This window comes from Brassica napus, chromosome C9 (assembly GCF_020379485.1).
Source record: "Brassica napus cultivar Da-Ae chromosome C9, Da-Ae, whole genome shotgun sequence".
Classification (NCBI taxonomy): Eukaryota; Viridiplantae; Streptophyta; class Magnoliopsida; order Brassicales; family Brassicaceae; genus Brassica; species Brassica napus.
In genome coordinates this window covers 37796742-37868830 of record NC_063452.1, presented here as the reverse complement: position 1 = coordinate 37868830, position 72089 = coordinate 37796742, and the positions used below count along the sequence as shown (strand labels likewise).

The 72089-nt window shown below is 39.5% G+C and overlaps 4 protein-coding genes and 1 long non-coding RNA gene across 6 annotated transcripts; 2 read left to right on the top strand and 3 right to left on the bottom strand.

Moving 5' to 3' along the window:
- The first annotated feature begins 23369 nt into the window (after positions 1 to 23369).
- On the top strand, positions 23370 to 27193 carry LOC106449372. The gene is made up of 2 exons (XM_048768619.1): positions 23370 to 23991; positions 24067 to 27193. Exon 2 carries the CDS (start codon positions 25562 to 25564, stop codon positions 26738 to 26740), a length of 1179 nt encoding a protein of 392 aa, XP_048624576.1. The 5' UTR covers positions 23370 to 23991; positions 24067 to 25561; the 3' UTR covers positions 26741 to 27193.
- A 5636-nt stretch (positions 27194 to 32829) lies between these two features.
- LOC106448077 (probable DNA-directed RNA polymerase subunit delta) lies at positions 32830 to 35499 on the bottom strand. The gene is made up of 3 exons (XM_013890007.1): positions 35312 to 35499; positions 33168 to 33324; positions 32830 to 33123 (listed from the first exon to the last, which is right to left on the bottom strand). The coding sequence occupies exons 1-3, from the start codon at positions 35497 to 35499 to the stop codon at positions 32830 to 32832; spliced, it is 639 nt and encodes a 212-aa protein (XP_013745461.1).
- Positions 35500 to 35574: 75 nt separating this feature from the next.
- Positions 35575 to 37559, top strand: LOC106448076. Its single transcript, XM_013890006.1, has 3 exons — positions 35575 to 36366; positions 36475 to 37229; positions 37436 to 37559. Exons 1-3 carry the CDS (start codon positions 35575 to 35577, stop codon positions 37557 to 37559), a joined length of 1671 nt encoding a protein of 556 aa, XP_013745460.1.
- A 633-nt stretch (positions 37560 to 38192) lies between these two features.
- Positions 38193 to 39507, bottom strand: LOC106445687. The gene is made up of 5 exons (XM_048768618.1): positions 39115 to 39507; positions 38997 to 39045; positions 38655 to 38777; positions 38531 to 38586; positions 38193 to 38421 (listed from the first exon to the last, which is right to left on the bottom strand). The coding sequence occupies exons 1-5, from the start codon at positions 39195 to 39197 to the stop codon at positions 38376 to 38378; spliced, it is 357 nt and encodes a 118-aa protein (XP_048624575.1). The 5' UTR covers positions 39198 to 39507; the 3' UTR covers positions 38193 to 38375.
- A 12347-nt stretch (positions 39508 to 51854) lies between these two features.
- LOC111209846 lies at positions 51855 to 56416 on the bottom strand. Of its 2 annotated transcripts, XR_007328695.1 has the most exons (5): positions 52563 to 56416; positions 52395 to 52475; positions 52212 to 52271; positions 52018 to 52136; positions 51855 to 51920 (listed from the first exon to the last, which is right to left on the bottom strand). It is a non-coding gene; the product is annotated as an uncharacterized LOC111209846 (long non-coding RNA). The 2 variants fall into 2 exon arrangements; XR_002661246.2 differs by having other exon boundaries at positions 52018 to 52271; positions 52431 to 52475; positions 52563 to 56404.
- Positions 56417 to 72089: the final 15673 nt, after the last annotated feature.

Below are 72089 nucleotides of genomic sequence, written 5' to 3'. Positions count from 1 at the left end.
ATCACGATCGTTACGCAGCTTCCAAGCATGTACACTGCTCGGTCGCTACGTAGCGACCAAGCGCTGCCCCTGAGATCGATAGGCTTCTCGAGGGGGCTCGGAAGACACCCTTCACCGCTCGGATCTCTGATACTAGGGTATCTGACCCGGGAAAAATCAAAGTGCCAAAGTACTATGGTACGACTGATCCAAAAGCGCACCTTCAGGCTTTCCACATCACGATGGGAAGGGCTAGACTGAAGGATAGCGAAAAGGACGCCGGCTATTGCCGCCTGTTCCCCGAGAATCTGGAAGGAGCAGCGCTTCAATGGTTCGCACGCCTTAAGCGAAACTCCATCGGAAGTTTCCGACAGCTCGCATCGGAATTTCTCAAACAATACTCTATGTTCATAGATAGAGAAACGTCTGATGTCGACCTCTGGAGTCTGTCCCAGAGGGAAGACGAACTCCTCCGCGAGTTCATTAGCCGGTTCAAGCTGGTGATGTCAAGGGTTAGCGGGATAAGCGACAAAGTGGCCATTGACGGGCTCAAAAAGACGCTCTGGTACAAGTCAAAATTCAGAAAATGGATAACCCTCGACAAACCGCGGACGATCCAAGACACCCTCCACAAGGCAATGGACTACATCATAATCGAAGAGAAAACGAAAGTCTTGTCGCAAAAGAATAAGTTGACAAAACCATCCTCGAAAGATGCCGAACCAAAGACGAAAAAGAAAAACTCTCGTAATGACAAGTACGTCCATCAAGAAGGAGAAGAACTCCGAGGGGTGCATAACTACGCGATCAACTCAGATCAAGGACGAACCACGGGTAATACGTGGACTCGCAATCAAGGATACGACGAAAACACCTTCTGTGAGTTCCACCAATCCCGAGGACACTCCACGACTAATTGCAAAGTTTTGGGAGCAAGATTAACAGCTAAGCTGTTAAAGATCTCATCCTCGATACCGATCGCCCTCCAAGGACAGAAAGGGATCCACCCGCGGAAAATGCTCCTCAAAGAAACCAATCCAGGGATAAACGCGGAAGAAGGCCGGACGACAAAGGAAACGATAACAATCGTCGCAGAGTCAACATGATCATCGGAGGATCACAGTATTGCAACGACACGGTTTCGGCCATCAAAGCTTACCACCGGAAGGCCGAATCAAGTGCAAACTGGCCTACGTGGTCGCCTCCCCGAGACGGTCAAAGCAACTAGATAACTATCACAAGAGACGAAGCTGGCGGAATCGATCAACCTCACTGCGACCCACTCGTGATAGATCTTGTCATACGAGATCTAGAAGTCGCGAGAGTCCTCATCGACACAGGAAGCACAGTTAATGTCATCTTCCGCGACACTCTCAAACGGATGAAAATCAAACTCGGGGAAGTCACCCCCACGCAAAAACCACTGACTGGTTTTTTGGGCGAAGTATCGATGACTCTCGGTTCGATCCAACTCCCGGTCGTGGTCAAGGAGATCACAAAAATCGTCGATTTCGCGGTGGTCGATCATCTTGCCATCTACAATGTAATCAGGGGAACCCCATGGCTCAACGCCATGAAAGCCGTTCCGTCTACATATCACCTGGGCATCAAATTCCCAACCCAAAGCGGGATCGCAGCCATTTGGGGTTGTCAGAAACAGTCACAACTTTGCTTCCTCGCGGAGCATAAGTTAAGACAAATCACGACTACCGCGACAGCAACTTGCAAGCCCACGAAGTTAGCTCGGCCTTCGGCCGAAAAAACTTCGAAGAAGGATGCTTTGGTATCGTCTGCTGAAGTAAACGCTTCGGAGATCGAAACTCAGCACGATTCTGAAGTCGACACTATAACTCCTCCAGAAAACCCAGACAAAAACATTGACCCTTCCACGGTCACCACGATCAAGGCGGTCAGCAAGGCGACAACCGCCGAGTAAGAAAACTCGCGGCATAAAACAGAACTACGAGATGGTTTGATCCTCGAAAGAGGTACGTAGGCAGCTCGCCGAAAGACGAGTTTAGCTATCCCCCTCTCTAAAAAGGGGGGAGTGGGTACGTATACTCATATACTCCCACGTTTTTAAAGAAGCATCATTGTAATCGAGCTTCTTAAAAAAAAAAATTTACTACAATACGCATTTTTTGAACTCTTACGCTCCGATTAACGCAAAAAGTCTCAGGACACGCTTAAAATGTCTATGAACATTAGACTCTTCTCAACGGCCTTATCTGGTCCTAAACACAAAACCTTCAACACCTAAAACATACGTATAATCTTCAAAATAACAGCGAGACGTCGCCGAGTTAAAATTGAAACTATACAAACAACTGTCCAAACGCGACCATAAAAACTCGACAAATATTTACACCCTGTTCGTCGATTGGCCCCGACGAACATGCCAACCGTCTTAAACAAACGCAACCCGGTCACTCTTTTGATCCTCGAACATCCAACACAAGGATAAAAGCGCACTACAAAAAAAATCCGAAATTTTGGTCTGGCACTTCCAGTTGGCTTAAAAATTGTCTCTGGAAAGATGATCGATTCGTGCCACACAAGTCGTATAAGCCGAGAACCTATCGTGGACTTTAAATCGGTACGAATCAGGTAGAAATCGCAACAGGAAAATTGATTGCCGTCTAGTCGCCGTACAAACCTTAAAACCGAGAGTAAACCTAGGTCTTGCCCTAAACCCATCGCATTGGTCTCTAACATCTCAAGACATGATATCTAAAAACGATACGAGATCCTAAAACATGTCTCTCCGTTCATATCTAAGCGTTCCCGAAACTTCGTAAAAATTAAATAATTTTTACGAAAATTCACGTCTTGAACAAACCAACGGATTGAACGTCTCGAAAGAATTAAATATGATACACAAAAAAACAATTCAAAAACAAACGCCCATTACATACACAAAAACCGCATAGCGGTAGGGATTCGAAGCCACCAACGGCCATTCCCGATAAAAGATAAAACGGCCAAAAACAGGCCCATGCAAAGTCTCGAAATAAAGGCCACACTCGGCCATATACAGATAAACAAAGGCCACACTCGGCCACAAACACAAGATAGGCGAACTTGAGGAATAAGCATCCCTGAGGTTCCCATACTCAGCCTGGTACTGGGAGGCACGACCTCTCATCACCTCGAACATCTCCCTCTTACCTTTCCGTTCCGCACGACGAATGGCACTCTCGTGATCTCGAGCGAGTTTCGAATCCCGCTCCAACATCTCGCTTTGCATACGAGCAAGATCCTTCTCCGCCTTCTCCGCTTTGAAGCGATAGACCATGGCCTCTCTATGGCTCACCTCAAGGGCCGAGCCGAGCAAGTTCAGACCCTGCAAAATCAACTAACATGTTTAGACGGGAAAAGGAATATATAGATCTATCGGCAAAATTCCCAAAATGAGAAGCCAACCCCATTGATAATGTGAGATCCTTCCGCAACGACCTTCGACCTTCCCAGTTTGTCCACAGACGGGGGAGGGTCAAAACCCGAGGGCAAACCGGAAAAGAAATCATCAAAGTCCGGGAGAGGAGCCTCGCTTGTACCACTCCCATCACCATAGACGAGGTCTGGGTCCCATCCCGGAAGGATGGAATCGTCCACGGCAAATTCTATGTCGCCAAGGTCGATATCTTTACCCTTCGAGGACCTCAAGCTCGCCACATCCGCGGCAACAACACAAGGATCCGGAGTGTCAGGCTCGGAATCGCTGTCTGTTTCCGCCCCCGATGCAAGGCCGGGATGTGCAAACCTCAACGCCTTTCGGACTCTCTTCGGCGAAAAAGAGGTCCAGAAAAATGGACCGTTCCTGAGAAGATCCCTCACTGCGATTGTGTCTTCAGAAAACAGAGCGATCGGATTGATGAAGGGGCGATCGTTCGGCTGACTCCGGAACAACGGGATGCAACTCTCTTCGACGGACACAGCGCTTATACGGACAAAGAAGAAAAACTTCTTCCACGAGTTGAAGTTGGAGAAAAACCCCTTGACCACCGACATGAAATTCTGAGGGACCAATCGGTACTTGTCCATCTTCAAGATAATCTGCAACCTGAAGAGCGCTTCGAAGTGGTCGACAGTGAGGGAGAAACCGCGCTCGAAGCTCAAGATCATGATGCCAATGAGGTGCTGGATACTGATGGGGTTCAGCTGACTTATCGATACCTCAAACCAATCCAGCACGCGGACGATGACTTCGGGAATCGGAAACCACAAGCGGCAGCGCACTATGAATGCTTCGTAACAAGTAAAGTAACCCACTGGGGACTATCAGCACGCTCTCCGCGACGAGGAATCCGAATTTCCACCGTATCCGGAATTCGGTAAAACGACCACACAGTCCGGAGGAAGTCGCTAGTGCTCCTGCTCGGTGCACCATCTTCGATCGAACGATGGTTCATGACGGGGAACGATTTCTCGTTAGGAGGCGTGATCGAACCATACCTCGCAGTCCACCACACCTCGTTCTCGGCCGGGTCTACCGAGTGAGGAACAAACTCAATCTTCGGCACAAGAAGCTCTTTGTGGACATCTACGGACGAGGAACCACGAGATGTACCTTTTTTCGAAGTCTTCTTCTTACTTAACATTTTGTAGATTTCAAAGGAAAACAAGAAGAAGAAGATGGAGAGGAGGGGGAAATTTTTTTTTTTTTTTTTTCAAAGAACTCCTTATGAAAATAAGCAAGTGAAAAATTATGAAGAAGTTACCTCCCTTCTTATAAGCATAAGAAGTTGCTATTTGCTCGCGGACTTTTGAACATGATCTTCGCCCAAATACGCCTATCCCGTCTAACTCACCATACCGCACGCTAGAATCTCGTCGGAAATCCATGATTCTACTAAGCTGGGGGGCAAACCGTTGGGGTTGAAAACGGTTATGACAAAGTTAATGTCCAAATCTCCGTAAAGAATCGGCGTGAACATTTTTACCGAAGATACTCATCATAAAAAGAATCTCTACATGGAATCTCGCGGTAAAATCTTGTTCAAATCTCGATTGAATCAAATACCGGCTATCCCAAGGCAACATACACGTATCTAAACCAGCCACGGACAAGCTCAAGTATGGCAATCGGACCACGGACAAGCCAATCACGATCGCTACGCAGCGACCAAGCATGTGCACTACTCGGTCGCTACGTAGCGACCGAGCTCAAACCAAGCTTGGTCGCTACGTAGCGACTGAGCTCAAGCCAAGCTTGGTCGCTACGTAGCGACCGAGCTCAAGCCAAGCTTGGTCGCTACGTAGTGACCGAGCACGTGCACGTTTCGATCGTTACGAAGCAATTGAGCTTTCTTAAAACGTCGATACGACACGAATCCATGCATTCTCGTCTACTCTTTAATGCTATCTCCCGAAGACCGTAACAAACTCATTTCATGTTTCTCGTCATTTGAAGTCATCAATCGAACTTTACGATAAAAACCACGGAAAGTTCGTTTTTATCAAAAGAAGCTGTAATAAAAGTTTCGAGTCAAAACACGGCCCAAAGAGACCTAAGACGTGACTCGAAACCCACTTACGATTTCTTAACCAAAAGCCCAAAAACCGTAGGATGGTTTATGCTTGGTTGGCAAGGAAAGATAAATGTCAAGTTTCCGCGGATAAATACGAAGTTTTCGAAGATTATTACGAAGATCGGGAAAAATAGAATATCTCAATTTTTAACCTATGACGGCTTAAGGACAGAAGAGGAAAAGCGTAAACCGACGTAGGAGCGAGTATATAAGGAGTCCTAGGCGAGAGGCACAAGAGAGAACTTTTTTGACAAAAACTTAGCACTTAGAGCGTTTTAGGCAATTTTTCCGTTTTTGTTATTCGAGCTGCGACTCAATTAGGTTTTTGCCGTCTTAGGGTTTTAGAAATAGAAATCTCGCCGACAGCTCTCATAGCCCAGGCACTTACCTTGTTGTAAACTCTCAAACACAGATTCGGAATAAGGACTATATTGCTCTCTTTTTCGATTTCTTATTTTATTACTGTTCTCGTTTCGTGTTCTGATTGCTTGGCGTTTGGTATTAGCAGATATCCGGGTCCTCTGGGAAACTAGGGTTCTCCTACTTTCTTAATTTAAACGGAAATCGACAGTGCCAATTTCGGTTCCCACAGGCTGCACAGGGGTTCTATCCTTTTTGCTAGAATCGTACTAGGCCTCTGAGGCCGTGTTTGAATCCGAAGGTTTAGATCTTGAGATCGTTGTTTGGAACCCGGAGGTTCGTTGAAGTTGTAATTACCCCGATGCGCCCTCGGCTGCACAGATGTTCTAACTTATTTCAGAACCCGAAGGCCTCATAGGAACCCGGAGGTTCTTACTTAGACCCTGAGATCTTTGATTGGAACCCGGAGGCTATTGGGGAACCCGGAGGTTCTTCCTTAGATTTTATACGTAGGACCCGGAATCGTTTGGGGAAACTTAGGTTTCCTCTTTAGATCGGGGGCTCGCATAGAGACCCGGAGTTCCTTGGGAACCCGGAATATTTTGTTTTTCGCAGGGACCGTACTCCGCCTTCAGAGTGTACTAGAGATGCTAAAGATGCTAAAGCGGATCTAAAGCGGATCACCAACCCAGAAGATTTATTGACTGCAGAGTGTACTAGAGATGCTAAAGCGGATCACCAACCAATTATCCACACTTGTTGATACTGTTTGAAGGAACCAAAGTTGACATCTAACCTAATTGAGCTTAATCTTCTTGTTTTGGGGCTTGGTATACATTGGATCGGATTCCTCCTGCAAGTCTGAAAAGTAAAAAGTCTGTGTGTCGCTAGTTCCCTTCTCTCTCCCCTTGAGTTTTAAAAAGGATTAAAGCAGGATTTGGTAACTACAACCGTTAAAGCTTGATTCATAAAAATTCTACAAAGAGATAAAGGTCAAAAAGAAGTGAACAGGATCTGGTGGCTACAAGTATTAGTGTTTGATTCATGAAAGCATGTCCAAAATATCTCAGTCAATTAAAAAAATAAAATGATACCCATTAAAAAAGGGAGACATTGGCTGACAAGAAGTGAGAAGAGAGAGAGGAAAAGAACTAGATAAGACTACATGTGTGTTCAGATACTTGCTTGAGTAAGAGTCCATGTGTCCAGTGATTGATACTCCCAAGGTAAAGCCTTCACCTATAATTAGAAGTCAGTAGAGAGATTAGTCAGACATGATTAGTTAAGTTGTTGGTTGATATAGAATTGGTTGCTAAGCTAGAATATTGCATATAAAGTACTTCTAAATTTAAGATTGAATTGATGTGGTGTGCAATATTGCTGAGGTGATGAAAGTGAGTTCTTAAATTGTGGGAGTCCCTGCTGTTTTCTAACCGCTTCCAGAGAGACTGTTCGTTGTTTTTCTTGAGGACAAACAAAAGAGTAAGTCTGGGGTGTTGATATTCCATGTATTTTATCCACTTTTAGCCACGTTATATAGGTGTTTTAGATACATTATAGTTGTTGTGGAGACTTATTAATATGTTTTCAAGTTCATGTACCTTTTGGAGGAAAGTGGTGATTTTTGGGTTTTTTGAGGTGAAGAGCTGGACATACGCATCAGATGTCTAGATATGAATGTAGACCTTCCTACGCTGCGATTGAGACGATCCTTTGACACAAGATAGAGCGTTGGGTTAGATTTCCAATGCCACCGGTATGAGGTCAATCAGCATCTTGTAGCTGAAGCTATGGTTGTTTTACTGAAGAGTGGTCAGTTTGCCTCGCGAGAGGAAGCTGTCGAGGACATGAAGGAACATTGATCGACGGTGCACCCTTGGTGTCGATCGTCAGTGATTCCATAACATGGGCCGAGTATATTTCAAGACTGACTTAAGCCCAAAGCAACCATAAATTACCAGAATACCCATGGATGACCTAAAACTCCATTTATGTATTTTCTAAGCCACTGTTGACGGCTAAGCTTTATTCTATTGTTTCTCTTAGGCCAGGAGAGAAAGGAGGAACTCCTTCAGAGTCCTCCTGGAAATCCTTTGGCTTTTATATTTATTCTATTGCATCTATTCATCTATGGTTTTTTGTGACAACTATCATGTTTGAATAGATTCACCTTGTTAAATTTAAGATTCAGATAATCACGAAGGATTAACCCAAAATATAGAATTTCTAAGTTGTTAGGATATGAATCAATTGAATTGTTCTTTAATGCATGTGGTCTAGAGTATCTAAGTAGGACTTTGTTCTTAGATAATAGGTCGCATGGTTCTTTATCTGATCTAATTCATATTGTGTTAGGATTGCTAGAAACAAGCGGAAACTGATTTAGTTTAACCTAGTGAATAAGTCAAACCCACGCGATGAAGCTTGCTTGAAGGAACATCAACCGACAACTCAGTAGTTGCATCGATCGACGGGCTGAAATGTGTATCGATCGACAATCCTTAATCGGTATCGATCGACACTTTCTCAAGACCAACAAGCGACAACTGAGGTCTTAGATATAGACAATAGTTAATCTAAACAAATGGAAGTTGATAGATTATTACTTAGTTTGAGTTCTAGAATATCCAACCTTAGCATCTATAACATTATAATCATGATTGCTTGAATAGAAACCCTAAGTCTAGCAAATCATCCTTCCATCAAATAACTCATCAATTTACTGAACAACTACCTTGTTCACTCTGTTCTCCTATTTACTACTTTATAATATATTAGCCTAGCTTAATTAATAACTATTTAGATCTAGTGTGTGCCTTATCTCCCTGTGAATTCGATCCCTAAATACTACAACTCGACCTCTTATTTGAAAGAGTAGAAATCACTCCTTAGGATAATTTGAGTGATATCAGTTCTCACCCTTGATCTACTCGAAACTAGACATAAATTCTATCGAGCCCCTCTCTGATACCAATTGTAAGTGTGTATGAGTCAGAAATAAATAGAGCAGAAAGTAAATGACACACAAAGTTGGTTAACATGGTTCGTTTCCTACTCCCCGGGACCTCCTCCAGAATTTGAGTCAACCAGAATGAAAAAGCAAATTACAACCAATTCGCAAACGCGTAATACAGGCACAACCCTCTTGAATCACAGCTCTCTTATATAGCATGAACTCTTCCAGGTAAACTAACATTGAGCTAAACTCCACCAAAGTTCAGACTTTATCAGGATAACCTAACCCTGAGCTACACTCCCCCTGAGTACGTAGACTTCAACCTCCAAATCTCTAAAGGTACGTCACCAAGTACATCACCGAGTACTTTAATACCTAACGTACACCAATGATACCAACCAACACGTCAAAACCAACGCACAACTTGATTACCATAATACAATGGACAACTCCGTCACACGCAATGTCAGCATCAATGTCACAATACCATGTACAACGGAACACTCCGTCAGACACTACGTTAACACTCAACAAGAACACAATAAAACTTCACAATGAAAAATTTCTCTCACTTTAATATCTGGGTGCTTGTCTTCTCATAAGGCACATCCCTCTTTATATAATAACCATAAACTTGCTTTCCAAGTTCATTAAATGAACTTTAATGAGATTTCATTTCTACGTAAGAAAACTTTTTATTCCTTTGCAAGTAACACATCATCTAAGTAAAACAACTTAGCTTAATGGAAAATGTCATTTGTCTTCAACAAGATATTCTTTTTCTTTTTCTAAACCCAGCTTACACGCACAATCATAGTAGACAACCCCTTTTGTAAGCAAGTTCATAACTCAAGTTCATAATTCACGAGCTACATCAGAACATTTCAGGAAATTACATCTTCAGTGAAAATTGCCAAGGAGCTTGATACGATTCCTTATCAGCCTTCGTCGAAACGCTTGCCAGTATGACAAACTTTGACTTTTCTTTTAACTGAAAGAGACCGTAAAGTTAACTTGGAAAAGCTCCATCTTCATCACATTAGAAAACTCTGCCTACATTACAGAGAAACAAAGATTGATATCCTTAATAACAAAGATAGAGGATGACCAGCGAGAAGAATAAAACCCAAAGAAGACAACTGGAATGAAACAGATTTAGAGAGAGAGAAGCTAAAAAAAATCCAATCAAATATCAGAACTTTATTAATCTCAAGCAAAATCGAAGAAGAAGAAGACGAAGAAAGCATGACGACACAGTTCCGATTAGGTTGAAGAACACAAACGAAAACTCGCCCAACGTAGTAAAGCTCCAACAAAGAGGAAGACAAAATCAAGAAATATGATCGAAGAGTATTTACAAAACAAAAAAAACTGAATCGACATCCTCCTTCTGAAAGATTGAGAATTGATAAGGAGGCGTCAAAAGAGAGAATTCTCTCTAAAGAAATAGAGAGAAACTCTTTTAATTTTAATTTTAATTTTAATTTATTTATTTAGCGATTCTGTTTTTTATGGATTCTTCGAATTAATAAACGGAACTCACAAATTACTCCGCCTTATTAAAACCATGTTTATAGTGATGGGAATTGGGTTGTACCGCCCTGCCTAGTCTCCCCCCACGGTACACGTACAATGCAGGTCTTGTACCCGTGTAGGACGCGGTCCGCAGAAGTTCTGCCCAATCCCGACCCGCAACTTGCAAAAGTCTTGGCGGTACAGGCCTGCGGGACTCCGATCTTCACATGTCACCTGCAACAAGAAAAGACCAAAATAGATGAGACTACAACATAAGTCAGTTCTATAAGCAAATGGAACATTACTTGCGTCTTGCAACATGAGTCCTACATGATTAACATACTTTGTGAGTGACTATCAATTATTTCCATCCTTGTGTTTACTGATGATAATTCACGTGGTGAATTACTTGGTCCACTGGTATATATGAATGATCCACCCCTATGATTTCTCTTTTATTTTTTATTTTCTATCTGCAATATAGAACACCACTGATTATGTTCTCTTGATTGATATGTATATGTGTTTGCTTCCCTTTCTCAGTTCGTTGAAGACAAAGACGACGGCAACAGCTATTACTACCAAAAAGGAATTTATTACCTAATGGATTACCTCAAAACCAAATACAGCAACCCTTTAATCTATGTCACCGTCACCGACATTACTTGCGTCTTGCAACATAAGCACCACATGTTTGTAAAGGAATAACATTATAAGCAAATGTATCTCAAGAAATTGTGTAGTTTTGTATATTTATGTAAGCTTCATGTTCTAAGATTTGATTTGAAAACATAATGTTCAAAAAAAAAAAAAAAATTGAAAACACTTCTTTGATTGATTATAGTCTCGGTATTAATGGTTCAAGACGTGATCCAAGGCACGACATTATACTGATTTCTTATTAGCCAATCTTTAAGGGACAAAAGATTGAAGTTATTGAAGTTTAGAAACTTGTTTTGGTTTGATGCGTATGCATAAGAATGACATGAATAAACAATGGCAAATCTAACTTAGAAAATCCAAGTAATGTAAATGAACAATAAGCAAATCCATTTAATGTTTCGCCTAAATAATGAACAGGCTGTTTACCTAAGTAATGAACAGGCTGTTTACCTATGTAATGGTGTTCGCAAGTACTCTTTGAAGACACAATATGATATTAAGTTCTACAAGTCTTCGTCTGATCGGCTTGGTGCCAACTGTACACAACATGTAGAAGAAAAATGTCCTTGGAGGGTTTATTGTTCTTTTGAGAGAGACAGAAACAAGTCGATGGTGGTGTACAACGACAGTCATATATGTGTAAGATCCGACTACACAAAGCTTTTGAAGAGTGGAACAATTGAGCAGCTTTTTGAGGAGAGGCTTAGAATTAATCCTAAAATTAAGTCACAGGAGATTGTGGATGAGATAAAGAGAGAGTACAATATGATTTTTTCACCGGAACAATGTCAAAGAGCTAAATCAGTGCTTTCAGCGAGAAGAAAGGCTGGACATGAAGCTCACTTTGCTTGACTTTGGGATTACCAAGAGGAGGTTCTTATATCATATGTGGGATCAACAATGGAGGTTGAGACTGTTGGAGAAAAATACTCAGGTATTGAATACCTCCAGAACCCAGGTAGGACACCGGCCTGTAAGTACTCCGGGTCCGGTCCCAGGGACCACCCCTTTCCTCCGGGAAAAAGGAAAACCTCCGATAAGGAGAACCTTCCATATTTCCGAATATGGAAGAGTTTAACCTACTCCAACTGACTAAGGCCGACCTAAAGCCACTATATAAGGGGAGCCTAAACCCTAGAGCAAGGGATCGACACTTCAAGACTTAGAGATTAGAGTCAGACGGCTAGAACTAGGGTTCATACTCAAATCATTGTAGTTCCAGCTTCTTTACTCAATAAAACATCTCTTCAAGTCTATTTTTCTCAAACTCATATGAAATCAAAGTCTCATCCAACGTTCTGTGGTACTCACAAAGATCCTACACAAAAATCCCCTAACATTTTGGCGCCAGAAGGAGGGGAGTAATCTAAACTGCGTGATAATGGCGGTGGATGAGCAGAACGAGCTACCCGAAGCTACTCCAAGAGAAGCAGAGCTCCAAAGGCAACTCGACGGCATACAAAGCCAAGTAACCGAGCTGAACAGAGCTCGGGTAGAAGTTACGGAGAACCGTGAGCTCTCCTCAGAAGTCCAGAGCTTGAAGGAGAAGCTCGACAAGCACTCCAAGCAACTGGAGCACAGCGCCGAGAACCTCAGCCTGCTTGAATCGGAGAATCTAACCCTCCGAGACGAGAACCAAGCCCTCAATATGGCAAGTAACAAGAAGCGTCGATTCTGGGCTCAGATCCGACCCATGCCGACTCTGGAGACACCTAACTCCGGGACAGGCACATCATTCCCTTCCTCTTCAAAAGATTTTGTTCCATGTACTGATCCATGGTCTGGGGCACATCATTCTCTCCATCTTCAAAAAGATTTGTCCTCAAATCTGTAACATTAAAAGGAAAAGGGTTATAAGCAAAAGAATCATAATCAGAACATTGCTCACCTTGAGTTTGGTTCGGGCTTTGAATGGAAGAAGGTCCTTCTTGGTTTGCTTGATGACCGCAGTTTTGTTCTTTATCTGTCCCATCCTGAATCGACACAAAGCTTCCAAGACCAAGGTCATATGCGCCCATTTCAAAATTATTCAAAGGACCAGAAAATTCATTCTTGTTCAAAACCTTTTTAGAATCCTTTTCAAGCGCAAAAATCAATTCAGAAATACCTGCTATCGGCTCATGTGCATAGTCATCAAAAGTTGGCAATAAGTCTGAAAATCCTTCCTTGTCTGGCTCGGTTTCAACATTGTCACTCTCCAAAGTCACCAATGGTTTCTAGTTTTGACACTTGTTAGCATAATGACCGATCCTATGGCATTTGAAACACCTAGTAGAATGAGTTTTGCTTGTGGTTTTCACAGCTTTGCTTTTATCAAAAGACAACACATTAGTTTTCAAATTAGAGTTTGAAAGAGAAGAGAAATTACATTTTTGTTTTGGTGCAGAAGAAGTGTTGGTGTTTCCCTTCTATTTGAGTTGCTGAATAACAAAAATTGCCTTATGCAACATCTTCTCCAAAATGGCAAAAGTCTGAAGCTCGTTCCGATCAAGCATATCACAGTTGCTTCTCTTGGCTTTGGTGAAGGGACGATCACCATTTCTGACCCTCTTCTCATCTTCATCAAACCTGTTTTGCCTCTTCCTTTGGTTTCTTTGTTTCTTCACAAAATCAAATCCATTAGAAGCAAACTGTTTCTCATCTCTAAAAATCAATTGCTCTTTTTCAGACACGGTTTTAAAAGGATAGAAAACATCTTATTGTGGTTATGAAGCCTGATTTACTTTCTATAGAAGTCCAAACATCCTGAAAACACTTAACAAACGAGTTAGCAAATAAAATCCTCACACTCTCAAATTGTTTATCTCACGATTTTTAGGTGATCACTCAGAGTTCTTTTCACTGGTTCCAAGGATGATAGGCAGTCAAAATTCAGCAATCAAAACCCAAAACAACTTTTAAGGGTAAAGAGAGAAAGAAAGATGAAGAGATTTTTTTTTTGTATGGATCCGCCTTAACTGTCGTAAGGTTGGGTTTCTCTTCAGCCAGCAGGGTTTCTCTTCCACCACTCCCCCTCGATTTCTCTTCAGAAGTGATTCAAGTCAAAAAATTTACTCTTTTTTGTTATCGTTTTTTTTTTTTAAACTGGCGATCACAAGGGAGTGAAAGAACAGCCCGGATCCAACAAGAAATAAGAAAAGAAAATCGTGGAGAGATGAGAAGATGAAAAGATGAAATGAAAACAAACCAGCCAAAGTGGCTCTGATACCACTTGATACGTCCTGAATTGAAGGATCACTTTAGCTGGGTGTTGGATATGATCCGAGAAGGCAAATGGCACTTCTGGAACTGAGATGTATTGAAAGGATCGTCAAGAGAGGCAAAATGGCTTTTGATATACCGATGATCTAAGGCTAACCACCTAAGAAAGAATGAATGTGTTGGCTAACCACAAAACAACACACAAAGATAAACTGGCTGACCACCAAATCAACAAGCCGGTTCACACCAATGAACTAGCTAAAGAACTCTCTCTCTCACTCAGAGAAAAGAAGAAACAAAAATATAACTCAAACTTAGACTGATCTTATTCATGGAATGCGATTACATATTTATAGTACTTGTGGTCAAAGACTAATAAAAGAATTGTGGAGAAAACAAGACATAGAAAATGAAAACATTGACTACAAAATGAAAAATGAGTCAAAGGTGCGGAATCTGTTGAAGACCAGTCAAGATGACCGTTCGGCTACTGTCCAGGTTCACCCGAACTGGCTGTGTCCAATGCGGTAAGGAGAAGGACGCACGCGGGACTGTCCGGATGGTCTGCCAGGTGAGAATGCATGTCCGTCTTTGGGTTCTTCACGACCCAACTTAAGTCTGGCTCGACTATTTTCCTTAGAATGTCGAGATGGTCGGGAAAGACGAGCTCTGTTACGGTAAGTTCGGTCGTCTGGTCGTGGTTCCACCCAAAGCTCCTTTCCGGACGTACGCGGGTTGATCCGGTACACTGCACGGTCGGTCTGTCTGGTACGGTCAGATGGGTTAACCTCAGTTGAATTGTTCAGAACGTCCTGATCTCCATAGTGAGCTGGTTCCATGTACTGATCCATGGGCTGGGGCACATCACCCTGGGGCATAAGAGCAATCAGAGGAGATCAAGAGTATTCCCGCTCCTGCTACCAGACTACTTTGAAGGGAAAGACCAGGTCCTATAGCAATTACAGAGCAAACCTATGGCTCATCACACCAAGGAACCGGAGGTCAAAGAAATGGACGACATGCCATTAATCGAAGAGGACCAGACCCGACATCTCAAGGTCGGCTCTAAGCTGACCGAAGGATTAAGGAGGAGGTTAATAGACTTCCCCAGGTCTGACTCCAACTGCTTCACTTGGTCCCACGCAGATATGCCCGGGATCGATCCGGAATTCATCACGCACAAGCTGCAGGTGGATCCCCTACATCAACCCGTCAGACAAAAGAGGAGAAAATTTTCCCCTGAAAGGGACGCAATCATCAACGATGAAGTCAAAAGCCTGCTTGGCGCGGGGTTCATTCGCGAGGTACATTACCCGGAATGGCTAGCCAACGTGGTCGTAGTCGAAAAGAAGAACGGGAAGTGGAGAGTCTGCATAGACTTCACAGACCCCAACTAGTCATGCCCAAAGGATCCCTTCCCTCTGCCTCACATCGATAAGCTGGTCGATGCCACAGCCGGGCATCAGCTGATGAGTTTCATGGACGCGTTCTCCGGCTATAATCCAATACTCATCTATCCGGAAGACCAGGAGAAGACGTCCTTCATGACATCCAAAGGGATCTATTGCTACAAGGTTATTCCCTTTGGCCTAAAAAACGCGGGATCAACCTACCAATGGCTGGTGAACATGATGTTTGCAGACCAGATAGGGCGAACCATAGAGGTCTACATCAATGACATGCTGGTCAAATCCCTAGAGGCCGAAGATCAGATATGTCACCTGCAGCAAGCCTTCTCCACTCTCCGGAAGTACAACATGAAGCTCAACCCAGCTAAGTGCTCATTCGGGGTCAGTTCCGACAATTTCCTCGGGTACATTGTAACCCACTGGGGCATTGAAGCCAACCCGAAGCAAATCAGGGCTATTCATTCGATCCCTTCCCCGAAGAACGTCAAGGAGGTCCAAAAGCTAACGGGAAGGATGCCAGCCCTGAGCAGGTTTATCTCCAGGCTCTCCAACAAATCTCACGCCTTCTTTGGGACCCTTAAAAGCCCAAAGTATTTTCAATGGACGGAAGAGTGCGAGCCCGCTCTCCATGAAGTAAAGGCATATCTCACCACTCCTCCTCTCCTATCCAAGCCATTGCTCGGCGAGGTCCTGCTGCTATATCTAGCAGTTTCAGAGCATGTCGTAAGCGCCGTCCTAGTGCGCGAGGAAGGAAGCAACCAGCTACCAATCTACTACGTAATTAAGGCTCTCATGGATGCTGAAACCCACTAAAGCCATCTAGAGAAGTTGGCCTTATCCCTGATAGTCGCCGACCGCAAGCTGCGGTCCTACTTTCAAGCTCACCCAATCGTGGTCGTCACCTCCTTCCCCATAAAATTGGTCCTCCACAAGCTTGAAGTCTCGGGACGCCTAGCGAAATGGGTTGTGGAACTAGGGGAATACAATGTAATTTTTTGACCAGCCACAACTATAAAGTCACAGGTCCTGGCAGATTTTGTGGCTGAATTCTCCCCTACCTTGCTCCCAGCTCTGGAGCAAGAAGTACGCCTCTGAAGCGAAACAAAGGAAGAGGGAGAATGGGTCCTACATGTTGATGGGTCCAATAACACCAGATGAGCCGGGGTAGGAATAGTGCTTACCTCGCCGACAGGAAGCATGGCCTCAAGGGCCGTGAGGTGCAACTTCAAAGCAACCAACAAGGAAAGCGAGTACGAGGCCTTAAACGTAGGGCTAACACTCGCCCATCAAATGGGGGCAGAAAACATCCAAGTCTTCAGTGACTCCCAGCTGATAATCAACCAAGTGCAAGGAGAATACCAAGAAAAGGACGATAGCATGATCCAATATCTGGTGGTCGCCAAGTGAGTCATCAATAAATTCAAGAGTTGCAAGCTCACTCAAAATCCCCAGGGAGCAGAACTCGCAAGCCGATGCCCTGGCTAATCTGGGGTCCGCACTCAAAACTAACAGCCAGATGAGCATCCCACTGCTTGTGCTTCAATGGCCAGCCACCCTGGAGGAACCCCAATCCGAAACGGTCTTCGCTATCGAAAAGGGCGAAACCTGGATGACCCCCCTAGTCCGATACCTAGAGAATGACATTCTCCGGGAAGATCGCATGGAGGCCAGAAAAAATAAAGAAGCAAGCCGCAAGATATTCTATCTCCCAGGAGAAGCTCTACCGGAGATCCTTCTCAGGCGCGTATTTGAGATGTGTTACACCTCGAGAAGCCGCTATATCAGATTCCGAGACAGGTGCTCGACTACATTATGATAGGGGGTGATGAACAACATGTATCTGGAGAGCTGAGCAGAGTAGAAGAAGCCGACATTAGTGACACGAGCTCAGCATCGATCGCCATTACAACCATAATGTCGACCGACGGTACGACTTCAACGTCGACCGACGGGACGACCTCAACGTCTACCGACGGGACGACCTCAACGTCTACCGACGGTATGACCTCAATGTGTACCGACTGGAGGACTTCAACGTCTACCGACGGAAGGACTTCAACGTCTACCAACTATACGACCATCACGTCTGCCAACGATACGACCTCAACGTCCATCGACAGTACGAACTCAGAAACGATCGACAACACCTCAGCAGCGATCGACACAGACTTTTGTCATCGATCGATACCACTCAAAATCCCTGAAAGATCGAGTTGTCCTCAGGACATTGCAGACTCGACACTGAAGAGCATTGATATCTCAAGTTGTGATCCTACCTCAGATGGAGATAGAGAAATCACCATGGAAGATTTCTTGGAGCTAAGAGTTCTTGGAGTTGGAGGATGGAGAAAAGCTTGAAGACTTGGATTCGAGTAGAGAAATCAATATGGAAGACTTCATAGAGCTGGAGGAATGGCTTGAAGATATGGATCAGAATTCGAAGAAGAAGCCTGATGACGATCAGCATACTTCGAAAGGAGATCTGGAAACCTCACCAAAGGCTAGTATCGATCGACACCAACCTGATGAGATCGATCGACAACCACCCTACATCATCGATCAACGCCCACCCTATATCATCGATCGACATCCATGGTTGGATGAATTGCCAGGATACATAGTCGAGCTGGAACAAGTTGAGGAAAGGATGTACATGTGGCCTCACCCCCTGCTGTCCACGAACATCAGAGACCACCTATATGTGCAGAAGAAGCTGATGGGTTTCACAAAAGAGTGTAAAGGATACATGACCCTGTGAAGATTTTGGTTCCTTGCGCAGTATAAGTTGAATTTCCTATCCCACCACATAAAGGTGTGCATCAGAGTTCTTACGTTGAGGTGTTGGATGATCATCATTACGTAGAAGCTTCTTTGAGAGGGTTGCGATTTAGATATGAAGTCGATAAGGGCCCAGCAGAAGCAGCATAGATCGACACCGACCGGATACCATCGAACAACAACAACAAACCAGCATCGATCGACGCCACCACTTCTCCATCGATTGATACTGGACGCGTATCAGAGCAGAAGGAGTTCGATGTGTGTGGAAATCTTTTTTGATGAAGAAACCACCACACGATCAGACAAGTCTGGGGGAAAGAATAGGAGGAATTGGAAGAAGAAGAAAAGGACCAAGGGAGGTTCTCAGCTATCATTGATCCCTCACTTCTAAGATGGTGTCAGGAAATCCAGAGTGCGCAACATATGCTCCTCACAGCCATTCGCAAAGCTTTGAGAACTCCTTATTGCTGAGATGATAGACAAAGGAGAAGAGTCTATGGAGGAGGCTTTCACACAAGAATGATAAAGCTTCAGAGGGTAGACATTGAGACTTGTTTGGAGCGAGTTCTCATTCTCATTCGGATTAAATCAGATCTCCAAAGTCAAGCTTAATGACTATAACAAAGCACTGCGTGGGAGGCAACCCACTATTAGGTAATTTCAATTAGTTTATGTTAGATTGTTTCTGATTTTTGTTTTCATTTTTATGCAGGTCAAAAAAAAACAGTAACGACGGTGCTGTAGCAGCGCCCGAGCGACACTATAGCAACAAAATCGAGCGACATTGTAGCAAAAAAATCGAGCGACACTGTAGCAAGAACATCGACCGACACTGTAGCAGAAAATCGGGGAGCTACTGTAGCTGTGATACTAGCAGGGCTACTGTAGCTGTGAAACTAGCAGGGGCTACTGTAGCAGTCACTGTTCATCGAAAAAAAAATATATTCGATATTGATTTTATTAGTTATATAATACTGACTTTTAGTATTTTATTAGGTAAAAGGAAAAGAAACAAGGAAGACGAGTTATGCATCAGCATCGCCCGACACTTGATCACTGTCGCTCGATAGAGCATCACAAGTATCGATCGCCACTTAACTGTGTTGATCGATACTCACATCAGTGACAGGTATACTTCGCGAAACCTTGTTAATATTGTCCTTATGATTTATTTTTCCACCAATCATAGACTATATAACACTGGTCACAGTGTTGTTTACGTCTGGGGGAGGTTCTACGAATATTGTGTTTTAGTTAAATATTAAAAAAAAAAAAAGACAGATCCGAGTAGACGATTCCTCAGCACATCGATCGATGAGAACAGCTCGATATGGATCGACAGCACTTCAGATCCAACGATTGATTGTCTCTTCATTGTGTCGAAAGATTGCTCTAGCCATCGACCGATGATACCATGTCGATATCATTCGACAACACTTCAGCAACAACGATCGATTGTCACTTCATTGTGTCGATCGACACTGAGCAGGTCATCGTTCTTACTTGTTAAATTATGTGCTTATGATTATTTCTCACCATAACCCCGACTAGATATACACTAGGGACAGTGTAATTTAAGTCTGGGGAGATGTTTACTGATATTAGTGTGTTCATGAGTCTTATCAAAATGTTTTCAAAAGAGTTTTATTGAGTCAAAAAGGGGATAATAAACTTATTAGATTTTTGCTTGTTATCTAACCAGTCTTTAGCACCATTCTAGACTTACTGATTTCAGATAATACTAAAGATACTAAAGTAGATCAACATGTCAACTATTCACAGTTGCCGAGATTGTTTGAAGGAACCAAATCTGACCTCAAACACTAAACTTGACACAACTGCTTGTCTTGGAGCTTGGTATACATGAGATCGGATTCTTCAAACAAGTCTGGAAAGTAAAGCCTTATGTAGATTTATCACCATTTCTCTCTCTATTTCGAACCTAGATTTATATGTCGAGATATTTATTTTCAAAAAAAAAACGAAAAAGAAAGAAAGAAAATTAAAAAGAAAAAATATATATATAAAATATATATATAATAGGTGTTAGTTAGGTGGAATCCAAGTAGAACTTGGTGGCTACAACTATTAAGGCTTGCTTCATCAGGATTCCAACAAAAAGAATTCGAACGGGATTGGGTGGCGGCAATCATCAAGGTTCCATTCACATGAATTTTTGGATATAGGTCAAAAAGAAGTGAACATGACTTGGTGACAACCACCATTAAGGCTTGATTCATGGAAGCCTGTCCAATCTTGGTCAATGATCCTACAATGGAAGCAGACTTTGACTAAAGAGAGAAAAGATAGGAACTAACTTTTACCTGCAGATCTATATACTTGTTTGAAAATCCTTGCATCATGTAATTGATACTCCTAAGGTAAAGTCTGCACTTTTATTTATGTTAAGAAATGAGGTTGGCAGATGGGAATGTCAGACATGATTTGCTAAGTTGTTGGCGAGGTGAATTTGGTTGCTAAGCTAGGATATGGTATAATGTGGTTTTGTGATTAGGACTTCTTGGATGTGGATTGCAATATTGCAGAGGTGATGATTCTAAGTTTTAAATCGTGTGAGTCCCTGCTGTTTTCAAACCTCTTTCAGAGAGACTGTCCGTCTGTTTTGTTTGAGGACAAGCAAAATGGCAAGTCTGTGAGAGTTGATATACCCACTTTCAGCCATGGTATATAAGTGTTTTAACATATAATTATTATTTTTTGGAGTCTTTTTAGAGTATTTACAAGTTCAGATACGTTCAGGAGAAATATGGTGATTTGGAACCTTTTGACGTGCAGAACTGCACAGACGCGTCAGATGTTTATCTATAGATGGAGACCTTCTCAATTTTAGATTGAGCCCATCTTTTGACACAAGATAGAGATTTGAGAAATATTTCCAATGCCGCCAGTTTTAGGTCAATCAGCATCCTGTAGCACACGTTATGCCTGTTTTACTGAAGAGTAGTCAGTCTGCCTCACGAGAGGAAGCTGTCGAGGAGATGAAGGACTGTCGATCGATGAAACAGCATTTGTGTCGATCGACGGTGATGCCAGAATATGGGCTAAGCATATTTTATGACCACTGAAGCCCAGAAGCAACCACAAATTATCAGAATACCGTTGGATGACCTAAAACCCTATTTATGTGTTTTCTAAGCCATTGTTGACGGCTGGCTAAGCTTATTTTATTCATAAATCTAGGTTAGGAGAGAAGGGAGGAAATCCTTCAGAGTCCTTATGGAACTCCATTGGTTTTATAATACAGTAGAATCTCTATAAATTAATAATGTTGGGACTTTGAAATTTTATTAATTTATAGAGATATTAATTTACAAAAGTTTCCTTATTTAGATTTTTTATTTTAAAAAATATTTATTCAAATATAAGAAAAATATTTGATTTTAGTGTATAGACATTAATTATTATTTTTTGAAATTTCACATTTATATTAATTTTATTATAATATTTGGTGTATATAATATATATCGCATAGAACTTAAATGTAATTTTAGATATAATATTACTAAATCTCATCAAAAATTTATTAAGTGTTAAGAAAATATAAAGATAATTCTATTGTGAATATAAAACAAAAAATATAATAATAGGTTCTTACTTATATAAAATATGTATATATAGAAATTATTAATTTATAATTTTAATGGGACCATATATTTACATAGAATTTTCTGAAAAATTATTATCTTATTATTTTATCGATTTGTGTCAAATTTTTAACCAATCCAAGTTGGAACCGGCAAAATTTATTAATTTATATAGATTATTAATTTATCAAGTATTAATTTATAGAGGTTCTACTGTATCTATTGCAATTTCTTATCTATTCATCTATGATTTTCTGTGAAAACTTCATGCTTGAATAGATTCAGCTGTTAAGTTTAGGGTTTAAATAGGTTATGAGGGATTAACACTAACTATAGATTGCTAAGTTGTGATATTCATCATTAGGATTGTCATTAAAGCATGTTTCTAGATTAGCTACCTAGAACTTGATCTAGGAGTTTAAGGTAAAGACATCACTTGCATCTGACCCTGACCCTATAAGAAAAAGGAGCTATTGTTACGATTTTTTAGACTATATTTTTTAGTCACATATTTGTGACATAACAGACACTGATTTGTGACTAATGAAAAAAAAAGAGTACCTATTTGGTCACAATATTGTGACCGGTTATGTCGTAACCAAATTATGTCACATTTAGTGACATGAATATGACAAAAAAAGTGACATAATTGTAACTATGTTTATTGTTACCATAGCGACAATTGTGTGACTAAAGACTATGTCTCCATTTATGACATATATATATATAAACTAAATGTTAGTGATCAATGCAGTGAAAGGATAACAAACAAAAAATGTCGTAACTTTTAAAGCGCAAAATTATTTGGGTGATCTTGGAAGGTTTATTTATATAGCTTCAGTTTAACCATGGTTTATCCATTTTTCTTTTGTGGTTGAATACGAAACCTTGATTTTATACACTAATCCCTAAACTTAAACCCAAAACTTAAACATACATACAAAACAATTAATTTGATCTTTTTAAAATTTAGAAATTAATTCTTAAACTTTAACTTCAAACATATATTTTAAAATTTTAAACCCATTTACTCCAAACACTTAATCTCAAATCATATAAGTTAAGTCCAAATCTCAAATCTAAACCCTAAACTACATCAAACCTTATATCATAAATCTAAACTTCAAATATAATATTTTAAACTTAACTCTAAATCTTCAACATAAACTCAAAACTTATTCTCTTAAAATCTTAATCCCAAGTTTTTAACTTAAACTTTTAACCTTACATATACTTTTTTTTTAACATTACCTTACATATACTTCAAACCATATATTCATACTTAACCTTACATTTTAAGACATTAAGTTATATCACATACTTCAAACTATTTTTAAATATTTTCTAAATTTTAAACCTCAAACTCCAAATCATATATAATAAATTTCATTTCTAAATATATTTTTCATTTCTAGAACTATATAACATGTACTCTAAGCAAAGTAAACTTATAATTTTAATAAAACTTTTTTTGATCAACAATAAAACTTATAATAAACATAAAAACTGAAGAAAAGTTAGAAACCAAAATTCTATCGCTGTACGAAATGAGATTATAAACAAAAATTCCAAAACAACTAAGATTAAAGAATAAAACTTATTCTGTCAGTTGAGAAAATAAATTATAACAACCAAAAAAATTCCTATTGGCTGATTCACAAACACAAGGATCAAGCTTTTCACTATCGGATGAGACTGGATCCAATGGACCAAAGTTATTCCTTTTCTTCAGATATCCATACATATGCTTTCTTCACTGCTGGCCTCCTCATGATCATCTCTTCTCTTTCGTCAGAAGATCTCTCCTCCATGTCTCTCCACCCTCGCAAGATCTCTGCCTTGATCTCTCTCCATCTTCTCTACTGCCCTCCGTTAATGGTCGTTTATTATAAGTCTTACTTTCATCAATCATCATCTCTCTTCTGCATGGTTTGATTTTGGTGTCTCACCATTTGATGTCATGCTCGCTGTCTCACCACCACTCCACCACGGTTCGACATATCTCTCTCTGTCTCTGTCTTTGTCTCTCTTTGAATCTGATTTTTGTTTGTTTTTGGTAAGGGAAGGTGGAGGATGCAGAAGAACCTTGATGGTGGAGGATGCAGAAGAAGCTTGATGGTGGAGGAGACAAGCCAGCCGTGGTCGCAGTGGCTGTTGGATCAATTAAATGCCTTTGGGCTTTAATGATATTATGAAAAGGAATGACATGGGCTTTGTACAAACAAACCCATAAGTATGTAATAAGAGGAATGGGAAAGAGTCCCACATCGGGGAAATGGAGCCAAGGAGAGTAGTATATAATTGTATCCTCTACTACCTTGGTTTAAACGGCTCAGTAGGAGAGACGGCTCTCCATGCGTTTGCCGCCGCTGGTCGGTTCCGCGTGGGCTTGTGTTTGGTGGAGGGCCTCAGGAACTAAATTAATCTCGATGTTTTGCCATTTAATTTCCTAAACAACGGCATGCATATTATTTTAAACAACACGTTGTTCGTTTAAAAACACTTGCAGATGAAGTTTTGGAACGATTTGCCTCCGAGATCCTCGCGAGATTTCCGCCAACGTGCGCACGTGCTGCATCAGTTACGGAAAGTGGCTCGCCTTCTCCTCTTTATAAACTCGTCTCCTCCTTCATTTTTCATTACGTTTTTTCACAACCAAAACCATCAAATCCTATAGTGTAAGTCTAGATAGTGTTTCGTAGAAATATTGGTTCGTTAGAGGTTCTTCACGAGTGTCGCGTGATGACCTATCATGGTTTTATCCTGGGACTCATATTCGTACTGATCCCTCGCACTAACGGAGAGAATATTAAGAGTTAAGGAAAGAGATTCGTCTCGACTCGATGGTTTCATTTTTCGTTACGGTTTTGAATCGTCTATATATTTTCCTTAACATCGTTTATATTATATCATTTCTTTTGATCCGGTTTTTCGGCTTCTACAATCTTAACTCTTATTTCGCTTTCTATCTAAACCGTTTGATCGGGTTGAAAAACGATTAATAAAAAACGGGTTTTGGAACCGTTGTTGCAATTTGCTTTCTAGCACTTCCGCGAAACGTTTGTTCTTATTTCAGAACCGTGTTTGCGATTTGCTTTCTAGCACTTCCGCGAAACGTTTGTTCTTATTTCATAACGGGGTTTGCGATTTGCTTTCTAGCACTTCCGCGAAACGTTTGTTCTTATTTTATAACCGTGTTTACGATTTGATTTCCAGCACTTCCGCGAAACGTTTCTTGTTTATTTCATAACGATTTGTGGATTGCTTTGTAGCATTATCGCGAAACGTTTTTTGATATACGATTCTTAAAACAAGAGTATACGAATCGTTTCCATAACCGCTTCCTTAAGTGAGTTTATGAAACATTCTAAGTCTACACAAAACGGTTTCTGCGAACGCTTTTCTAAGCGAGCTTGCAAAACGTTTTTCCAGACGTATATCGATATGATTTGGTTCAAACACCAAAAATGAACATTGATTTTAGACTATTATTTTCTTTAAAATAATATGTTATTTGTTGAATGGAGTACTAATCCGTTTTAATGTTTTCTCTACAGAAAAATGACAAACGATAACAACACCCCCATTGACACCACCAATGTCACAACAACTCCACTCAACTTTGCAGCCACTGATGCAACTGTGACAACTGCTGGAAACATCACAGTGTCAACCGCTGCAGCAACAACAAGCACTATCCTCCCTGCAGGAAATGCTGCTGATGATACCACTCGCTGTAGCCTATTCGGTGCTGGTCTTTATCAGACGGGTTCAGTTTCAGCAACCGCAAGTGGTCCGGTGGCAGTTCAAACTCCTCCGTCTGTCCCTAGCGTGTTCACTCAAGGACTGATGCCAGACAAGTTTGATGGCAAAGGCTTCAAAACGTGGCAGAAGAAGATGATGTTCTTCCTGACAACGATGAAGCGGGACAAGTTCATCCAGGAGGACAAGCCTCTTATTCCTTACGGGATTGATGATGTTCAAAGTCTCGCAACTGTTGACATATGGGTGCATTCTGACTTCATCTGCAAAGGTTACATTTTAGGTCGTCTCATTGACCCATTGTACCGTGTCTACTGTGAGATCCCCACGGTATGGAGATTACTGGACAAGAAGTACAGAGCTGAGGACGCTGGCTGCCAGAAGTATGTGGTCTCAAAATTCCACGACTTCAAAATAGTGGATTCAAAACCGATCACGGATTTCATTTGCCATGAAATCGCTGCTGAAGGAATGTCCATCTGCGAGACATTCACAACTCTCAGCTTCATTGAAAAGCTTCCTCCAAGCTATGCGGATTTCAAGAACTACTTGAATCACAAGAAGAAGAAGATGGGGCTCGAGGAGCTCATCATGAGGCTTCAGATGAAATCCAGAAATCGAACTGCTGACAAGGTCACTACTAAGGAGCACAGTGTCAACATGGCTGAGCACAAAGGCAAAGGAAAGGCACACGCCCATTCTCCTGCCAAGCCTTCCAAAACTGCTGCAGCCCTGAAGGCTTCTGGAAAAAACTTCAAGAACAAAGGCATTGATATCAATGCGAATGCGAATGTGGAGAAGTTCAAGGGGAAGGGTCACTACTGCCACAAAGTGGGACACAAGACTGCTGAGTGTCGTAGCAAGATTAGAGATGAGAAGCATCAAGCGAATCTCACTGAGGAGGATCTCGTTGCAATGGTGACTGAGGTCAATGTGGTTGAAGGCAGCAACCCCAAGGAATGGTGGTATGACACATGAGCGAACACCCACATTTGATAGTGCGATGTTTAGAACTTATCAGAAAAGCAAGACTAAGGAGAAGCTGTTCATGGGAAACACTGCAGTCTCCAATATTGAAGACCGCGGAAATGTGGTTTTGAAGATGACATCAGGACGTGAAGTCACTCTGACGAATGTGAAGCATGTGCCTAACATGGGGAAGAACTTGGTCTCGGGAACCTTGCTCAGCAAGAATGGATTCGCCACAAGTCTTGAGGCGGACAAGCTCGTGATTAAGAAGAATGGGATGTATTTGGGAAAGGGGTATGTTAAGGATGGACTTGTCAAGATGAATGCAATGACAGTCCCTCCGAAAGTTGTAGCTCCAATTGTTTCAATGAATAAGAATCCGGTTGCTTATTTGGGTGAGTCTTTTAATGAAAGATTAAGCCATGTAAACTACAAATCTATACAAAGATTAATGAATTTAAATCTAATTCCAAAAAGCAAAACAAGTAAACAAAAATGTGAAGTATGCGTACAGGCTAAGCTCACAAAAACGCCATCACCTCGTGTTGAAAGAACTAACAAACCTCTAGATTTAATTCACACCGACTTATGTGATTTAAAATACATACAAACTAGAGGTGGGAAAAAGTACTTTGTGACCTTCATAGATGACTGAACAAAATATTGTTATGTATACTTGTTACATAGCAAAGATGAAACCTTAGAAAAATTCAAAGAATTTAAACTCGAGGTCGAAAATCAGCTTAAAACAACTATTAAAGTAGTTAGAAGCGACAGAAGAGGCGAGTATGATGGTCCATTCAATACATTATGTAAAGAACATGGAATAATCCATCAAACTACAGCTCCTTACTCACCAGAATCTAATGGAGTTGTTGAACGCAAAAATCGAACTCTAAAAGAGATGATGTATGCAATGTTGCAGGAATCTGGGTTACCCCAGAACATGTGGGGGGAAGCGTTGCTTACCACTAATTATATCCTCAACAATATTCCACACAAAGTACCTGGCAAAACTCCATATGAATTATGGAAAGGTAATTTACCTTCGTATAAATACCTCAAAGTGTGGGGGTGCTTGGAAAAAGTTGTGGTACCACCACCAAAGAAGGTCACTATTGGACCTAAAACAGTGGATTGTATCTTCATCGGATATGCACGTAACAGTAATGTTTATCGATTTCTGGTACACAAATCTACAATATCAGACATTCATGAAAATACAGTCATGGAATCAAAAAATAAATCTTTCTTCGAAAATATTTTCCATATAAGGAAAAACAAGGTTCAAAACGAACTCGAGAAGAAAGGAACAATGACAAGAACTCAGAAACTGAGACAAACGTCAAAATTTCTATAAATGATATTTCAGAAAATGAAGAAAAAGATGAACCTCGCAGAAGCAAAAGAGCTCGAAAGAAAAAATCTTTTGGTGAAGATTTCCTAATGGAATTTTTAGCCGAAAATGTTCCAAAAACTTTGGCAGAAGCCATGGCTTCACCAGAAGCTCCATTTTGGAACGAAGCTCTCAGGAGTGAATTTGATTCTATCATGCAAAATTATACATGGTACATAACGGATTTACCACCTGGTTGCAAAGCATTAGAGAATAAGTGAATAATGACACGAAAACCTGGTGGAAAATACAAATCTAGGCTTGTAGTTCAAGGATTCCGACAAAAGGAAGGCTTTGACTATTTTGATACATATTCTCCAGTAGTGAGAATAACATCAATAAGACTGATGATAGCAATCACAGCCTTAAGAGACCTAGAAATCCATCAAATGAATGTAAAAACCGCTTTTCTAAATGGTGATTTAGAAGAGGAAATTTACATGAAACAACCTGAAGGTTTTGTCATTCCCGGACAGGAAGACAAAGTATGCCGACTTGTAAAGTCACTTTATGGGCTTAAACAAGCTCCTAAACAATGGCACGAAAAATTTGACAATACAATGATTTCAAATGGTTTCAAAATAAATGAATGTGACAAATGCATATACTACACAACAACCAAAAATGCGTATGTTTTGCTATGTCTATATGTAGATGATATGCTCATTATTGGAAGCAATAAAGACATTATCAATCAAACAAAGAACATGCTCAAAGGGACATTTGAGATGAAAGACTTGGGATTAGCATATGTTGTGCGACGGAAACAAGGCCAGACATGGCGGCCGGAGGAGGCAAGGCGAGGCAGGCTTGGCCGCTTATTCTTCAGGGTTGAGTTTTTTTATGATTTGGTTTAGTTATCTAAACCATATTTATTTTAAACCTATTTCATTTTGTAAACCGATTTATATTTCTTTCGATTTATCGATAGTAACCAATTGAAACTGAGATGTTGCTATTACTGTCCTACTTTGTGACGTTTAATTATGAAAAAAATAATAACATAATGAATGTTAAAAAATACAAAAATATTGTTGCGCAATTATAGTTACGGATAAATATCATTTCTTTAGTCATTGATTATTATGTTTTGTGACTAATTTTTTTTATTATAATAGACTACAAAATTAAGATTTTAAATTATTTATGAATAACGACGGTTTGGGATAATATATAATGTCAGTATTGGTGACGATAAAAAGACTAATATATTGTCAATATTAGTAACATTTTGTGAAAATAGATCTGTCAGTACAAGTGACAAAGTTGTCACATTAAACAGTCACAAATTAAGAGAGTTTGAGACAATTTAATAAGTAAGAAATTACTACAGCTCTGGTACTAGTATACACGTAACTATGGGTGACGATTTGTTACAAAAAAATTAGTTGCACGAAATTGTGACATTTTTGTTACTCCATAACATTTGTGACATACGTATTGCAACCATTCATAACTGTTAACAAAAACGTAACAACGATGATATTGTTACAAATTCTTTACTATTGTGACGGAAAATTTAGTCACAATACCCTTATTTTTTCGTAGTGTAAATTCATCCTAATTGAGCTATGATTTCTAGAGTAAGCGAGAGCTGATCTAGGAAGCTTAGTGAGCACATTCAGCCTGTGCATTAACGCTTGACCAAAAGCGTCGATTGATATTCTAATCGAATAATCGGTCAACGGTTCAACAAGTGTATCGATCGATATTCCTATAGAATCATCGATCGACACTAGTCAAATTGACAAGCCTAGAAATCAAAAGCCTTATGGTTTGTTTATAAGTGTTGAGTTCTATAATATCATGCATATGACTTGTTAGGCATCTGTAAGATTATAATCCTGATTACCTGAATAGAAACCCTAAGTCTAGCAACCATCCTTCCATCAAACCCAATCAAATCAATCGAGCAATTACTTTTCTCACAAACTTGCAACTTTACATTTAAAATCATTAAATCAACCTAGCTAAATCAATCTGATTAGATTGATTTGGTTCCCTAGCTCCCTGTGAATTCGATCCCTACGTACTACAACTCGACCTCTTATTTGAGAGAGTATAAATCACTCCTTAGGGTAATTTGAGTGATATCATATCCTGATGCATTCCTTAGCTTTCTGCCTATTAAGTTCAATCTCCTTGTATGCTCTTGGTGTGAACCTCTTGTTCCACCTATTAGTTAACAAAGTCCGTTTTGCATTCCTGACTATATTCTTTCTCCTAACCTCTGTCAACATATCAAGAAGCGGCTTCCTCCTTGACTCTCTAACACTCCTATTGAAGGGCTCAGACAAGTTGTTTAGATTGTCATTGCAAAACGATCCAAGCTTAAAGAATGCCCGAGACCATGTTGTTGGAGCAGTACTTTGCAGAGACTCATAGGCTCAAACATTGTACTTCTTCAATGCCTCTTAAGTTATCTCTAAAAGCTGCTGGTGTGTAGCTTCTTGCTATTTTCCATAATAGACGCTCAAGCTCTATGTATTTGTTTGTCTTCTTCCAATTCTCAAGAACGTGTCGAGCACACATCCTATGCTCAGCTTTAGGAAGCTCTTCATGAACCGCATTTAGTATACCCTGTCAAGAAAAGAACATATACATAAGTATAAATCATTCCAACAATATGTAATATATATATTTGATACCATTCAAATTACCCTAAGGAGTGATTTATACTCTATCAAATAAGAGGTCGAGTTGTAGTACTTAGGGATCGAATTCACAGGGAGCTAGGGAACCTAGAGTTTCTAATATGATTTGTCAAGCAAGATGTTTTAAGAGTTTTAAAAGTAAATTGCAGTTTATATATTGAACAAATAATTGTTCAATAGCAAGTTTGGGGTTTTGGTGCTTAAAAAGGAAATAGCTAGACTTAGGGTTTTTATTCAGGAAAGTAGGAATTATAATCCTATAGATGTCTAATGAGTTGCATGCATGATAATGTAAAGCTCAACTATTTAATCAACAAGTCTTTCAGCCTTTGCGAGCATTGACTTGTTGACTATTAACTAGATCTATGATCTCAACTCTCGTTATATTGATCTATAGAAAGTGTCGATCGATAATCCAATGGGCGTATCGATCGATACACCTTTTGCACCGTCGATCGATTATTCAAGTATGATATCGATCGACGCGCTCTAGTTAAGCTTTATGCACATGTTGAATGAATGCTTACTAAGCTTACTAGATAAGCTCTCGCCTTGCTCATAGTAAGAAACGAAGTTCAATTAGAATGTTTTTAGGATGAGAATTAGCTATGGCTTTTATCAATCAATCCTAGGACAAGTTCTAGTTAGCTAATCTAGAGACATGCATTAATGAACACTTCTAATGATGATTATCACAACTCAGCAATCCATAGTTGGGGCTAATCCCTCCTAACCTATTTAAACCCTAAAATCTAACAAGAGAACTACTCAGACATGGCTAAGCAATTCATAACAATGGTTAGATATAAAAACTGCATAGAATAAATAAGATAAATATCAATGGAGTTCCAATCACAAATTATAACTTTGGATCTTCTCTCCTATCTATCAGTAAATAATAAAACACAAAGAAGAACACAAAACTAAAACACAAGCACACTATGCCTCTAACATGGCGGCAAAGCTTATATAATTAGGGTAAAACTCGTCATGGGCAATCTTGTAAAATGGTGAAATCTTGGGCTTCAAGTCGGCTGTGACCAAAAGGGCTTTCTGCGCGCTTCGCTATCGATCGACATAATGACTTGTGTATCGATCGATTCTAGCTCTCCAATATCGACCGATTGTCGATCTCGATGGTCATCTCGGGTGCTTGCTCAAAATATCTCCAAAATGCTTCAAAATCATCACTTATCTCCAAAACGTTCTTGATCTTATGAATATAATAAATAGGCTCTATAATAATATAAATATTAATAAAAACACTTATAAACTATGGATAAAAATGGGCCAAATCCATAGTCTATCAATATATATATAACAAGACTCACCCTATGCTTGTTAGAGATTTTTGTACAGTTTGATCAATCTTCAAGCCCCAAATCCTTTTTCAAGAGTTGCACAAACCATAGCCAATTAGGATTGTCCTCAACTTCAACCACATCCAAAGCAATAGGAAATATCCTATTATCCCCATCTCTGCCTACTGCACTCCTTTTATACCCCATTTCATAAACGCAGCATCTAATCCAATGATCGGCCTACATGACTGCCTCCAAGAAGTTTTCAAGGCTTCAAAGCAAACATAAAGACGGTAGAATCTTTGCATGCTTCCTGGCACTGGTCCTGGAATTGTCTCAACCTCCATTGTTGATCCCACATTTGAGTTAAGAACCTCCTCTTCGTAATCCCAAAGTCGAGCAAAGTGAGCTTCATGTCCAGCCTTTCTTCTCGCTGAAAGCACTGATTTAGCTCTTCGACATTGTTCCGGTGAAACAATCGTATTGTACTCTCTCTTTATCTCATCCACCATCTCCTGTGACTTAATTTTAGGATTAATTCTAAGCTTCTCCTCAAAAAGATGCCCAATTTTTCCACTCTTCAAAAGCTTTGTGTAGCCGGATCTTACCCATATATGACTGTCATTGTACACTTTCACCATCAACTTGTTTCTGCCTCTCTCAAAAGAACAATAAACCCTCCAAGGACACTTTTTTCTACATGTTTTACAGTTGACACCAAGGCGATCAGACAAAGACTTGTAGAACTTATTGTGTCTTCAAAGAGTACTTGAGAACAGCATACTTGAACTCCTTAGCAGTGTTAAAAGTCTTTCGTAGCGCAACAATGTCATCAGGCCCGTAGTTGAATTTCCTACATTCTTCTTCCACATCACGATCATCATTGAATAAAGGATCCGGAATGTGATCTTCGTCCCAAATATCATCACCACTGTCATCGTTAGCATCATACAAGTCATCTCCATCTTCTTGTGCTGCAGCTTCAAAGTGATCAGAAGACAAGTTAGCCTCTCCAACCTCTACTTCGAATAACTCATTCTCCTTATATCCAGCCCTATCTTCAACTATAACCTATAACCTATAACCTCACAGTCATCTCCCTCAACAGATGAAGAAGAATCCGACTCTGCAACTGCTTCTTCATTCACACGGTTTCCACCATCAGTTTCTTCTTCATTCTGTATATCTTCTCCATTATGTATCTCTTCTTCATTATGTATTTCTTCTTCAACAACAACAGGCCTATAAAAAAAATTAACATACTTAAATCAAACAAAAGAGATTATTGAACTCAAACATGATACACCAGAGTTTAAGTGTTTACCTTTCAATCTCTGTCGAATTAGGAATTGTGGGTTCGAAATAAACAGATGGTGTCCTCCGAATCGGAAGTTTGTTCCTTTTTCCACCAGAATTTCCGAAGAACGTTCTCACCAGAATCTGATTGGAATTGATCTTCACTCACTGGAAATTGCTTTCTCCCTGTCGAAATTTCTCTGAGAAAATCAGTTTTAGGGTTCCTGAGTTTTGAAAGCAGAAGCCGATCTCTTTCCTTTTTTCTAATCGTCGCTACCGAAGAGTTAACGTTTGACTAATTTAAGTCTAATTTTGCATTATTAATAGTATGTTTGGGAATAAATGTGCACAAGTTGTACTTGGGTATTAAAAGTGCTAATTTAAAATAGTTGAGGAATTAAAAACTTTTTTTTCCTATTTGCAACACACATTTGTTGTATTTATTGTCTCTTATGCCCTTCAGACATGTCTATCTCTCTGTTACTCAATTTTTCATAGTTAACTAGATTTTTCTTCAGCATTAAAACATGAATTAAAACTTTCCTAATTCTTCACAAAACCACAAATCCTAATCTCACTTAAATCTTTTTTTTTCTCGTCAGTAAATTTTTTTCAAATCTTTACAAACCACAAACCTTAATCATAGTGTTGGAACTATTTTGTGAACATTATGAATAATAAATTCATATGTCAAAAATGATGTTTTATTTGAATGAGAAATAGATGTCTAATGTGTGTGATTTGAGAAACTTGTACAAAGTAGCAAATACACTCATTGGATATTTGAACTTGGATTTGGGTTTTGATTTGTTATTTGGACTTCATGTTCATTAACTTAAATCAAATATATGTTGATCTTTTATATTGATAAAATATAGAAAAGAAATTCATTTTAAAGTATATTATTTTGTTTGAATTGGTCAAAACAATAATAATTTTACTCTTTAATTTTTTGGTCAAAATGTAGAATAAATTCACATACTAATTTACAAGAATTAAAGTCTCCATTAGTGTACCATCGAAGTTTCATTTTGTGTTGAAGAATGAAATTTGTACTTCTCGTTATTTTTCTATAAAAGGTCTTGTAAGCATTATAGAAAAAAATAGACTTTCAACAACAACAAATCACTTTCTCCTACTTTGAATAGTTATGTTAGTATTTTTTTTTTTTAGTCTGAGAGTACATCACAAAATGAGGTTCGATAGATTCTGTTTTTCGGTGATGGTAAACAGAAACAATGCTGCAGTTGTATCCTAGGAATCTGATCGCTATGAAACCGTCATACTACGGGGCGTTTAAAGATTTAAGGGAAAGAGATTAACCATCTTGACTCTGCAATTCTTCTTTATTCTTATATTTCGGTATTGTAATTTTAATTTATGTTCTTATTAATTTTAAAAATATCAGTTGTCCTATGGTAGTAAAATAAGTTTCATACACTCTTAAATCTTTTAAATATTTTTTATGCTTATTCACTAACAATACTGATATTTGTAAAAGGTTATCGTTAAGAACATGTTAAAGATGCCGGAATCGGATCTATTGGGTTCTTTTAAAATAATTTTTTTTTACAATTTTAATTTTGTAAATTTTCATTGGTATTTTTATACTAACGAAAACTGATTATTTTGTGAAGTGTTTTTGTCATGAAAACATGAATTATGAAATTTATTATGATGGAAAATCAATCCAATATGACTGAAACAGACATGTGTATTGTAGTTTATAAAGTTAATATTTTGGAGAATAATCATATAATGGGTATGAGTGCCAAGATTGTTGAATTAACTCCCTTTGGAAGAAATCCCATCTGAAACACGGACTGAACCGCGATGGTGAAATCATGAGTTATCACCGGCCAGGCTGTTTTGAAGAATTCGCAAGGAAACCCATCAGGCCCTGGCGATTTATTTGATGGCATAGAAAAAAAACACATTCTTAATCTCCTCAGCAGAAACAACAACCTCCAACCCTTTGCAGTCCTCCAAGGAGCATTCAAAATCCAGCAGGTTCCTTAACTCCTCCACAGACACACCCAGATAGCTCTCCGGAACTTGATTAAGGATCCCAGAAAAAAAAATCTCAGCCTCTAGTTTTATCTCAGAATGCTGTTTGGCCATATTACCATTTGGACATCTGACCTCCTTCAAAGTGTTTTGGGCTTGCCCTGTCCTGATTGAATTGTTGCAACGGAGATGAGGGACTGTAGACCCATTGCTTGTTGCAATGTGCTCTATAAAGTAGTCTCAAAAGTTCTTGCCAACCGGTTAAAAAAACTACTTCCCAGGATCATTATTGCAAACAAGTCCGCTTTTGTGAAGGGTAGGCTGCTGATGGAAAATGTGCTTCTGGCTTCAGAAGTAGTTAAGGATTATCACAAGAACTCGATCGCTCCTCGTTGTGCTATGAAACTGGATATTTCTAAAGCTTTTGATTCTGTTCAATGGTCCTTCCTTCTGAACAGTCCAGTGGCTATGGGATTCCCAGAAAGATTTATCCATTGGATCAAGTTATGTGTTACCACTCCCTCCTTCTCGGTCCAAGTCAACAGAGATTTAGCTGGCTATATCCAGAGCTCAAGGGGGCTGCGCCAGGGCTGTTCCCTTTCACCATATCTCTTCGTTCTTTGTATGAACGTTTTGTCATATAAAATTGACAAAGCGTTGAGGGAGAAGAAATTTGGAATCTATCCTCGGTGTCAATCTCTCGCCCTCACCCATCTCTGCTTTTTTGACGACTTGATGGTGTTTGTGGAAGGTACCAAGAACTCTGTAGAAGGAGTGCTCTCAGTATTTGATGAATTTGCAGGGTGGTCGGGTCTTTCTATCAGCCTAGAGAAATCAACTATCTTTATGGTTGGGATTGCTGAAGGTGAGAGAAGTAGAATTCTCACAAACTTCCCGTTTGCTGAGGGTAAGCTTACAGTCTGTTACTTGGGATTACCTCTGATGACTCAGGTTATGGGTAGACAAGATTATTTGCCACAGGTTGAAAAGATCAGAGGTCGGATGAGCACATGGACTTGTCGGTTTTTATCCTATGCAGGAAGACTGCAATTGATTAAGTTTGTCTTAATGAGCATTGTTAACTTCTAGGGCACTGTCTTTCGACTTCCAGGTCAATGTTCAAAAGAGATTGAGAAACTCTGCTCCGCTTTCTTGTGGTCTAGGCCAGAGCTTAAGTCTACTGGTGCTAAGGTTGCGTGTCAGGACATCTGTAAAACAAAAGACAAGGGTGGGCTGGCGATTTGGCCGTTGAAAGAAGTTAACCATCTAAAGCTTATCTGGAGAATGTTTCCTGGAGACTCTCTTTGGGGTAAGTGGATTAGAACTAATCTTCTCAAAAAGAAAAGCTTCTGGGAAGTTAGTGAGAAAACGCAAGCAGGCTCTTGGATATGGAGGAAAATGCTCAAGTTGAGATATGTAGCCAGGCCATTTCATATGAAGGATGTGGGAAATGGGAGACAGATCTCCTTCTGGTTCGATCGGTGGTCTGAGTTTGGGGTGATGTCTGAGTTACTTGGTGAGAGAGGTATACTTGAAATGGGTATCCGAAGGGAAGCTACTTTGGAGGAAGCTCTCTGCAATCAAAGGAGGAAGAAAAGACACAGACGGCCTATCTTAAATGACATTGAAAAGGAGATGAGTATTGTTAAAGAAAAGCTGAGTTCTGAAATGGAGGATGTGGATTTGTGGGGATGGAAGTCGGGTTACAAAAACAACTTTTCAACCACTGAGACATGGCAGCAGACACAAGAAGTAGGGTCGGCTTGTACCTGGGGGAAGAGTATCTGGTTCTCTCAGGCTTCACCAAAGTTTGCCTTCATGACTTGGATTGCAATGCATGACAGGTTAGCAACAATGGATCGCATATCTGGTTGGAGTCAAGGTGTAGACTCTATTTGTGTGCTATGTAAAATGGCTTCTGAGACAAGAAACCATCTCTTTTTTGAGTGCTCGTTCTCATCATTGATTTGGGAACAACTTGTCAAAGGGATTTTGGGCGGATCATATTCAAATAAGTGGAACATCATTGTTGAATTGATCTCTGCCCCAGCAATGGAAAAAAGGAAGAGTTTCTGTCTCAGATATGCATTACAAGTCACCTTGTATACATTGTGGTGGGAAAGAAACACGCGCCGTCATGGAGACTCTCTTATGGCGTCGCAAGCCTTGACTAAGCTTATAGATAAGTCAATCAGGAATAAACTCAGCCTGGTACAAAGGAATAAAATGAAAGGCATGGAAGGCATATTGCAGTATTGGTTTGGCACAAGACTGTAAATAAGTTTCGATAGCTAGGAGATAGCAGGGTAGAAGATCTAAAGAGTTAGAAGTTTTCCGCTTTTCTAATCAAAGACCCACTTGATGTAAAAATGTTTTTTGATGAATAAAACTTAACATTCATTAGAAAAGAAATAATAATCATATAATGGTTTTGATGGCAAAAATAATATCTTAAAATGATATGTATCACTACAGGAAATGTGGGTAGTAATAGCGGACGGAAAACGCTATGTGTCATGTATAATAGTGTTTCCTTGTCCGCTCTGACAGCGCCTGTTATAATAGGTCCGACCCTTTTAATAGCGGTTTTTCTTTGTGCCATAATTAAGCGTACAACAATAGCGCGTTTATGTTCGCAATTGTTAATATTTATAATAACGTTGTGCAAATGTTATTAAAACCTAATAATTTGATTTTCTCGATAACAAAGATAGCAAATGTTTTGTGTTATTAATTAGTTTTTAAATAATCTGAAAATTTGTTAATAATAATTATGAATTGATTTTTTGTGATAATTAATTCGAAAATTTGTAATAAAAAGAATTTAAATTATTACAATCAGTTTACAAATAAAATCAATTTTACAAAACTAAACTAGTACATATTAAAAAAAAAACTAATTAAAACACATTAAACCAAAATCTAATTAACCCTAAACCTAAACCTAAGCCGCCGTCTTCCTCAAGCTCCTTGTTTCACTTCGACCTTCCTCAAGGTTCATCTGTCTCTTCCACTTTCCTCAAGCTTCCGCAGTATCTGAAAAGCACACAAAACAAGTGTTGGTAAATACAATGATTTGAGGACATACACCCATACTTAAGACTGGAACCAATCAGTACAAGATAACTTATCTCAACACCCATACCTAAGCACGATTGTCTTAAAGTCTGCCGTATAGAGCAATGTTTTAGCTGTATAAACCTTCATGGCAATGAATCAACAGACATAAGCAAAGAAGAAGAAAGTCTCAGTCTTTACTGTCGCAATACCTTCAAAGGCTGCACTTGGCATTCCAGTAGAGACTGCAACATTCGTGTGAGTCTAGACGGAGACAAGTTCGTGACATCTCCTCTGCACAACACCAGCTCTTGCTCACGAGTCACGACCACCACCTTTACCAGGAACAAAAAAAAATATTGATAAGCCTTCGTTGGATGAAAGAAGTAGAAATATGTAACTTGGTCTTTCACTGAACCAAATGGTCTCTAACTGAAATTAAAACAAGCAGAGCACATTTCAATAATCAAGCTGAGTCTCTTACGAGCATGTAATGAACAAACACATGAAAATTACAGAATGATGAAAACAAATCAGACTAGCTAAAACAATACCTTGCAAACGTTGGGACATAGTTTTGGCAGAGTCATCCCTCTTGTATTTCTGCAACACACATAACTAAAGAAATGAACTTTAACTTCAAACCAAACCATATAAAGCATAAAACTTTACTTCGCCTTATCAATGACCACTTTCTTACGAACAAGCTTCCTGTAACAAGAACAAAAAAAAAACACAGAGAGAATGAGAGACATAGAGTGAGAGACAGAGAAGTGATCAGTCGTGGTTATGACGAGCGTGACGGTGGTGGTGGCGACTCCGGTGAAGACGGATCTGAGAAGCGATGGTGGTGGTGACGAGCGATTGGGGATGGGAGAGATGGCGATGGTGGTGATGGTAACGAGCGATGGTGGTGGTGACTTCGCGTCGCGTCGCGTCTTCTACTTTCTCTACCATCTACGAACTCCATCTTCTCTCTCTCTCGTTTCTCTGACTCGTAGATTTCAGAAAAAAATAATTAAAAAAGAATAAAAGAATAATTAATCTCAAGCGTCCATTCAATATCATCCAAGGGTGTAGAAGGTGATCTGTGTCATTAAAAACAAGTAAACCAATAGGAACAAAAGGTGAGGATTGACACGAGAATCATTTTCGACCATTGATCCAAATCAATCAATGGTTCAAAAGAAAAACAATACAGATTATCTTTTTATTTATCTATAACTATTATAAAAATCATCTAAGCTTTAAATACTTTAGTATCATAACTTAAAACTTGAAATCTAAATTTTGTATTTGAAATTTTAATTTTTTTACGGAATTATAATTTATTTAAAAGTTAAGATTCAATGTTTTATGATATATTTAAAAATGAGATATGTAGTTTAGGGGTTAGTGTTAATATTTGGGATTAAGTATATGATTTGAGTTTTCGAATATATTCGGAGTTTAAATTTAAAGTCTCTATTATAGGTTTGTAAAGATTCGATCTATGATTTTGTATGTACAGTTTAAATTTGGGGTATAGGGTATTAGATATAGGGTGTAGATTAAAGATTTAATGTTTGACTTTTAAAATGAATAAATTTTGAGTTTTGATTAAGGATCAAGTTTAAAATTTAGATTTTGAATTTAAAGTTTAGGGTTTGAAGTATGATATAAGGTTTGAGGTTAAGTTTTGGGGTTTATGGTTTGAAATACTCTTTGGCAGGCAGGGTTTATGTCATAGAATGGAAGCTCATGTAGTTTTCTTGATGTATAGTGTCATTGCATATTTGATGATCAATAATTTTTTGTCTGAGAATTATTCTAGATTTTTTTTTCACGAAACAACACTTACCATAATCATATTTGAAAACTCAAACCACATCGATTCAATTATTTAATAAGAAAATTAAATCAAATCAAAACATTAAAAGTGAAAAAAACAAATAAGCTAAGAAAGCTTCGAGTTCCAGCTCTCACATACGTAAATATAAGTTACATTCTCTCAAACCTAAAGTTCTCTTGATGATCTTTTAAGTACTTCAGGAACTCATCATCATGGAGAATGATACTCGTATTGGCAACACCTAAGAAGAGCCAAGCCACATTTTCACCCTGTTGGATATTCACAATAGAGGAAACAATACTGGCTCACCCATGAAAACCTCCGCACAACGTTGCTCACATCTCCACCGCACGACCACGCCTTGCCTCCTCTGTCGTCAAGATTCATATTTTCTGATTGTGGAAAAAGGAAAAACCCTGCATCTGATTGACCTCTCAGAATATCCTAACATTTTAAAAGCATATTCTTTTGTTCGTCTCAAAGCAAAAGACAACAGAAGCACCCTACAAGGAAACAACAAGGATTCTGAGGGAAAAAATCGTCGGAATTTCGTCGGAATATCGTTATTCCGACGACATACCGACGAAACAAGTCGTCGGAAATAATTCCTCGGAATTTCATGTTTCCTCGGAAATCCATCGAAATTTTCCGACGGAATTCCGAGGAAACAAACTTCCGAGGAAATTCCGAGGATCCCATGTTTGTCGGAAAAGTCCTCGGAATATACCGAGGGAGAGCTTCGTCGGGATATCTCCTCGGACGTTCATCGATCGATGCGTTTTTGGACATATATACCTCGATCGATAGGAATATACCGAGGGACATATTCCTCGGAATATACCGAGGGACCGGTTCCTCGGAATATTCCGAGGGAAACGTCCCTCGGTATATACCGAGGGAAAAGTTCCTCGGTATATTCCGAGGAACCTGTCCCTCGGTATATTCCGAACGTTTTTTTGTATCATCGATCGATCGATGGCTTTATGTCCAAAAACGGATCGATCGATCGCGTAAAAAATATAATTAATTTTTTTAAAAAAATAAAATTTCTGAAATTTAAATTCGAAATAGGAAATTAAAATTAAAATTGAAATCATATTAATTAATATTCAAAGTTTGACAAATAAAAATAAAACATTCCGAGTTTTTGGAAAAAAAAAAAACTACAGGTCTGGCACGTCCGGGAACACTTCGTTCGGGTACATCCTCTGCATCATCTCCATCATTTGCTGGTTCAGCCTCCTCTGTGCCTCATAGCCCGCCTGTTGAGCCGCCATCTGGGTCTACAACAAAGATATACGATCATCTTTGTCCTTCAACTGAGCCGTAAGTACTTCTGGATCAACAAAGGGCGGTGGTGCAGAAGAAGGAGGAACCGACCGGGTGCGACGACCCAAACCGACCAAACGTCCCTTCTTCTTTGGAACCGACTGAATAGAAAATAGCCAAATTTACAAATTTAAACCAAAAAATAAATGAATTGAACTTTAAAAAAAAAAGAACTTACGGATTCAACGATTTCGTTGATTCGAAACCGGGACAAGTTGGTCGAAGCCGTCGAAGCGTCATCCTCGGTTTGAAGCTGAGACACTTCGTCTACCACCTGAGTTTGGACCAGGTCGACCACGTCCCTCACAAGACCGTCATCAATCTGGCCGGTCTTCTTGTTGGTATACGCCCTCCTCATTAGGGCGAGATCATCAACTGGCTCGCCATCATTTTCTTCCGCCTTGAAAAAAAAAAATTAAAGAAACATTAGAAATTAGAAGAAATGCATAATAAATTAAAATTCTGAAACTCAAATAATTGAAGAAAACACGTTTGAACTTACCATGCGATCTCCCAGAGTGGCAATAGATTGAGCACCCAAGTTATGCTTGTAGATGCCCATCCCTTTACGGTCGCTACTGCGGTTGGTGGAGTTGGTGGAAGAAGTTTCTTTCGTCTCTTCCTTATCCCAATGCGCACACAACTCCTTCCAGACCGTGTCGTTCATCGACTTTGGGACCTTTTAATAATAAAAAAAAATAGTTTATTAAATTTAAAAATAGTTTAATAAATTTAAAAATATTTTAATAAATTAAAAAATTGTTTAATAAATTAAATCGAACCTTATTGATTTCCCACTTCTTCTTCTACTCGTGGATCTGCTTCCCATAGTTGTCCATAACTTTATGGACGAAGTGGTGATAGATAAAGAGCGTCTCATCGGAATTCCAGTTGAACTCTTGCTGAAAAAAAAACACAATTAGTAGAAAATTTATATTAAAGATTAAAAATATAAGTAAAAAATTAGAATACTTACCGCAAACTGACGAAACCACAGAACCTGCTTGGCGGTAGGGAAGTGAGTGAAAGTCGGATGTCCACTGTCGAGGGCCGAGTACATCATACGGTTGATCAATGCGCTGATCCCGTTCCCGGATCGGTTGAACCTAATAAAAAGAACAAACGGTTAATAATGAATCCAAATTTAAAGAAAAAAAATGTTTAATTACCATGTTTGACCCTGTCCATGTGGATACGGAGTGAGATACGGAAGATGGTCACGACCGGGCTGTTGAACCAACTCCGCAACACTCATCACTCCCGGAGGACCCGGAGGAGGAGGAGCGGATGCAGCAGCGGGAGCGAGAGGAGCAGGAGCGGGTGCAGCAGAGGGAGATGTCTGGTTGGAGCTGTGGGGCGAAGGGAAATCCTGAAAATGGCTGGAATCCCGAGACTGGCTCTCCGTACCACCACGACCACGACGCTGTCGAGGCCGGATCTGATCATCATGAGACCTCTAAATTAAAAAAATATATTTAATAAATACAGAAATATATAAATTATTATATTTTTTAAAGTCTCAAATAATTTAATCAAAAAAAAGATTTATAGATATTAAAAATATTTAATAAATATATAAAAATAGTTCTAATAAAAAAAATAGTTTTGATAAATAAAAAATAGTTCAATAATTACAAAAAATAGTTTTAATAATATATATATATTAAAAATATTTTTAAATCCCAAATAATAGTTTGTAATCACAAAAAAAGTTGTATAGATATTAAAAAATGTTTTGTAAAATCCCAAAAATCGAATTTATATACAAAAATGATTTTGTAAAATCCAAAAAATCGAATTTATATAGAAATATTATTTTGTAAAATACAAAAATATTTTTAAATCCCAAATAATAGTTTGTAATCACAAAAAAAGTTGTATAGATATTAAAAAATGTTTTGTAAAATCCCAAAAATCGAATTTATATACAAAAATGATTTTGTAAAATCCAAAAAATCGAATTTATATAGAAATTTTTTTTTGGAAAATACAAAAATATTTTTAAATCCCAAATAATAGTTTGTAATCACAAAAAAAGTTGTATAGATATTAAAAAATGTTTTGTAAAATCCCAAAAATCGAATTTATATACAAAAAATATTTTGTAAAATCCAAAAAATCGAATTTATATAGAAAAATCGTTTTGCAAAATACAAAAATCGATTTTAAATACTAAAATCGATTTTATAAATACAAAAAAATAAAAAAATTATAAAAAAATTATAAATCAATTCAACAAAACAAATTATTCAACCAAATCACAATTCTAAATCTATTATACAACCAAAAATCACAGTCCTAACCAATCACCTTAACAAAAATCTATCAAAACTCCACAAAAACCTAACAAATAGAACCTAAGAGAGTGGGATAGGGTCCTTACATGATTTGTCTAAGAAAAGGGGGAGATCGCCGGAGATATCGTCGGATTTCAGGGGGAAATCGCCGGAGAAAAAAGAGAGGAGTCGCGCAGAGGAGGAAGAGAGAAATGGGGAAGAAGAAGTGGCTCGTGGTTATAAAACCTAGGGTCCGACGGATATTATCCGTCGGAATTCCGTCGGAATTATAATTTCAATTTTCGCGAAATATTTGTCCGGTAAAATGAAAATATATGCCGAGGAAATTCCGACGGATAATTTACTATCCGTCGGAATTTCGTCGGAATATTCCGAGGAAATACCGAGGAACTAGTGTTTGGGGTTTCAAAACATCAATTTTTTTTGGGGTTTTTCATTTCTTATACAATTGTAATGTATACCATTGAGGATTCTTTGTATAGATTAGCATAAACTATGAAATAACAAATTTCAAAACTAATTGAAAGTATTCCCTATACCGTTCATTAAAACGTATAATTAAGTGTTTCTCTTATGTTGTGGGATTTCGTTCATACAATCGGAAAAGTGTTAATTAAGGGGTAAGGAACAAATTTTAGACTTCATAAGTAACGTAAGACACTTAATAAGGGTTATGTAGGTGTTATTCAAACCGCAAAACGTTTTTTTCAGTTTACAACCCCTATTTCCTCAGAATTTCCTCAGACTATTCCGAGGAAACCCTTGTCTTCCTCGTAATTCCGTCGGAATATTCCGAGGAAATTCCGAGGAACTAGTGTTTGGGGTTTCAATCTTGTACGTTTTTTTATAAACGAATCGATCGATGCGTTTGTTTAGACAAACGCATCGATCGATCACCAGATGGACGAAAGCCGTAAGAATGTGATCGATCGATTGGATTGAACAATCGATCGATGGAACAAAATCTCAAAGCTTCCTCGGAATTCCCTCGAAATATTCCGAGGAAATTCCGAGGAACTTGTGTTTTTGGATCGATCGATGAGTTTGTTTTGAAAAATGCATCGATCGATCACCAGATGGACGAAAGCCGTAAGAATGTGATCGATCGATTGGATTGAACAATCGATCGATGGAACAAAATCTGAAGCCTTCCTCGGAATATCCTCGGAAAATTCCGAGGAAATTCCGAGGAACTTGTGTTTTTGGATCGATCGATGGGTTTGTTTTGAAAAACGCATCGATCGATCACCAGATGGACGAAAGCCGTAAGAATGTGATCGATCGATTGGATTGAACAATCGATCGATGGAACAAAATCTGAAGCCTTCCTCGGAATATCCTCGGAAAATCTTGTATGTTTTTTTATAAACGCATCGATCGATGCGTGTGCGAACAGAATTATAAGGCAAAACCCGACTTTTTTGGATCTAAACCTCAGAACTCTCATCCCCTCCGATTTCCCCTATAATTCGCCCCCCCCCCTCTTTCTCTCTCTATAATCATCCGATTTGAACAATTTTGGGCTCTATTCCCCTTGATTTTTCGAGCTCTACCTGATTCCTACACTCGTTTTCACCCTAAGACAGGTATACTCCGCGAATCTCCACATTCTGAAATCGTGTTCTTGAGCAATTTTTTGGGTTTTGTGAATTTCTTATTTTCGTGTTGATTCCTTGATCAAATATGCATGAAACAGATGTTTAAACATGGAATAGAACACAATTGTCTGTGATCAACGAGTTTGGAACAGGATTTGAGATGATTTAGGGATTGAGAATTTTTTTGAATTTGGTTTTTTTTATCACAACTCGATTTCGCTTTTCATTTTCATGTTGCTTTGAGTTTTTAATTGATTATAACCATGTTGAGAGCAATGATTCTATTTTGTAGAGAATGAAGCGCACGAAAATGTTAGCAAAGAAGAACACACAAGAAGAGGGTTCTTCTCATCTGGAGAAGCAAAGGCCAAAGAAGTGGGATAAGTCTGATACCACCCACTACAACAACATGAAGAAGGTAGCCGTTCCGGCTACACAACTAGCATGTCCTGAGACGATGACAATATTGGGAATCCAAGCAGACATTGAAGGACTGTTCCAGAACATGGGTCTAGGCCAACTATGCAACCTCAACGAACCCACTTATCCGGAGTTGGTACGCCAGTTCATAGCATCCGCATACGTCACCCGTCCCGATGATAGGCATCAGGAAGGTTTTCTGGCATTCGTTGTGCAGAAAGTATACTATGAAGTAACTTTCACAGACCTCTGCGGACTATTTGGATTGAGTGCAGGGGAGAGGACATCTGGTCTTTATTGGACTTCAGAGCTGTTGAACTTCTGGGAAACGATTGGCACAGGGGTTTATAGATCTTCTCAGGCAAAGGAGTCACTTATCCGGAGCCCAGTACTGAGATATGCCACACGCCTCATTGGCTCATTGCTATACGGGACAACCACAGCCGCATCAGTCACGCAATGGGAGTTGTGCCTCCTGTACCAAGGTGTGAGGCATTTGCTACCGGCATTTGGAAACTCTACATTCCCACCTGCTACTACCTTCAACATGGGAGCGGTGCTGGCCGCAAACTTAGCAGGATACAAGGGGAAAGTAACCAAATCCAAGAGCAATGCATGTGGATTTGGTGCAGTGATTACTCGGATCCTTAGACATGTGGGTGTAGACTGCAAGAACCAGCAGGTAGCACTGGACAGATCGAACAACATTGCTTGGAACTACCTGGATGTCATTTCTCTAGTAAGTAAGGAGTTCATAGCTGGTCCCCACTCGAAGATCCATCGGGATGGTCCTTACGTCTACGTATTCCAGGACCGAGCGAAGAAAACACTCTACTGCCACCTACCTCAGATCGGTCTCACTTCTCTACTTTCAGAGGCTGCAGTTGAGTTCCTACCCCCTGCTACCGCACTAGTAGACAAGCCATCCTTCTTCACGCCAAAATATCAGACCAAAGGCAAGGGCGTGGTTGATGAAGAAGGAGAAGATGAGGCTGCACAAGCCATTCCAGATGATTCACAACCCCATCAGCTACTCCCATCAGACTCCAGCCAGTACAAGCTGCAAGAGCTTCCACCGAACGCCACTTCGCGCCAGCAACAACATTGGAGAGATCAGAGCATAAAGACAAACAACGACATGCTACACAAGATCTGGGCTGCCATTTCACGTATCAGGCCGTGTCGTTGCCAAAAGGATGATGTAGTTCATCGGGACAACTCTCCATCCACCTCTGGTTCGGGTTCGAGTGGTACACACAGGGTAAGAAAGAGGTCCAAGAGACCCAACGATGCAGGAACATCTGGAGCAGGAGACGAGGAGTAGGAGCTATCACCGGCTATTTTATTTTCTTTTCTATTCTAACGTTTTATGGTCTTATTTTCTGTTAATTTTGAACTGAGTTTTTTTTGGGTTTCTTAATTATGAGTTCGTATTTCTTTTACATGGTTTCTTCGTTTTATTTGGTTGTGTTCTGAGTAGTTTTTAATTCGTATTCAGCTTTGCCTTGCTAGATAAACCAAATAACTATTATCCGAGGAAAGAGGTTATATCAAGTGTTCCTCGGAATTTCCTCGGTATTTCTTAAAAAAAAAAATAAATAAGTTCAATGGTAGTCTGTTTCCGAGTCATCATCACCAGATGAATCTGAATCTGGATCTTCGTGAAACTCTCCAATCACTGGTTCATCCTCTACGTGAACGACGGCTTCCTCTCCAAAGTCGGTTAAATCGACTACAAGGCCAACTCCAGCTAAATCTTCTGCTGCACTTAAGTTGCCGGATGTGCTTGGTTGTAGTGGGTCTTCCAGCTCAGAACTTCCCTGAACTCGGCCTCTCGGGTTGAGTCTTGTAACAGTAACCCATGGATCATCTCTGTTCCTTACCCGGGGGTACTTGATATAACAAACCTGTAACATTTAGAAAAATTATAAATTAATACACATGATGATGAATCATTCTGAATAATTAACATTTAATTACCTGATCGGCCTGAGAAGCAAGAATGAAAGGATCATAATATTGCAGCTTTCGCCTCGAATTTACTGATGTAACACCAAATGCATCTGTTCTCACACCTCGATCTGGGGTGTTGTCGTGCCAATCACAATAGAAAACAGTACAGCGCAATCCAACCATGCCCAAATACTTAATTTCCAAAATCTCATGTATGTGTCCGTAGTATACATCATCTCCTGATGCAGAACAAACGCCAGCATCATAAGTCGTACTCGAACGTCTCCTCTTCTGAGTTGTGAATGCATATCCTCGAGTACAAAATCTCGGATATGACTTCACAACAAAGTTTGGTCCAACGACCATCTCACGTATCCAATCGTCAAATGTTTCACCTCTGGCCAAACCAGCAGACACCTATTAATAGCACATATATATATATTATATCAATAAATGTGAATTAGTATAAATATGTGATAAAATATATTTTAATTTGTTTAAAGCACTCACATAAGTAAACATCCATCCACTAAATTCTCTCTGCTTCATTTCTTCTAGTTCGTCCTCTGTGGCGTATCTATACTCGAACCGCTTTTCTGCCATGAAAATCCTGTATATGATGACAATAATGTAATTAATTAAGATTTAAATTTCAACTTGTTAAAATAAAAATTTGTAAGCTCATTTATTTACCTCTCATATTGAAGAACGTCTTCGCAGTTGGTGAGCAAATATGTTTGCAAATGACTGCGCTCCTGCTCAGTAAGTCGACGGTCCTTTGGTTTTCCGCTAAGTCGTCCAACATCTGTGAAAATGTCTGGAACCGTAACATGATATGCTGCCCGTTTGCCTCTATCATCATGCCGAGCAGGTCTTCTGTTTTTGGTCTGAACTTCTGCTGGAAAGTAGTACTCGGCAAAGTTTGAAGTTTCTTCATTGATCATCTGTGCGACTATAGAACCTTCCACCCTACTTAAATTTTTCACCATCTTCTTCAAATGGAACATATACCGCTCATACAGATACATCCATCTATACTGCACAGGACCACCAAGTTCCAATTCTCTTGCCAGGTGAATAACAAGATGCTCCATAACATCAAAAAATGAGGGAGGAAATATCTTCTCAAGGTTGCACTGAATCACGGCTATGTTAGTCTTCAAATTTTCAATACCTTCAAGAGTCACTGATCTCGTGCATAAATCGCGGAAGAAACCACTTATCCCTGCAATTGCTTCATGAACATTTCGTGGTAATAGTTCCTTGAAGGCGAACGGAAGGAGGCGCTGCATCATTACATGGCAATCGTGGCTTTTCAAGCCAGTAAACTTTCTTTCCTTTCTGTCGATACAGTTACGCAAATTTGATGCGTAACCGTCTGGAAATTCCACATCGTTTGAAATCCAATCAAAGAACGCATCTTTTCCCGCTGCATCAAGTCGGTATATGGGAAAAGGAGCCCTACCATTTTCATCAACATGAAGTTCTGAACGAGCACATATATCGACTAAATCCAGTCTTGACTTCAAATTATCCTTTGTTTTACCTTGAACATTAAGGATCGTGTTCATGAGATTGTCAAAAAAGTTCTTCTCAATATGCATGACATCTAAATTATGCCTTAGCAGATGATCCTCCCAGTATGGCAGATCCCAGAAAATATTTTTTTTGTGCCAGTTATGTAGTTCTCCAACAGCATCTACCGGAAAACGCTCATGTCCACCGACTTCTGGCGTCCTTTCTGCACCAAAATCTCTTAGTTGTATCTTCAAATCTTTCCCAAAAATTTCCGGAGGTGGACTGTCAAACACTCTCTTGTTCTTCGTAAACAAATTCCTACTCCTACGATATGGATGATCAGGTGGTAGGAATCTCCTGTGATAGTCAAACCAACACGTTTTCCTTCCGTGTTTTAGTTGGAAAGCATCAGTGTTATCTTGACAATATGGACATGATAGCCTTCCATGCGTTGTCCATCCAGACAACATACCATATGCTGGAAAATCACTTATTGTCCACATTAGTACTGTCCACATTAGTACTGCCCGCATTTGAAAGTTTTCTTTACACGAAACGTCGTATGTTCCAGCACCTTGAGCCCATAGTTGTTGCAACTCATATATTAGTGGCTGAAGAAACACATCAAGTGATCTCTTAGGATGCTCTGGTCCGGGAACGAGAATCGAGAGAAACAAAAACTCTCGTCGCAAGCACAAGTTTGGGGGGAGGTTGTATGGTGTAAGAATGACGGGCCATAGAGAATACTGTCTTCCACTCTTGCCAAACGGACTAAAACCATCAGTACATAATCCAAGGTAGACATTTCTTCTCTCATACGCAAAGTCGGGATACTTTGATTGGAAATGCTTCCACGCTTTTGCATCTGAAGGATGTCTGATCTCACCATCTGTTGAGTGCTCCGCATGCCATCTCATTGGTTGCGCTGTGCGTTCAGACAGATACAACCTCTGCAACCTTTCCGTCAAAGGTAAATACCACATCCTTTTATATGGCACTGGAACTCTTCCACTCGTATCTTTATAACGAGGCTTTTCACAAAATTTGCATGTAACCCGCTGTTCATCCGCCCTCCAATAAATCATGCAGTTGTCGCTGCATACATCTATTACCTGATACGATAAACCAAGACCAGCTACGAGTTTCTGAACCTCGTAGTATGAACCAGGAGCTACATTATCCTCGGGTAGAATACCTTTTACAAAATCAGCAATCGCATCCACACAGTCTTCAGCCAAATTATAATCTGTTTTAATGCCCATCAATCTTGTAGCAGATGATAAAGCTGAATGACCATCTCTGCAACCTTCGTACAATGGTTGCTTTCCAGCATCCAACATATCATAAAATCTCCTAGCTTCTGCATTGGGTAAATCTTCCCCTCTAAAATGATCATTTACCATCTGCTCAGTACCTACACCATAATCTACATCCGTTCTAATTGGTTCTTCTAATCTAACCGCTGGCTGAGGTTCGCTAGTACTACCATGTTCATAATCAGTTTCCCCATGATGATACCAAATTTTGTAACTTCGTGTAAACCCACTCAAATATAGATGAGTCCAAACATCCCACTCTTTAATAACCTTTCTATTTTTACAATTAGAGCAAGGACATCTTAACTTACCTGTTTTTGCTTCCGGTTGTCGGTGAACTAACCCCATGAATTCGGTTATACCTCGTTGGTATTCTTCCGTAAGCAATCTCGTGTTCGGATCCAAATGAGGTCGATCGATCCAAGAACGAAAATAATTTGAAGAAGACATATTTTTTATGAATCAAATTCGTGTGTAAATAGAGTAAGAGGGAGGATGAAGATATAGAGTGAATGAAGAGGAAGAGGAGTGCTTGTATATATAGATTAAATCCTGCCGACATACCGACGAAATTCCGACGGAATTCCGACGGAAAAGGCTAGTTCGTCGGAATTTCCTCGGAATTTTGTAAAATCCCCCAACGGCACTCCAACGGCTATAATATTTCCTCGGAATTCATCGGTTTTTTCCGAGGAATTTCCTCGGAATATTCCGACGGACTGAGGTTTCCTCGGAATTCCATCGGTATATTCCGAGGAAATTTCGAGGAACCCCAATTTTGTGTTTCCTCGGAATTTCCTCGGTATATTCCGAGGATTTCATTTTCCGTCGGAATGTCCGTCAGAATACCGCTGTTTTCTTGTAGTGGCATCATCAAGCATGTGTATTTGAGGGACTCACCCTGTGATCTTTACATCATCAAGAATGTCCGTCAGAATACCGCGGTATATTCCGAGGATTTCATTTTACACATGGGAAAACAAAATACTTTAGAGTTTAAGATCTTTACATGTCCGGGAGAGCAGAGATAGCACGGGAACAAACATGTGTATTTGAGGGACTCACCCTGTGATCAAACCATCAAAAACACGTCAACGTTCGGATTCATAACCAAGTAACAAAAAATGTTTGAGAAAATGGTTTGTTTTTGGGGCCTTATCTGTAAAGAGCCAAGAAGCACGCCACTGCAATTGAGAGTAGTTACTGCACTTTCAGCCTGCCAAAGAGAAAAGAAGGATACTTTAAAACCATGGATACAATGGTAAAGTATATGTACTTCAAACAAGTTTTGATAAAGATCAACAGTGCTTTACCATGACAAACTCATCGAAACCGATTCTAGTTGGGGATGATGATAATCTCCCAGAAGCCTCAGACGGTATACCTCTCCACACGCAGCCTCAAATAAGAGTTTTATGTCCGTTTGAGTGACCTGTAAACTCATCAAAGTTAGCTACTTTATGTTTCATTATAGAGCTGTGAAGGAAAAAAAATCTTAGAGAATCACCTTAGTGTCGATGTTAGTGTAGTAGATAGTTCTCGCACGCATCTCATGCTCATCTTCAGCCTGAGAACCAAAAACAGGACTAGTACTGACTCTTAAGTCTAAAAAGCACATAACTTTCCACTAGAATGTGATCAAACAGTCAACAACATAAACAACTAAAACCAGCCATGACAAAGAACACACCACAAACAAATATGAACTTGTAGAAGAGACGTAGACCTGCCCAAAGCCGATGAACAAACAATCAAGCTGCTCCTCAGTGACCTAAACCCAAAAAATTAAGATTATATAAGTGAGAATATCGTAAGCCTGTGGAAGAACCATTGAAGAAAGGTGGAAGCTTTTACAAACCTGTTAGTCAATATCAGACACATAGACAGTTCTTTGAATGAGGTCTTCACGCAGAGCCATACTTGTCTGAGGATTCATCTTCTGTTTCTTATAGATTGTTGTGTCCCAGATCTAGGTCAATGACCTCTACAGTTTTAGTTTCTGTGCAATTGGAATTGATAAAACGAAGGGAATAAGAAAAAGAAGCTAGAGACGGCCAATGTTGTAATGGCCCGATCCCCCGGTGTCCGACCGGGGTTATCGAAAGGGCGTTATGGACACGTGTCTACTCATTTAGACAACCCTACGTGTCCCGTTACTGGTCCCGAGAGCCGACGGGCGCATAACCTTCTTTCAAATACCGTCACACCCACATCCATATACTTCTACTTACAGTCCTGCGCACAGGGAAATGAAAATGGAGGAGTGAGCAACAAGTTACTCAGTGAAGTGGCTCTAGACCAGCCTGCCCGCATGACACTCTACACTACTCTATGCGGGAACTAGGACTGACTAGCCACTACAATCAGGTAATGTATTTTTATCATTTCATACTGTCATCACTAATTGTCCACATTCAATTCCATACATTTCTAGCAACCTAGTGATCAATCATTACAATGAACTCACTCATTGCCACACACGTTAAACCCTAGACTTAACCGACTCATCATACCAGTCCGACTCGATCCTATGACACCTTTAACTCCCTGTTACCCGACCATGAGCTAAAAACCCTACAATGCACATCCTTTTCATCTTTTCGTCCTTTTCAACAGTGGGTAGCCCCAACTAGGCTTCTACCCCATATTCTTGTGGATTGACCACATCTCCTATGGGTGCTTCCATATTCTTGTGGATTGGCCACATCTCCTATGGATACCTAGCGTGGACTACTACCCCACATACTTTCCTTAGACCCTCTATATGCTTTCCCATCCATGCTTAACCGTAACCTTATTCTTTCATACTTTCGCTTATCCTTTCACATCCTTATCATTTTCACTTATCCCTTCCCATTCTCATTCACTTTCCTTTTCATTTAGACTTGTACTTGGACTCATTCACTAGACGCCACCCGTTATCGGTGCCACACACAATACACATTGCACTCAAGTTCTACTTCAATAACATTAACAAACATTACTCATCTATCAGCTTAGCATTCATTTCTCTCTAGCATCCTAGCTTTAATCACAAACCACTCATGGGACTACACATCCAAACATACAAGCATAAATTACCAATCAATCATCGCTACCACAACTTCATTTCAGTTTACTAAGTCCCATTTAACAATATGAGGGTTCTTATGCATCGTGTTCCGATCATCTAACATCCTAGCAATAATCAGGATCTATCATCCTAGCTTTCAAACAGGGTCTAATCAACCCTAACTCCAACATAAAGGAGTATACAGTACATGAGAACAAGATGGGTTCAAGACACTCCACCTTAGCCTAGATCTGGATCTAGATCTGGAAACAAGAGACAAGGGAGAGGAGATCTGAACAGATCTGGAACAAGGAACCAAGAGAGCGGCGAGATCTGACAACCACCACCAATCAGCTGCAACCACCACCACCACCACCACACGGCACCGGCGAGGAGGAGGGAGAGAAGAGAGAGATCACAGAGAGAGAGAGAGAGAGAAAGAGAGGCGTGAGAGAAGAAGAGAGAAAAGGAAAAGAGAAGCTTGACGGCTAGGGTTTCCTAGTCTCTCTAAATCTCTGCAGAGCTTCGCTCAAGTTTTAGAAATGAGAGAAAAGTGAGAGGCTGCGCCTCTTTTTATAGGGAAGGGTGAAGGGAACCCTAGGTTTTTGTCAAATGGGCCGTAGAGAAGCCCATTCTTTTATGAAATTTTTTTGGGCCAGAAACCGGGCCGTTACAAATGTGATGGTGGTGAAGAGCCACAGAGGAAGACGAAGGAGCCAATTCACCATGGATGAAGGAGTTTGGGAAAGACTTAGAAGAAGAGTCTACAACGACGATAAGCTTTTTTTTTCTTTGTAAAAAGGAAATGACTTAGGCTAAAAAAACAATTTTACCAAACGTATCTTTTGGTGCCAAATGTGAAATTTCGCATGCACTTAGTAAATTAAGGCAGCTAAATTCTTTTTATTTTTCTGCCATAGTAAATATAGCATTTTAAATCGATAAACGCTATAACAAAAATAAATGTTCATATACGATAGCATAATTGTCATAAACGCTATCATCTAATGCTATTAATACCCACATTTTCTGTAGTGTATATTTGCTAAAAAAAAAAAATATGTTTTGGAAAAATTCAAATGATATATAAGTTGGATTTATAAATCACCTTGAGAGAACTTCGGAAATAGTTGTATGAAAAAATGTGAATTTCTAAGAATGAAACACATTTTAAAGAAAAATTGTAATAATTTTCGAAATTATTTTTTATTCATAAAGGAGTTGTAGATTAATTTTCTAAACTCTTAAGAGATGTTAAATGTAAATATGCATGTTTTTGAGTTATCTCAAGAAATGTTCAGGAAGCTTTGCTTACCATATAAAGTTGTTGGCAAGAGGCCAAATGAACTTTAGTGATCGTTATAACAATATGATCTTTTCAAAAAAAAAAAATTTGCCATACACTGAGTTTTGTGTATAATGGTTAATTGTATCTTAAAAAAAAATATGACAAAAATCATTAGACAATTGATATCGACTAATCTCAAGAGATTATGTTTACTATGATGACAACCTATGATCTTTTTATTAAAGGTGTGATCAAATTGTTATATCATCTAAAGGAATGGATAGCCTCTGAATTAAGATGAGGTTTGGCGGTAACTCTACCTAACTGACTGAATATCCCAAGAAATAGGTTCAAGGAGACAACTGAGTCAAACTAAATCTGTCCAAAGCACTATACGATTTCGGTCTATACGCAGTTCCTATGATGATTAAACAGTGCTACATGTAAAGAATAGAGGATAAACATTGACTTTTATTTATTTGTGTTCATTGTTTTGAGATATGAATGGAGTAGTATATGATACTCCTATAATTAAAACTAATGGCAAATCACCTTGTGAGTGTTAAATAGGGCCGTTTATAGGAGGATGAAAGAAATGTTATATTCTCCAAGTTCACTCATGATTAACCAGGACTGTTCACGGCCAAAAATGAATACAATAGAGAACCTAGTTCTGTGAGACAATGAAGCTATGTTATAGCTATTGTCTAGGTTTACACAAAAGCCCGGGAGGTTCAAGACATCATGTCCACCTTCTGGCCGAGTAAATCCGATAGCTATTAACAATGATTGTTTCAAGGCTGAAAAATTGCTACCAACTCACCATGCAGTGGATTTTTCGTTTGTACTCTCAAATGTCCTTAGTTGAGTCTTGTTGAGCCTTGTCTAGGAAGTCAAGTCTATCGAGTCGTCTAGTGTCTAGAATCATTTCTATTCATGTGCGGGATTGTTGGAACTATTTTTTGAACATTATGAATAATGTATTCATATGTCAAAAATGAAGTTTTATTTAAATGAGAAATGGAAGTCTAATGTGTGTGATTTGAGAAACTTGTACAAAGTAGCAAATACACTCATTGAATATTTGAACTTGGATTTGAGTTTTGATTTGTTAGTTGGACTTCATGTTCATTAACTTGAATCAAATATATGTTGATCTTTTATATTGATAAAATATAAAAAAAGAAATTCATTTTAAAGTATATTATTTTGTTTGAATTGGTCAAAACAATAATAATTTTACTCTTTAATTTCTTTGTCAAAATGTGGAATTAATTCACATATTAATTGATAAGAATTAAAGTCTCCATTAGTGCACCATAGAAATTTCATTTTTGTGTTGAAGAATGAATTTTGTGCTTCTCATTATTTTTATATAAAAGAGCTCGTAAGCATTATAGAAAAAAATAGACGTTCAACAACAACAAATCACTTTCTCCTACTTTAAATAGTTATATTAATATTTTTTTATTTTGAGTCTGAGAGTACATCACAAAATTAAGTTCGATAGATACTCTTTTTTTGGTGATGGTAAACAGAAACAATACAGCAGTTGTGAACGTAGTGTGAACGTTCGATAGATACTCATTTAAATAAAACCTATTGTGAAACCATCACACTACGTGGCTTTTAAAGTATCCACATTATAGAGAAAGTGAGATCTATTTCTTAAAATCCACGTAGTGTGAAACCATCACACTACGTGGCTTTTAAAAATTTAAGTAAAAAAATCAACCATCTAGACTCTGCAATTCTTCTTTATTCTTATATATTTAGGTATCGTAATTTTAATTTATGTTCATATTACTTTTCCAAATATCAGCTGCTGTAGTAAAATAAGGTTCGTACACTTAGATCCGTCTCTTTCTCTGGTATTTATCTGTTGGCTACCGACCGCCTCTCTAAATCCACAAACCTTAAACCGTGCTCCACCGTGCCTCTCGGTCCACCAATGGAATCTTCTCCACTGAGTCCGACCATCTCCAACTTCAGCGTTCTTCGTCTTTTTCCTCCTCTGTATCTTCAAGTTTCATCAATCGCGGAATCTCCCTTACTCGTTGCGGCGAAATGTGTGTCAGAAGAGCCCACTACTCAATTGGATCTTGTTTGATCATAAAACGGTGTTTATGTTGGTGGTGTTTGTTGGAATCAATCAAATAAAGAATCTAAAAATAAAAGATTAGATTCTTGAGGTTTAGGAGAAATCTTGAAAGAACCAAATGAGAAATGAACATCAAAAAGAGTTTATTGATCATAGATTGTATTACAAGAATGATTTCTAGTGTAAAGTAAATCTAAAATGATATAAACTCTTTGTAAGATGTGTTCTAGGTCTAAAATGGAAGAAGAGAAGATCCTTTCTCATAAGGAGGTAGCTCCTTATTTATAGAAAGACGAAGCCTAGGGCTTCCTAACCATATGGGTCTAGTTCAATATCTAATGTGCCTTGAGGAGGATGTAAATCCATTCCCAACAGTAAGTCCCCCCAAGTTCGTTGAGAGAGATGGAATCGATCTCTACGAAGTTTACGAATAGGGTTTATTAGACAATGAACTAGACACACTCAAGCCTATGACGGTTTAGGCGAGTTTATTTCGAACTTGTGCCTAGTAAAAAGCGAGTTTGCTTTAAACTCGTGCTTAGCGAAAGACGAGTTTACTTGACTCATGCTAAGACAGATGCGAGTTTACTGAGAACTCGTGCCTAGTGGAAGGAGAACTTCTGTAAACTCATGCCTAGCCAAAGATGAGTTTTTGTAAACTCGTGTCTAACAATAAGCGAGTCGACCGCAAACTCGTGCCTAATAAAAAGCAAGTTCAATTTAAACTCGTGCCTAAAATACACGTTTACCGAACTATTGCCGACCCGAAGTTTCGTGTTGAGATCGTGTGTGCCAAGCAAGCTGTTGGCTTGTGTGTTCGTCAGGCTATGATGACGTTGAAAAATGTGCTGGCTTGTGCCGTTTGTTCTGCTCCCGACAAGCTCGTAGCCGAAAGCTCATCTTTCGAAGCGTGAGGACATGACGGTGGCAACCGCTTGTTGATTCTCTTTGGCCCAACGATCACTGGCTCACAAAAAACATGATCATGATCAGATTAGTATAAACCAAAAGAAACAAGCAACTTTTGCATAACCCACAAACATGCTAACTATTAATATCATCTCATAAAGGTTATACGAGAATGAAATGGTTAGAGTTTTTTTTTTTTTTTTTTTTTTTTTTTTTTAATAATAAACCACAGCTATGATCTTCACCATGAGACATATGTATAATATAAAGGTGATTAAAGCATGTGATGATTTAGTGAGAGGGCTTATCTTTAGTGTGGAGAAGAAAGAAGTGTCCGAGGACGTGGTTGTCGAGAAGGAAGTAATAAATCAAACTATTCTTATATCCACTTGCAGAGAATCTTGACTCGTGCAGTTGAGGTTGCTGAGCTCTGATTTTCACAGAAGCTTGTAATAACCACTATAGAGACACGGATGAACTGTGATGAATCCGTGTATTACAAATTGATCTTCTCACAACATCGTCGCGACCATTGCATCCTCTGCCGAGATCGTGTTTGCTGCTCAACATTTCTGGTTGTACAGAGCTTTTGAAGACGTGATGGTGGTGAAGTGTAAGAAGCCGGTGCGTAGATCGAAGCGTTACTGCCAAGGCCGTCACGTGATTGCTTCTGTCCAAGAAGCTAAACTTAACGACGGGTTGGAATGCGTTTTGAGCGGTAAACAATCTTGTGAAGCCAGGCTTGTGTAGAACTCTGGTCCGTGAGCTTATCTTGCAAGATCGAGCTCCATCGTTGCAGTCTTGCGAGATCAGGAGATGAGCTTGTTCTTACCGAACTCTTTTCCTCTCCTGTTCGTGCCAGTTGCGGAGAGAAACAAACGAGCACAAGAGACGGGGAACTCGCAAAGGAACTTGAAAGAAGCTCAAGGCTTTCGTCTGAGGCAACCATCTTCTTTAACCTAAGCTCCTCGAGACCCACTCGGGCCATAGCTAATGCATCAATCCAAGGGTGAACGAAGCCTCCCCATTCGTAAGGAACCAGGTTGAAGTCAGCAAAGTGAGGCTTGCCTTACACAGTCAACGATCTCGTCGGGGAACACAAGAACGGAGAGCTTTGCGGCCTTGTCAAGCAAGGGTGAAAGCTTCAAGTTTCAGAGATGCTTTGTTGATGAACCACTGTGGTCTTTGTTATAACTTTCGGGGAGCTTGGTGACGTTGCCGGTGGATGATCGTCAGCGTAGGGATGAAAAGGAGGAAGCTTTCCTCGCCGTGATCTAGTCTCGAACTTGGAGCACGTTCGAGAGTCTCCACAGTCGGCGCCGACGATTGACAAGGTGATTACGGGATCGTTTTCCTTTGATCCAGATCGCGCTAGGTTGCTGTCGGTTGCAGTTGAATGGAGCTCGACGGATCTGAGGATTCAACGACGACCTCGTCCTTTTACAAGCTCGCCGGAGATTAGAAATTGTCTGGATCTCGTCAGCTCACGGATCGACCTGCGACCGCCTTTGTTTCCTTTGCCGGAGAGCTCTATCTGGACGGTACGGCTACTGCAGGAGAAACAGCTCTGGCCGATCTCTCCTTCCGTCACACGCTAGGTTGTCGTCGGGATTCTGATGGAACTCCCACCATCTCCGTTTTGACCGGCAACTCTAAATCCAATAATAATAATTTTTTTTTTTAAATCGTTCAAATCCTTCTCCTTGATTAAGCATATATATATCATGCTATAGTCAATGAAATCGAATTTAATAATGAGATATCGTTTTGTAAACTTATCTCTTGAACTGAGTTTGATGGGCACAGATCTAGGATTTTCCCAAATTTGAAATGCTTTCAAGATAGTTCTCTCTAGCCCCCTCCTTCTAGCGCCAACTGTTTGATCCAAAAATGGTGTTTATGTTGGTGGTGTTTGTTGGAATCAATCAAATAAAGAATCTAAAAATAAAAGATTAGATTCTTGAGGTTTAGGAGAAATCTTGAAAGAACCAAATGAGAAATGAACATCAAAAAGAGTTTATTGATCATAGATTGTATTACAAGAATGATTTCTAGTGTAAAGTAAATCTAAAATGATATAAACTCTTTGTAAGATGTGTTCTAGGTCTAAAATGGAAGAAGAGAAGATCCTTTCTCATAAGGAGATAGCTCCTTATTTATAGAAAGATGAAGCCTAGGGCTTCCTAACCATATGGGTCTAGTTCAATATCTAGTGGGCCTTGAGGAGGATGTAAATCCATTCCCAACAGATCTCCTCCGACCTTCTCCAAGATCGAACAAGAACGCCTCTCTCTTGTTCTCTGGGTACATTTGCTTTTCCAAGGAGGGTGTGAGATTGTGTTAGTCAAACTCAGATCAAATGTCGGTATCGACGAGGTCCCTCACCGCGTCTCCTTCTAAGAGGACGCCGATTGTTGCTGGACAGAATAAATCCAAATTCGTTTCACTTGCCAACGGTGAAGTCTGTGGTGCGAGCAGGAATCTGATCCTCTCTGAGGCTGTTATTGATTGATCTAAAGGCCAAGACTTGGGTCTTGTAACGAGGAAAGTGATTCTGAAAGTCAAACCACCGTCTTCTTCATTTGTTGTACAAACCCATAAAAAAATTTTTGGATGATGCTCTAACTACAGAGACATTGAGGATCAGATTGTTCTCCAAATCGATTTTGATGGGATCCGCCGATGAAGGTTTTCAATCTCGGGCTGATAGCATCTCCGAATCCTTATCATTCTCTCAAGATCTTCTTCTTATGAGCTGCCGTTACGGCAAACACAATCAAGTTCGGTATGGTCTTTCTCCGGCACAGAAATGTATAAGCGGGAGTGGAAGGAAGGGAAGAAATGCTTTGTGGAGGCTGCGGTGGAGGTGGTGGTGCATTTTGAAATGGAGGTTTGTGGTGGTTATGGATATGAAGGTGACGGATATGGAGGTGAATACAGTGGTGGCAGAGGTAGTTATTCAAAAGAAGGAGGTGCTGGTGGATAGGGTGGAGGTATAAGAGGTGAGAGTGAAGGATACAGAGGTTGAGGTGGCGGTGGATACTGGATTGGAGGTTGTGGATACGAAAGTTGATACGAAGGTTGTGGATATGGAGGATGATACTTAGATGGAGGTTAGGATGTTATGGATACAGTGGATAAAAAATAAAAAAAGGAGAAAATAAATAAAAATAAAAACTAGGAAAAAAAAAAGTCTCCTCCTTTTCTAATTTGCATTGTAAAAGAGAGAAAAATGTTCTTTTTTTTGTAACTCACTCTCGGTTTATTGGTTACTCAATTTGTATCTTCATATTAGAAGACAACTAAAAAGAGGAAAAATAACGTGTAGTCTTTTTTTTAGTCTACGAGAGTTCAACTCCAATATGGATCACAATGAAAAGAGTTTTTCATAAACTGTTGTTTTTATTGGATGGTTTGGGCTTTATCACTAATGCAGTAGGAAAGCCAAAAAAATTGCATCCTAACACGGTACCATGCACTAGTTTAGAGGAATTGAAGGTGTTTGTGATAGATGATATGACAAACGACTTGCCAAAGTCTCATCATTTCAAGTCAAAACTTGGAGTAATGGCAGAAATTTCATTTATCTGTGGATATTAGACAAGTGTAACAAATGAGGGCATTTAAGCAATGCACGCCGAAAGCAAAAGTAAAATTGCTCAAAAGGGGCGTAGAGAAAACTGGTGAAAAGGTAGTGGAGGTGCTCGAACAACTAGATGAAAATTCTGAGATTATGAGTAATTCAGATAGAGAAAGTTTACCAACGAAAAAAAAAAGAAAGTTTACCAACAAAAACTGTCGAAATATAGGGAAAGATTTTAGTTAGATTGAGTTCTTATAACTAAAATGAAACCCTAAATCTAGTAAAATTTCTTCCATCAACAAACAAACAAACTCATCTATCTACTTGACTGTTTATTTATTGCTTTATATATTTTGATCTAGCTTGATCTGAAACTTAAATCTATTGTGTTAGATATCGAGTCTCTGTGAATACGATCCTTAATTACTACAATCGATCTTTTATTCGAAAGAGTTGTTCTTGGGGTAATTTGACCACATCAATGGTGGTGTTAAGCCCTTTTGACAGGAAGTCCTTGCTGAAAAAGGATTGCACTGCAGTCATGAAATCTTTCCCAATAACACTCCAAGAAGTCCTGAGGAATTTTATAGTAAAACTATCTGGATCCGGTGATTTTTTACTTGACATTCAAAAAAGTACTTCTCTGATTTCCTCCTAAGATACTGGTTTTATAAGCGTTGTGCAATCCTCATCAGTACATCAAAATGGAATCTCCTCAATTGTTCTACTCTGCTAATCTGGTGGCTCATATGTAAGAAACTCATGGAATAATCTCTTTTCCTAATTTTTGATCTCCTCTTGAGACGTTACCAGCGTGCAAGATGGACATTTATTTTCGCAGATTGGATTTCTGGTTTCCCTTAACTTTGCAGAATTGTGACAGACATTATTCTCTTCATTAATATCTGAAATCTCCACCACTATGAGCTGCCATCAACTCAGCTCTTATATTTTAAGTAAATCTCCTATACTATATTTGTGAATGATTTTGCCACATGTCTTATCTAAAATCATTTTTACAAAAAAAAATGATGACATGACTAACAAGATTGTTGACATGGCTTATAGTTAATATGACATGGACAATCACATTTATTACTGACATATATTTTTTGTACACATTATAGAATATATCAATAACTAATACATTACATTCAATGTTGATTTATATTTTTGTTAAACTTCTTAAGATATGGTAATAATTCATAAATCATCACTAAAATAAATATATTGAAATATGCATTATAAATTTTGAAATACATTATTTAATTGTATTATATAATTATACAATTTTTATTACTAATATTTTCAAAATTTTCTACATCTTTTTTAAAAAATTAATAAATTGTTAATCATAATTTCATTAGTTTCTTTTAGATATCTACAAATTTTATAAATATTTTTTAGTTATAATTTTTAATAAATATACAATTTTTATATGATTTTTAGTAATTTTATACAAGTTGATTTAATACATTTAACCAAAATAAATAAATAAAATTTTAATCTAAGATTCGAATTTTAAATATATTACATATATATTATTAAATGTAATTTAAAATAAACAAAATTACTTTTTTCTTAATTTTATGCTTAAATAATCAACTTTATATTAAATATTAGTCAAAAATAATAAAATATAATATTAATAAATTTTATTTTAAATATAATTTTACTTTTAAAAAATTTATCACTGCACATGGTGCAGGAAAAAACGTACTTCAACAACATATGATCTCAAAGTTGTAACAAATATCTATATTATTTATTCAATGATGTTTCTTTTTGGTTATTTATCTAATTTGAAATTAGTAAACAAAAGTAGAATAAAATAAATGTCATGATAATAGTAATAAGATAATACATATAATTTATTGAAATAATATATGGAGTTGACCTTTATGAAAACTAACATAACACCCCATATACATATTGTTCATAAAATATTATAGCGATATTTGTAGGCCACTTCCCCTGTTATTGCCAATAATTTAATCTCTTGATCTGCAAATCTTGTTATGCATTTTTTTTTGTCATCTCGTTTAATTAATATGACCAAACGGTCAACAAAGTACAGAAGTTAAAAACAAAGAGACCTAACAAGACAAAGCCTAAACAAAAATATAAAAGAGAGGACACATCATAAAGCTCAACCATAAAAGTCCAAATGATGAAGGATGCATCTCCACATGACAGCATATAGCCATGTGCTTTGTTGTAAGCAAAAGAGAACCAGGTTGCTCAGAAGCAGAGACGCCACGCCGTCGACTTCACTGGCTCGGAGATTACCATCGGATGTCTAATCGAGCACTATACCGGAACAGGAAGCTCGAAATTAGAACAAACGTCAACGGCAACAGATTTTTAAACGCTTAAGGGAGAAAAAACTAAAAAAACAAAAATATTAAAACCAGAAACACCAGATCTGAACATTAACAAACATCGGAGATGAGTAATGAAAGTCATAAGAGGAGCCGGCCATGAACGGTATTGTGGAAGCCATCGCATGCCGGAGACAGAGTCAGCCATGCAACGCTAAAAGAGCCATTGCCTGCCAGAAGAGAAGTCGGCCAAGTCGTCGCTGAAGAAGCCGCCGCTTGCCAGAGTCGAAGCCCGATCACCGGGAGTCAGAGCCGGAGAGGAAACCGGCGAAACCATGAACCTCCTCTCTCAACATCACCTCTGTGAAAGATTTTTAGAGTGAGAACGGAGGGAGGAGGGAGGTTTGATCCTTCTTGTTAGGCTTTATCCTCTATTTATTTCAAGATCATAAAAATAAAATAAAAATGTAAATATATGAATTTTTTTTTTACGTCAAAAGGCCATTCTATCACTCAAACTTGAGGTGGTCTGGGTAACAAGACCGGAATAGAACAACCAATAAAAAGTAACTCCCAATGGAATGATTTAGCAGTCTTAGCTAAAAAGTCTGAAATCTGATTGCGCGCTCGTGGAACATGAATGATGTTGAAATCCGGAAAGCATATTTGTAGCGTCTATATCCTTTCCAACTCCGTCGCAAAGCTTGGCCAGACATGAGGTTCCTTTATCATTGCAATCATCTTCTTACAGTCTGTCCCAAAACTCTGGCATGTTGAATGTTGAAGCATGTTCTCCATTGCCCAGTGCAGTGCTTCTACTTCCGAATGCAAGGCTGATTCACGCCACGTGAAGTTCTTTGTTCCCATAAGTTGAATGTTCCCACCACTGACCATCCAGACCCATCCCCATCCACTAAAGTGAGCACAGGCTGTCCAAGATCCATCTAACAAGCAAATATTAGCCAAGCTTATGACTTGGGGTTCCTCAGTATTGTTGTCTTGTACCACTTCGTTCGCATCAAACCATGCTTGACATTCACTTTCTGCATGTCGAACTAGCTCCAAAGGATCTCTGTTTATCCCCCTGAAAAGTTTGTCATTCCTAACCTTCCAAATATACCAGATTATCTAGGGATAAGGATCACTGTCTTGTTCTGGCTCAATAATGCTTTTTTTTTTCCTTCCAGAATAGGTAATCCACATTTGTGTAGACGCTTGGTGCTAGGAATATATTTGGGCTTGTTGTAGTTGATGATAAGGACCAAACTTGTAGAGCTGGCGGGCATTCGAATATGGCATAGGTTACAAATTCTTCTAGTTCTCCACATCTTGGACAGTAGTTATCACACCTGATATTGCATCTTGCTAAGTTCCTCGTTACTGCCACATCACCAGTTAACAATTGCCATATAAGATGACATATCTTCTTAGGTGCCTTCAACTTCCAAGCAAAGGCTTGAAGCTTAGTGATACTTGGCTCCAAGACTTCCTTCTCCTCCTCTGTCTTTAATAAGTTCTGAACCACCCAATATCCAGATTTCACCGTGTATTTGCCATTCCTTGTATAGTTCCAGTAGAATGTATCACGACGATGAGTTGAGCTTATGGCCAAACTCCTTATAAGTGGTATGTCATCCAGATTGACATAGTTCTCCAATAGACTAACAACTCAATCCTGCGATACCTGATTAATGAGATCGCTTACTCTCATATTGGGATGCATAACTGGCGCCACAGGAATAGCTGGTCTCGCAGGAGTCGTTGGAATCCACGGATCCTCCCACCCCTTGACTTCATAACCTGAATGTATCTTCTATCTGATTCCCAGTAACAAAAACTTCCTTGCAGCAGAAATGCTAGTCCACACATACGATGGGCTGCTAGCAGGGTTTACTCTAAGTGGTGAACTCAGTCTTTAGTATCTTCCCCTCAATACCCGGGCAACCAAAGAGTCAGAGAATTGAACAAGTCTCCATAGTTGTTTCGCCAATAGTGCCAGATTGAACTCATGGGTCAAACGAAAACTAATCTCACTCTCCTCTCTTGGTAGACAGACTTTTTCTCATTTCGCCCAATGTATTCCTCTTTTTGGTGGATTTGAACTCCACCAGAATTGAGCAATTGCCTTTGCTAGGTTTTCACATATCTCTAACGAGAGCAGGAAAGTAGACATAACGTAATTCGGAAGAGCCAACAGAATGGATTTAATCAACACCTCATTCCCTCCTTTTGATAGCCATCTACATGTCCATCCATTCACTTTATGCATTAACTTATCCTTGAGAAATGCAAAAAGTTTGCACTTGGAGCCACTTATGTCTTTCAGGATACCAAGGTAAGTCGTCATTCCTCCTTCATTTTGTATTCCAAGTGCATCTTTAATCTCTTGTCTACTAGTTGCATTACTCTACTTACCAAAGAGTAAGGACGATTTACCAAAGTTGATACATTGACCTGATGCTTTACCATACTTTCTGACTACTTTCATTACTTCTTCACATTCACGGGGCTCCACCTTACAGAAGAAAAGGATATCATCAAAGAGAAGCTGGGATACCGAAGGACACGCGCGTGTGACGCGCATCCCCGTTATCCTCCCTTGGCTCTCTGCATGATTGAAAAGGCTAGCAAGCGCTTCTGTTCATAGAATAAAAATGAAAGGAGACAAAGGATCTCCTTAGCGTAGGCCTCTACCAGGAACAATATTTCCTCTTGGCTGTCCATTCATGAGTACCTTATATTTCAGCGACGTAATGCATCACATTATCCAGGTGATCCATGTCTCCGAAAAACCTATCTTGCGCATGACAGCTTCAATAAACGACCATTCCATCCTGTCATATACTTTGCTCATGTCCGTCTTAATAGCCATCCTTTTACTACGTCCACTTGTTTTAGTTCTCAGAGCGTGGAACATTTCTTGAGCAATCATAATGTTGTCTGAAATCTGTCTTCCAGCAACAAAAGCTGACAGAGTTTCTGATATCAAGCCTGGTAACACTTTCTTCAATCTCTGGCATAAGACCTTAGAGATTATCTTGTAGCTGACGTTACACAAGCTAATGGGTCTAAATTGAGCCATTTCATTAGGCTTTGCAGTCTTTGGGATGAGACATATATTCGTATCATTCAGTCCATTCGCCACCATCCCCTCAAAAAGGAATTTATTAACCATATGAGTTAAATCTTCTTTTACAATATCCCAAAATTTCTGACAGAAAAGCGCAGTCATCCCATCTGGGCCTGGGAACTTTTCTGGATACATAGTAAAAAGCGCTAATTTGACCTCCCATTCAGTGACTAGAGCTGTAAGGTTGTCATTCATTGCCCCAGTGATCGTCGTATGAACTTAAGCCAGTGCCTTGATATACCATGGATTTGACCCATTTTCATCCATGGTATATAAGTGTTTTACTATCTATATATTATATATTCTATCCTATTAGGTATGTTTTCAGGTTTAGGAGTATCTTGGAGTAAAGTGATAATTATGGAGCATTTAGGAGCTTAAAAGAGATTTCATCCGAGCTGACCATTAGAGGTCAATATGCAAAAGAAGCAATCGATCGATGCACATCCAGTGTTGTCGATCGATACAGAAGAGAAGCCTCGACGATTGAAGATTATGATCGATCGATGTACATCCTGTGCCATTGATCGATGTCGAGACGCGAAACGCGCGACTTGGTTCCAACCGACTTTAAACCCAAAGCTTCACCAAATTACAAGATTACCCCTGACTAGTTTTTAACCTAATAGTTATATACTTGCCTAAGTGTTAGGAGGCAAGAAGAGTTTTTACCATCATTGTATTCTTACTTTCAGCAAGAGAGAGAGAGAGTTTTAGGAGAGAAGATCATAGAGAGATTTGTGATTGGAACTCTATTGATTCATCTATTCTATTATATGCAGTTTTTATCTATATTTTGTGTCATGAATTGCGTAGCTATGTCTGAGTAGTTTACTTGTTAGATTCAGGGTTCAAATAGGTTAGAAGGATTAGCCCCAACTATAGAATTGCTTAGTTGTGATATTAATTGATTGATTGTTCTTAATTCTTGTTCTAGCCTTGCTAACTAGAATATTGAACCTAGGAATTTGCATGTGTCAAGCATCCTTGATCATCCTGTCCTGAATCTAATATGTCATGCTAGGACTGCTAGAGAGAGCTAACCTCTGATCTAGGAGACTAGTGAGTATTATCAACCTGCGCCTAGGGCTTAACTAGAAGCTATCGATCGATATCTTCATCTGACAATCGATCGATATTGTGAAAGGTGTATCGATCGATATCCCTATAGGATCATCGATCAACACTTTCTTGTGATCAAAAGATGACAGTTGAGATCCAAGATCTAGTTAGTTAACCAGTGAAACATGGCCATCGCTGATCACTGTGATTAAGGAGTTGAACTCTAATATATCATGCATGCAATTGTTAGGCATCTATAGAATTATAATCTCCAACACCTGAATAGAAACTCTGCGTCTAATATCTTCCAATAAAGTTACACCCCCAATCATCCTGTTAATAGGGCAATAGACTTGATCAATTATGATTGCTATTTACTTTTAAACCCATAAAACAACAAACACCTAGAATTAATAACCTGACTAGATTTAATAGGTTCCCTAGCTCCTTGTGGATTCGATCCCTAAGTACTGCAACAGTACCTCTTATTTGAGAGAGTAATTCACTCCTTACGGTAATTTGAGTGGTATCAAATTTGGCGCCGTTGCCGGGGAGCTTTGATCGCCATTAGATTTAGTGTTATTGATTCTTATTCTTTTCTCTACCCCCAATCTGACACAAAATTTTTTTTTGTCTTTTCAGGTGCATGCCCAGCAGTACTAGAAGCAACAAGGACAAACACCTGCTATTCTCAGAAGATCCTGCTCACTTGGAACGCTCGATCCGCAAAGACCAACGTTCCACATCGATCGACGCAGAAGCTTTCACGTCGACTGATTCTTGCATCCAACCGTCGACCGACACCCGAGTTTCATCGTCGACCGATTTACCTCGTTCGACATCGATCGACACTACACCGCATACATCGATCGATCCTCATTCGCGAAGCATGGTTGCGATTGTTATTCTCAGACAAGATGAGAATGGAAACCTGTATGACCAGGATGGTCATCTGCGTAATGCAACATGTCAGAAACTAGACGCTCAGGGGAATGTAATCCCTAATACTGATGTTACAGGAGCTGCTCAACCTGTAGAAGAGGATGCTCGACCAAGAGCACTGGCCGACTACAATCGTCCAGATGAGTACTACGCCAACAAATCAGCTATTCGACTTCCAGAGATTCAGAAGCAGAATTTTGAGCTGAAGCCCTAGTACTACACACTCGTGTCGCAGATACCTTACTCTGGGTTACCGCACGAGCATCATATGGACCATCTTGAAAGGTTCGAGGATCTTATCGCTGATATTCGTATGGATGGAGTCCCTGAGGACTACCTATTGTGCAAGCTCTTCAAGTATTCTCTGACTGGAGAAGCGATGCACTGGCTTAAGCAGCTACCCACATGATCTCTAACATCCTTTGCCGAAATCAAGAATGCTTTCTTGCGAAACTTCTTCGATGAGGCACGCGCTGAAGACTTGAGACATGAGAGTCTTTCAAAGACGCGTGGATCAGATTCAAGTTCTTCCAGCGAGACTGTCCACACCACGGATTCAACGAAGTGCAACTGCTGAGTACTTTCTTCAGAGGTATCGTCTTGAGGTATCAGATGGCTCTTGATACATCTAGCGAGGGAAACTTCAACACCAGGAATCCGGTGGAAGCTGTGAGACTGATAGAAAATCTAGCAAATAGCAGTAGCACCAAGAACACTGACTTTGAAAGAAAGAAGTATGTTGCATCCCTAGGGAAGGAGCAGATGGACGAAGTTAGAGCAAAGTTAGATGTAGTTCATGAGCTTCTCAGGAAGCAGGTCTGCTCAGCTGAAGGGGAAGAGGCTGTAGACATGGAAGGATAAGAAGATGTGAACTACATTGGAGGCACTGGATTTCAGAGGTCTGGAAACCAGGTGGAAACAGAAACTTCTATGGCAATGGTCAGAGGAGTAACCAGAGTTCACAGTTTCAGAAACCTTTCAGCAACAACAGCAGAGGCTATGGAAACTCATTCTACCAGAATCCACCACCACAGACTCCGGAGAGCAAGATTGAAGCAATGTTTGACAGAGTTCTGGAACGACAGCAACAACTCACTGTGGATTTCAATGGGAAGATATATTCCGCCTACAACAGTCTGAACACAAGAATTGAGACCTTAGGGACTAAGGTTAGGAAGCTTAAAATGCAAGTAGTTCAGACTGGAGACACTGTAAAGAGGCAAGAAGCTTGGCTAGAGACGCATGAGTTGAGAAAGCAAAACACCACGTTAATGCCATCATAGATGATGATTTTTGGCAACTGGTGAGGCATGAGAAGCTTGGAGAAGCAGACTTCGAAGTTGAAATCTCCATGAGTTTTGGCGGATCACAATGGTGTCGACCGAGATCAATGGATACACATCGATCGACAGACCATGACGAAGATCGATCGACAGATCACTCTAGACATCGATCGACGTCATCTGCTGAATCGACTGCGGAGTGTAGTGCAGTTCGAATCATGACTCATGAGGAATTCGCAGAAAAACATCGTCACCCACCCGCCCCTTTCTACGTCAAAATCGATCGACCGCATGATCCAGCAGTCGACCGACATCGATCGACCCCCCTCACCTCCCATCGATCGACAGGCACCTCTCACCTACCGAGTGCGGTTACCATCTATTGATAATGACTGAATCGACGCACTCAGACCACCACCTAAACCATCAGCCAACCCACCATAACCTACAACCAACCCTTCAGACACTACACCAGAGCCTATGCAAGTTGATGAGGCATCTGAAGGAAGAAGGTTAAGGAAGAGGAAGGAGAAGATTCCTAAGAACCTTAAGAGAGAAGCTAATGAGAAGGAGATGGATGGTTTCACTAAGAGAGTCCTCAGAATCCCAGTGGAGAAACAATTTGATGAAGTTTATTTCACACATAGGTTGTGGATGTTCTTCAGAGAGACTAAGGAAATTGAGGAGGACATTAGGGGAATGTTTCATCATGTCAGGGAAAGGATGTAACTAAGGATCACATTGAAGAAGAAGAGTGATCCTGGGAAGTTTGCAATACCATGTGTGGTGAAGGGTATTGAATTTCCCCATGCACTTTTTGAAATAGGAGAATCAATCAGCATACTACCTAAGGTTATGGCAGACCAGCTGGGTCTGAAAATAGAGCCTTCATCAGAATCTTTCACCTTCGTGGACCTTTCAAAAAGAAGCTCAGGAGGCATCATAAGAGACCTTGAAGTACAAATTGGTAATGCCCTTGTCCCAGTAGATTTTCATGTCTTGGACATAAAGCTAAACTGGAACTCTTCACTTCTGCTTGGAAGAGCTTTCCTGGCTACAGTAGGAGCTGTATGTGACATAAACACCAACAGATTATGTCTGGCACTGATAGATCTAGACGTCCACTATGACCCAGTTCGAGTTGAGAGACAACAGGTCAACGACGGGAAGCAACCGGTAGACCACTTCACATTACCAAATCAGTGTTATCCAGACTTTGCCTTTCAACAACCCAACAACAGAGGACGAGATGACTATTCAATAGGCAGTTGGGCAGACAGTGGATTCCATGAAAGTTTTGCAGTGGATACTGTAATTCCTTCATCCAATGAGGATCCTACAGAGGAGTATGATGAGGATTACTGGAAGGAAAGAGCTATAGAGATTGCTATGCATGATGACAGATATTCGGGCCATTCCTTCAACAACACGTCTCCACAATCGATCGACAGTACTGCACCAGCAACGATTGATAGACATATGGTCGCATCGATTGATACCAAGTCTACATCAGACGACGACCAGCTGATACACAACAAGATGGAGTCAATGCACGAGGAACTGAACGAGCTATCAGCATACGCCTACGACAAGATAGGATTACATCAGTTCAGCATTGAAACTCTTCAGGAGAGGCTACAGAACATCTCAAATGCAATACAGAAGATGGATGAGAGATGGACCAGAAACGATGAGGCCACAAGAAGTTTCATTG

Bases quoted from the DNA above. Each gene is read 5' to 3' on its own strand.
- LOC106449372 (XM_048768619.1), top strand. From the start codon at position 25,562: ATGACAAACGATAACAACACCCCCATTGACACCACCAATGTCACAACA.
- LOC106448077 (XM_013890007.1), bottom strand. From the start codon at position 35,499: ATGGCCAAACAGCATTCTGAGATAAAACTAGAGGCTGAGATTTTTTTT. The intron at 33,325-35,311 runs GTTTTTTTTCTA...TTTTTTTTATAG, and splicing joins GCTGAGGAGATTAAGAATGT to GCCTGTTGTTGTTGAAGAAG. The intron at 33,124-33,167 runs GTTATAGGTTAT...GCTGGATATAAG, and splicing joins TTGAGGGAGATGACTGTGAG to GAGAATGAGTTATTCGAAGT.
- LOC106448076 (XM_013890006.1), top strand. From the start codon at position 35,575: ATGAGGGACTGTAGACCCATTGCTTGTTGCAATGTGCTCTATAAAGTA. The intron at 36,367-36,474 runs GTTGAAAAGATC...GTTAACTTCTAG, and splicing joins GACAAGATTATTTGCCACAG to GGCACTGTCTTTCGACTTCC. The intron at 37,230-37,435 runs GTTAGCAACAAT...TCTCTGCCCCAG, and splicing joins TGGATTGCAATGCATGACAG to CAATGGAAAAAAGGAAGAGT.
- LOC106445687 (XM_048768618.1), bottom strand. From the start codon at position 39,197: ATGTCTCTCATTCTCTCTGTGTTTTTTTTTTGTTCTTGTTACAGGAAG. The intron at 38,778-38,996 runs GTATTGTTTTAG...TTCCTGGTAAAG, and splicing joins TATGTCCCAACGTTTGCAAG to GTGGTGGTCGTGACTCGTGA. The intron at 38,587-38,654 runs GTATTGCGACAG...ATTGCCATGAAG, and splicing joins GCCAAGTGCAGCCTTTGAAG to GTTTATACAGCTAAAACATT.